This window comes from Osmia lignaria, unplaced genomic scaffold, assembly GCF_051020975.1.
Source record: "Osmia lignaria lignaria isolate PbOS001 unplaced genomic scaffold, iyOsmLign1 scaffold0005, whole genome shotgun sequence".
Taxonomy (NCBI): domain Eukaryota; kingdom Metazoa; phylum Arthropoda; class Insecta; order Hymenoptera; family Megachilidae; genus Osmia; species Osmia lignaria.
The window spans coordinates 16,310,757-16,382,845 of NW_027478162.1; positions in this window are offsets into that span (position 1 = coordinate 16,310,757).

The following is a 72,089-nucleotide window of genomic DNA, read 5'->3' on the forward strand; positions in this document are numbered from 1 at the left end:
TTTCCTACAATTTACGTTCTCTGATATTTTTTGATCAGAAGCGTAGTTTTCGAGATATATCGAGATATTTAAAAGTTCCGAAGCCGCACCAACATAATAGAGATACAGAAACACCGTGGCCCCTTTCTTTGAGATAACTCTGCACTATTGCGAGCTGCAAATGCCACTTCCAGCTTAGCTGTGCAGAAGAGGAACAACAAGAAGAAGAAATATCTCGGAATATGTCCGTCAGGCCCCTTCCCTTGAGCTAAATCTGCAAATATCTCGGAAACGATGCCGGTTATGGGAAAATGTTAAGAGACCTTTTTTGTAGAGAATTAAGTTTCCTACTTTTTATGTTCTATGATATTTTTTGATCAGATGCGTAGTTCTCGAGATATATCAAGATATTTAAAAGTTCCGAAGCCGCACCAACATAATAGAGATACAGAAACACCGTGGCCCCTTTCTTTGAGATAACTCTGCACTATTGCGCGCTGCAAATGCCACTTCCAGCTTAGCTGTGCAGAAGAAGAACAACAAGAAGAAGAAATATCTCGAAATATGTCCGTCAGGCCCCTTGCCTTGAGATAAATCTGCAAATATCTCGGAAACGAAGCGAGCTACGGCAAAATGTTAAGAGACCTTTTTTGTAGAAAATTAGGTTTCCTACTTTTTATGTTCTATGATATTTTTTGATCAGATGCGTAGTTCTCGAGATATATCAAGATATTTAAAAGTTCCGAAGCCGCACCAACATAATAGAGATACAGAAACACCGTGGCCCCTTTCTTTGCGATAACTCTGCACTATTGCGAGCTGCAAATGCCACTTCCAGCTTAGCTGTGCAGAAGAAGAACAACAAGAAGAAGAAATATCTCGGAATATGTCCGTCAGGCCCCTTCCCTTGAGCTAAATCTGCAAATATCTCGGAAACGATGCCAGCTATGGGAAAATGTTAAGAGACCTTTTTTGTAGAGAATTAAGTTTTCTACTTTTTATGTTTTATGATATTTCTTGATCAGATGCGTAGTTCTCGAGATATATCAAGATATTTAAAAGTTCCGAAGCCGCACCAACATAATAGAGATACAGAATCACCGTGGCCCCTTTCTTTGAGATAACTCTGCACTATTGCGCGCAGCAAATGCCACTTCCAGCTTAGCTGTGCAGAAGAAGAACAACAAGAAGAAGAAATATCTCGAAATATGTCCGTCAGGCCTCTTCCCTTGAGATAAATCTGCAAATATCTCGGAAACGAAGCGGGCTATGGCAAAATGTTAAGAGACCTTTTTTGTAGAGAATTAAGTTTCCTACTTTTTATGTTCTATGATATTTTTTGATCAGATGCGTAGTTCTCGAGATATATCAAGATATTTAAAAGGTTCGAAGCCGCACCAACATAATAGAGATACAGAAACACCGTAGCCCCTTTCTTTGAGATAACTCTGCACTATTGCGCGCTGCAAATGCCACTTCCAGCTTAGCTGTGCAGAAGAAGAACAACAAGAAGAAGAAATATCTCGAAATATGTCCGTCAGGCCCCTTCCCTTGAGATAAATCTGCAAATATCTCGGAAACGAAGCGAGCTACGGCAAAATGTTAAGAGACCTTTTTTGTAGAAAATTAGGTTTCCTACTTTTTATGTTCTATGATATTTTTTGATCAGATGCGTAGTTCTCGAGATATATCAAGATATTTAAAAGTTCCGAAGCCGCACCAACATAATAGAGATACAGAAACACCGTGGCCCCTTTCTTTGCGATAACTCTGCACTATTGCGAGCTGCAAATGCCACTTCCAGCTTAGCTGTGCAGAAGAAGAACAACAAGAAGAAGAAATATCTCGAAATATGTCCGTCAGGACCCTTCCCTTGAGATAAATGTGCAAATATCTCGGAAACAAAGCGAGCTATTGCAAAACGTTAAGAGACCTTTTTTGTAGAGAATTAAGTTTCCTACTTTTTATGTTCTATGATATTTTTTGATCAGATGCGTAGTTCTCGAGATATATCAAGATATTTAAAAGTTCCGAAGCCGCACCAACATAATAGAGATACAGAAACACCGTAGCCCCTTTCTTTGCGATAACTCTGCACTATTGCGAGCTGCAAATGCCACTTCCAGCTTAGCTGTGCAGAAGAAGAACAACAAGAAGAAGAAATATCTCGAAATATGTCCGTCAGGCCCCTTCCCTTGAGATAAATCTGCAAATATCTCGGAAACGAAGCGAGCTATGGCAAAATGTTAAGAGACCTTTTTTGTAGAGAATTAAGTTTCCTACTTTTTACGTTGTATGATATTTTTTGATCGGATGCGTAGTTCTCGAGATATATCAAGATATTTAAAAGTTCCGAAGCCGCACCAACATAATAGAGGTACAGAAACACCGTGGCCCCTTTCTTTGAGATAACTCTGCACTATTGCGAGCTGCAAATGCCACTTCCAGCTTAGCTGTGCAGAAGAAGAACAACAAAAAGAAGAAATATCTCGAAATGTGTCCGTCAGGCCCCTTCCCTTGAGATAAATCTGCAAATATCTCGGAAACGAAGCGAGCTATGGCAAAATGTTAAGAGACCTCTTTTGTAGAGAATTAAGTTTCCTACTTTTTATGTTCTATGATATTTTTTGATCAGAAGCGTAGTTTTCGAGATATATCGAGATATTTAAAAGATCCGAAGCCGCACCAACATAATAGAGATACAGAAACACCGTGGCCCCTTTCTTTGAGATAACTCTGCACTAGTGCGAGCCGCAAATGCCGCTTCTAGCTTAGCTGTGCAGAAGAAGAACAACAAGAAGAAGAAATATCTCGAAATATGTCCGTCAGGCCCCTTCCCTCGAGATAAATCTGCAAATATCTCGGAAACGAAGCGAGCTATGGCAAAATGTTAAGAGACCATTTTTGTAGAGAATTAAGTTTCCTACTTTTTATGTTCTATGATATTTTTTGATCAGATGCGTAGTTCTCGAGATATATCCTGATATTTAAAAGTTCCGAAGCGGCACCAACATAATAGAGATACAGAAACACCGTGGCCCCTTTCTTTGAGGTAACCCTGCACTATTGCGAGCTGCATATGCCACTTCCAGCTTAGCTGTGCAGAAGAAGAACAACAAGAAGAAGGAATATCTCGAAATATGTCCGTCAGGCCCCTTTCCTTGAGATAAATCTGCAAATATCTCGGAAACCATGCGAGCTATGGCAAAATGTTTAGAGACCTTATTTGTAGAGAATTAAGTTTCCTACTTTTTATGTTCTACGATATTTTTTGATCAGATGCGTAGTTCTCGAGATATATCAAGATATTTAAAAGTTCCGAAGCCGCACCAACATAATAGAGATACAGAAACACCGTGGCCCCTTTCTTTGAGATAACTCTGCAGTATTGCGAGCTGCAAATGCCACTTCCAGCTTAGCTGTGCAGAAGAAGAACAACAAGAAGAAGAAATATCTCGAAATATGTCCGTCAGGCCCCTTCCCTTGAGATAAATCTGCAAATATCTCGGAAACGAAGCGAGCTATGGCAAAATGTTAAGAGACCTTTTTTGTAGAGAATTATGTTTCCTACAATTTACGTTCTCTGATATTTTTTGATCAGAAGCGTAGTTTTCGAGATATATCGAGATATTTAAAAGTTCCGAAGCCGCACCAACATAATAGAGATACAGAAACACCGTGGCCCCTTTCTTTGAGATAACCCTGCACTATTGCGAGCTGCATATGCCACTTCCAGCTTAGCTGTGCAGAAGAAGAACAACAAGAAGAAGGAATATCTCGAAATATGTCCGTCAGGCCCCTTTCCTTGAGATAAATCTGCAAATATCTCGGAAACCATGCGAGCTATGGCAAAATGTTTAGAGACCTTATTTGTAGAGAATTAAGTTTCCTACTTTTTATGTTCTACGATATTTTTTGATCAGATGCGTAGTTCTCGAGATATATCAAGATATTTAAAAGTTCCGAAGCCGCACCAACATAATAGAGATACAGAAACACCGTGGCCCCTTTCTTTGAGATAACTCTGCACTATTGCGAGCTGCAAATGCCACTTCCAGCTTAGCTGTGCAGAAGAAGAACAACAAGAAGAAGAAATATCTCGAAATATGTCCGTCAGGCCCCTTCCCTTGAGATAAATCTGCAAATATCTCGGAAACGAAGCGAGCTATGGCAAAATGTTAAGAGACCTTTTTTGTAGAGAATTATGTTTCCTACAATTTACGTTCTCTGATATTTTTTGATCAGAAGCGTAGTTTTCGAGATATATCGAGATATTTAAAAGTTCCGAAGCCGCACCAACATAATAGAGATACAGAAACACCGTGGCCCCTTTCTTTGAGATAACTCTGCACTATTGCGAGCTGCAAATGCCACTTCCAGCTTAGCTGTGCAGAAGAGGAACAACAAGAAGAAGAAATATCTCGGAATATGTCCGTCAGGCCCCTTCCCTTGAGCTAAATCTGCAAATATCTCCGAAACGATGCCAGCTATGGGAAAATGTTAAGAGACCTTTTTTGTAGAGAATTAAGTTTTCTACTTTTTATGTTTTATGATATTTCTTGATCAGATGCGTAGTTCTCGAGATATATCAAGATATTTAAAAGTTCCGAAGCCGCACCAACATAATAGAGATACAGAATCACCGTGGCCCCTTTCTTTGAGATAACTCTGCACTATTGCGCGCAGCAAATGCCACTTCCAGCTTAGCTGTGCAGAAGAAGAACAACAAGAAGAAGAAATATCTCGAAATATGTCCGTCAGGCCCCTTCCCTTGAGATAAATCTGCAAATATCTCGGAAACGAAGCGGGCTATGGCAAAATGTTAAGAGACCTTTTTTGTAGAGAATTAAGTTTCCTACTTTTTATGTTCTATGATATTTTTTGATCAGATGCGTAGTTCTCGAGATATATCAAGATATTTAAAAGGTTCGAAGCCGCACCAACATAATAGAGATACAGAAACACCGTAGCCCCTTTCTTTGAGATAACTCTGCACTATTGCGCGCTGCAAATGCCACTTCCAGCTTAGCTGTGCAGAAGAAGAACAACAAGAAGAAGAAATATCTCGAAATATGTCCGTCAGGCCCCTTCCCTTGAGATAAATCTGCAAATATCTCGGAAACGAAGCGAGCTACGGCAAAATGTTAAGAGACCTTTTTTGTAGAAAATTAGGTTTCCTACTTTTTATGTTCTATGATATTTTTTGATCAGATGCGTAGTTCTCGAGATATATCAAGATATTTAAAAGTTCCGAAGCCGCACCAACATAATAGAGATACAGAAACACCGTGGCCCCTTTCTTTGCGATAACTCTGCACTATTGCGAGCTGCAAATGCCACTTCCAGCTTAGCTGTGCAGAAGAAGAACAACAAGAAGAAGAAATATCTCGAAATATGTCCGTCAGGACCCTTCCCTTGAGATAAATGTGCAAATATCTCGGAAACAAAGCGAGCTATTGCAAAACGTTAAGAGACCTTTTTTGTAGAGAATTAAGTTTCCTACTTTTTATGTTCTATGATATTTTTTGATCAGATGCGTAGTTCTCGAGATATATCAAGATATTTAAAAGTTCCGAAGCCGCACCAACATAATAGAGATACAGAAACACCGTGGCCCCTTTCTTTGAGATAACTCTGCACTATTGCGAGCTGCAAATGCCACTTCCAGCTTAGCTGTGCAGAAGAAGAACAACAAGAAGAAGAAATATCTCGAAATATGTCCGTCAGGCCCCTTCCCTTGAGATAAATCTGCAAATATCTCGGAAACGAAGCGAGCTATGGCAAAATGTTAAGAGACCTTTTTTGTAGAGAATTAAGTTTCCTACTTTTTATGTTCTATGATATTTTTTGATCAGATGCGTAGTTCTCGAGATATATCCTGATATTTAAAAGTTCCGAAGCGGCACCAACATAATAGAGATACAGAAACACCGTGGCCCCTTTCTTTGAGGTAACTCTGCACTATTGCGAGCTGCATATGCCACTTCCAGCTTAGCTGTGCAGAAGAAGAACAACAAGAAGAAGGAATATCTCGAAATATGTCCGTCAGGCCCCTTTCCTTGAGATAAATCTGCAAATATCTCGGAAACCATGCGAGCTATGGCAAAATGTTTAGAGACCTTATTTGTAGAGAATTAAGTTTCCTACTTTTTATGTTCTACGATATTTTTTGATCAGATGCGTAGTTCTCGAGATATATCAAGATATTTAAAAGTTCCGAAGCCGCACCAACATAATAGAGATACAGAAACACCGTGGCCCCTTTCTTTGAGATAACTCTGCACTATTGCGAGCTGCAAATGCCACTTCCAGCTTAGCTGTGCAGAAGAAGAACAACAAGAAGAAGAAATATCTCGGAATATGTCCGTCAGGCCCCTTCCCTTGAGCTAAATCTGCAAATATCTCGGAAACGATGCCAGCTATGGGAAAATGTTAAGAGACCTTTTTTGTAGAGAATTAAGTTTTCTACTTTTTATGTTTTATGATATTTCTTGATCAGATGCGTAGTTCTCGAGATATATCAAGATATTTAAAAGTTCCGAAGCCGCACCAACATAATAGAGATACAGAATCACCGTGGCCCCTTTCTTTGAGATAACTCTGCACTATTGCGCGCAGCAAATGCCACTTCCAGCTTAGCTGTGCAGAAGAAGAACAACAAGAAGAAGAAATATCTCGAAATATGTCCGTCAGGCCCCTTCCCTTGAGATAAATCTGCAAATATCTCGGAAACGAAGCGAGCTATGGCAAAATGTTAAGAGACCTTTTTTGTAGAGAATTAAGTTTCCTACTTTTTATGTTCTATGATATTTTTTGATCAGATGCGTAGTTCTCGAGATATATCAAGATATTTAAAAGTTTCGAAGCCGCACCAACATAATAGAGATACAGAAACACCGTGGCCCCTTTCTTTGAGATAACTCTGCACTATTGCGAGCTGCAAATGCCACTTCCAGCTTAGCTGTGCAGAAGAAGAACAACAAGAAGAAGAAATATCTCGAAATATGTCCGTCAGGCCCCTTCCCTTGAGATAAATCTGCAAATATCTCGGAAACGAAGCGAGCTATGGCAAAATGTTAAGAGACCTTTTTTGTAGAGAATTATGTTTCCTACAATTTACGTTCTCTGATATTTTTTGATCAGAAGCGTAGTTTTCGAGATATATCGAGATATTTAAAAGTTCCGAAGCCGCACCAACATAATAGAGATACAGAAACACCGTGGCCCCTTTCTTTGAGATAACTCTGCACTATTGCGACCTGCAAATGCCACTTCCAGCTTAGCTGTGCAGAAGAGGAACAACAAGAAGAAGAAATATCTCGGAATATGTCCGTCAGGCCCCTTCCCTTGAGCTAAATCTGCAAATATCTCGGAAACGATGCCGGTTATGGGAAAATGTTAAGAGACCTTTTTTGTAGAGAATTAAGTTTCCTACTTTTTATGTTCTATGATATTTTTTGATCAGATGCGTAGTTCTCGAGATATATCAAGATATTTAAAAGTTCCGAAGCCGCACCAACATAATAGAGATACAGAAACACCGTGGCCCCTTTCTTTGAGATAACTCTGCACTATTGCGCGCTGCAAATGCCACTTCCAGCTTAGCTGTGCAGAAGAAGAACAACAAGAAGAAGAAATATCTCGAAATATGTCCGTCAGGCCCCTTCCCTTGAGATAAATCTGCAAATATCTCGGAAACGAAGCGAGCTACGGCAAAATGTTAAGAGACCTTTTTTGTAGAAAATTAGGTTTCCTACTTTTTATGTTCTATGATATTTTTTGATCAGATGCGTAGTTCTCGAGATATATCAAGATATTTAAAAGTTCCGAAGCCGCACCAACATAATAGAGATACAGAAACACCGTGGCCCCTTTCTTTGCGATAACTCTGCACTATTGCAAGCTGCAAATGCCACTTCCAGCTTAGCTGTGCAGAAGAAGAACAACAAGAAGAAGAAATATCTCGGAATATGTCCGTCAGGCCCCTTCCCTTGAGCTAAATCTGCAAATATCTCGGAAACGATGCCAGCTATGGGAAAATGTTAAGAGACCTTTTTTGTAGAGAATTAAGTTTTCTACTTTTTATGTTTTATGATATTTCTTGATCAGATGCGTAGTTCTCGAGATATATCAAGATATTTAAAAGTTCCGAAGCCGCACCAACATAATAGAGATACAGAATCACCGTGGCCCCTTTCTTTGAGATAACTCTGCACTATTGCGCGCAGCAAATGCCACTTCCAGCTTAGCTGTGCAGAAGAAGAACAACAAGAAGAAGAAATATCTCGAAATATGTCCGTCAGGCCCCTTCCCTTGAGATAAATCTGCAAATATCTCGGAAACGAAGCGAGCTATGGCAAAATGTTAAGAGACCTTTTTTGTAGAGAATTAAGTTTCCTACTTTTTATGTTCTATGATATTTTTTGATCAGATGCGTAGTTCTCGAGATATATCAAGATATTTAAAAGTTTCGAAGCCGCACCAACATAATAGAGATACAGAAACACCGTGGCCCCTTTCTTTGAGATAACTCTGCACTATTGCGAGCTGCAAATGCCACTTCCAGCTTAGCTGTGCAGAAGAAGAACAACAAGAAGAAGAAATATCTCGAAATATGTCCGTCAGGCCCCTTCCCTTGAGATAAATCTGCAAATATCTCGGAAACGAAGCGAGCTATGGCAAAATGTTAAGAGACCTTTTTTGTAGAGAATTAAGTTTCCTACTTTTTATGTTCTATGATATTTTTTGATCAGATGCGTAGTTCTCGAGATATATCCTGATATTTAAAAGTTCCGAAGCGGCACCAACATAATAGAGATACAGAAACACCGTGGCCCCTTTCTTTGAGGTAACTCTGCACTATTGCGAGCTGCATATGCCACTTCCAGCTTAGCTGTGCAGAAGAAGAACAACAAGAAGAAGGAATATCTCGAAATATGTCCGTCAGGCCCCTTTCCTTGAGATAAATCTGCAAATATCTCGGAAACCATGCGAGCTATGGCAAAATGTTTAGAGACCTTATTTGTAGAGAATTAAGTTTCCTACTTTTTATGTTCTACGATATTTTTTGATCAGATGCGTAGTTCTCGAGATATATCAAGATATTTAAAAGTTCCGAAGCCGCACCAACATAATAGAGATACAGAAACACCGTGGCCCCTTTCTTTGAGATAACTCTGCACTATTGCGAGCTGCAAATGCCACTTCCAGCTTAGCTGTGCAGAAGAAGAACAACAAGAAGAAGAAATATCTCGAAATATGTCCGTCAGGCCCCTTCCCTTGAGATAAATCTGCAAATATCTCGGAAACGAAGCGAGCTATGGCAAAATGTTAAGAGACCTTTTTTGTAGAGAATTATGTTTCCTACAATTTACGTTCTCTGATATTTTTTGATCAGAAGCGTAGTTTTCGAGATATATCGAGATATTTAAAAGTTCCGAAGCCGCACCAACATAATAGAGATACAGAAACACCGTGGCCCCTTTCTTTGAGATAACTCTGCACTATTGCGACCTGCAAATGCCACTTCCAGCTTCGCTGTGCAGAAGAGGAACAACAAGAAGAAGAAATATATCGGAATATGTCTGTCAGGCCCCTTCCCTTGAGCTAAATCTGCAAATATCTCGGAAACGATGCCAGCTATGGGAAAATGTTAAGAGACCTTTTTTGTAGAGAATTAAGTTTCCTACTTTTTATGTTCTATGATATTTTTTGATCAGATGCGTAGTTCTCGAGATATATCAAGATATTTAAAAGCTCCGAAGCTGCACCAACATAATAGAGGTACAGAAACACCGTGGCCCCTTTCTTTGAGATAACTCTGCACTATTGCGAGCTGCAAATGCCACTTCCAGCTTAGCTGTGCAGAAGAGGAACAACAAGAAGAAGAAATATCTCGGAATATGTCCGTCAGGCCCCTTCCCTTGAGCTAAATCTGCAAATATCTCGGAAACGATGCCGGTTATGGGAAAATGTTAAGAGACCTTTTTTGTAGAGAATTAAGTTTCCTACTTTTTATGTTCTATGATATTTTTTGATCAGATGCGTAGTTCTCGAGATATATCAAGATATTTAAAAGTTCCGAAGCCGCACCAACATAATAGAGATACAGAAACACCGCGGCCCCTTTCTTTGAGATAACTCTGCACTATTGCGCGCTGCAAATGCCACTTCCAGCTTAGCTGTGCAGAAGAAGAACAACAAGAAGAAGAAATATCTCGAAATATGTCCGTCAGGCCCCTTCCCTTGAGATAAATCTGCAAATATCTCGGAAACGAAGCGAGCTACGGCAAAATGTTAAGAGACCTTTTTTGTAGAAAATTAGGTTTCCTACTTTTTATGTTCTATGATATTTTTTGATCAGATGCGTAGTTCTCGAGATATATCAAGATATTTAAAAGTTCCGAAGCCGCACCAACATAATAGAGATACAGAAACACCGTGGCCCCTTTCTTTGCGAAAACTCTGCACTATTGCGAGCTGCAAATGCCACTTCCAGCTTAGCTGTGCAGAAGAAGAACAACAAGAAGAAGAAATATCTCGGAATATGTCCGTCAGGCCCCTTCCCTTGAGCTAAATCTGCAAATATCTCGGAAACGATGCCAGCTATGGGAAAATGTTAAGAGACCTTTTTTGTAGAGAATTAAGTTTTCTACTTTTTATGTTTTATGATATTTCTTGATCAGATGCGTAGTTCTCGAGATATATCAAGATATTTAAAAGTTCCGAAGCCGCACCAACATAATAGAGATACAGAATCACCGTGGCCCCTTTCTTTGAGATAACTCTGCACTATTGCGCGCAGCAAATGCCACTTCCAGCTTAGCTGTGCAGAAGAAGAACAACAAGAAGAAGAAATATCTCGAAATATGTCCGTCAGGCCCCTTCCCTTGAGATAAATCTGCAAATATCTCGGAAACGAAGCGAGCTATGGCAAAATGTTAAGAGACCTTTTTTGTAGAGAATTAAGTTTCCTACTTTTTATGTTCTATGATATTTTTTGATCAGATGCGTAGTTCTCGAGATATATCAAGATATTTAAAAGTTTCGAAGCCGCACCAACATAATAGAGATACAGAAACACCGTGGCCCCTTTCTTTGAGATAACTCTGCACTATTGCGACCTGCAAATGCCACTTCCAGCTTAGCTGTGCAGAAGAGGAACAACAAGAAGAAGAAATATCTCGGAATATGTCCGTCAGGCCCCTTCCCTTGAGCTAAATCTGCAAATATCTCGGAAACGATGCCGGTTATGGGAAAATGTTAAGAGACCTTTTTTGTAGAGAATTAAGTTTCCTACGTTTTATGTTCTATGATATTTTTTGATCAGATGCGTAGTTCTCGAGATATATCAAGATATTTAAAAGTTCCGAAGCCGCACCAACATAATAGAGATACAGAAACACCGTGGCCCCTTTCTTTGAGATAACTCTGCACTATTGCGCGCTGCAAATGCCACTTCCAGCTTAGCTGTGGAGAAGAAGAACAACAAGAAGAAGAAATATCTCGAAATATGTCCGTCAGGCCCCTTCCCTTGAGATAAATCTGCAAATATCTCGGAAACGAAGCGAGCTACGGCAAAATGTTAAGAGACCTTTTTTGTAGAAAATTAGGATTCCTACTTTTTATGTTCTATGATATTTTTTGATCAGAAGCGTAGTTTCCGAGATATATCGAGATATTTAAAAGTTCCGAAGCCGCACCAACATAATAGGGATACAGAAACACCGTGGCCCCTTTCTTTGAGATAACTCTGCACTAGTGCGAGCCGTAAATGCCACTTCCAGCTTAGCTGTGCAGAAGAAGAACAACAAGAAGAAGAAATATCTCGAAATATGTCCGTCAGGCCCCTTCCCTTGAGATAAATCTGCAAATATCTCGGAAACGAAGCGAGCTGCGGCAAAATGTTGAGAGACCTTTTTTGTAGAGAATTAAGTTTCCTACTTTTTATGTTCTATGATATTTTTTGATCAGATGCGTAGTTCTCGAGATATATCAAGATATTTAAAAGTTCCGAAGCCGCACCAACATAATAGAGATACAGAAACACCGCGGCCCCTTTCTTTGAGATAACTCTGCACTATTGCGAGCTGGAAATGCCACTTCCAGTTTAGCTGTGCGGAAGAAGAACAACAAGAAGAAGAAATATCTGGAAATATGTCCGTCAGGCCCCTTCCCTTGAGATAAATCTGCAAATATCTCGGAAACGAAGCGAGCTATGGCAAAATGTTGAGAGACCTTTTTTGTGGAGAATTAAGTTTCCTACTATTTATGTTCTATGATATTTTTGGATCAGATGCGTAGTTCTCGAGATATATCAAGATATTTAAAAGTTCCGAAGCCGCACCAACATAATAGAGATACAGAAACACCGTGGCCCCTTTCTTTGAGATAACTCTGCACTAGTGCGAGCCGCAAATGCCACTTCCAGCTTAGCTGTGCAGAAGAAGAACAACAAGAAGAAGAAATATCTCGAAATATGTCCGTCAGGCCACTTCCCTTGAGATAAATCTGCAAATATCTCGGAAACGAAGCGAGCTGCGGCAAAATGTTGAGAGACCTTTTTTGTAGAGAATTAAGTTTCCTACTTTTTATGTTCTATGATATTTTTTGATCAGATGCGTAGTTCTCGAGGTATATCAAGATATTTAAAAGTTCCGAAGCCGCACCAGCATAATAGAGATACAGAAACACCGTGGCCCCTTTCTTTGAGATAACTCTGCACTACTGCGAGCTGCAAATGCCACTTCCAGCTTAGCTGTGCAGAAGAAGAACAACAAGAAGAAGAAATATCTCGAAATATGTCCGTCAGGCCCCTTCCCTTGAGATAAATCTGCAAATATCTCGGAAACGAAGAGAGCTACGGCAAAATGTTAAGAGACCTTTTTTATAGAGAATTAAGTTTCCTACTTTTTATGTTCTATGATATTTTTTGATCAGATGCGTAGTTCTCGAGATATATCAAGATATTTAAAAGTTCCGAAGCCGCACCAACATAATAGAGATACAGAAACACCGTGGCCCCTTTCTTTGAGATAACTCTGCACTATTGCGAGCTGCAAATGCCACTTCCAGCTTAGCTGTGCAGAAGAAGAACAACAAGAAGAAGAAATATCTCGAAATATGTCCGTCAGGCCCCTTCCCTTGAGATAAATCTGCAAATATCTCGGAAACGAAGCGAGCTGCGGCAAAATGTTGAGAGACCTTTTTTGTAGAGAATTAAGTTTCCTACTTTTTATGTTCTATGATATTTTTTGATCAGATGCGTAGTTCTCGAGATATATCAAGATATTTAAAAGTTCCGAAGCCGCACCAACATAATAGAGATACAGAAACACCGCGGCCCCTTTCTTTGAGATAACTCTGCACTATTGCGAGCTGTAAATGCTACTTCCAGCTTAGCTGTGCAGAAGAAGAACAACAAGAAGAAGAAATATCTCGAAATATGTCCGTCAGGCCCCTTCCCTTGAGATATATCTGCAAATATCTCGGAAACGAAGCGAGCTATGGCAAAATGTTAAGAGACCTTTTTTGTAGAGAATTATGTTTCCTACAATTTATGTTCTATGATATTTTTTGATCAGAAGCGTAGTTTTCGAGATATATCGAGATATTTAAAAGTTCCGAAGCCGCACCAACAAAATAGAGATACAGAAACACCGTGGCCCCTTTCTTTGAGATAACTCTGCACTATTGCGAGCTGTAAATGCTACTTCCAGCTTAGCTGTGCAGAAGAAGAACAACAAGAAGAAGAAATATCTCGAAATATTTCCGTCAGGCCCCTTCCCTTGAGATAAATCTGCAAATATCTCGGAAACGAAGCGAGCTATGGCAAAATGTTAAGAGACCTTTTTTGTAGAGAATTAAGTTTCCTACTTTTTATGTTCTATGATATTTTTTGATCAGATGCGTAGTTCTCGAGATATATCCAGATATTTAAAAGTTCCGAAGCGGCACCAACATAATAGAGATACAGAAACACCGTGGCCCCTTTCTTTGAGATAACTCTGCACTATTGCGAGCTGCAAATGCCACTTCCAGCTTAGCTGTGCAGAAGAAGAACAACAAGAAGAAGAAATATCTCGAAATATGTCCGTCAGGCCCCTTCCCTTGAGATAAATCTGCAAATATCTCGGAAACGAAGCGAGCTATGGCAAAATCTTAAGAGACCTTTTTTGTAGAGAATTATGTTTCCTACAATTTACGTTCTCTGATATTTTTTGATCAGAAGCGTAGTTCTCGAGATATATCAAGATATTTAAAAGTTCCGAAGCCGCACCAACATAATAGAGATACAGAAACACCGTGGCCCCTTTCTTTGAGATAACTCTGCACTATTGCGAGCTGCAAATGCCACTTCCAGCTTAGCTGTGCAGAAGAAGAACAACAAGAAGAAGAAATATCTCGAAATATGTCCGTCAGGCCCCTTCCCTTGAGATAAATCTGCAAATATCTCGGAAACGAAGCGAGCGATTGCAAAACGTTAAGAGACCTTTTTTGTAGAGAATTAAGTTTCCTACTTTTTATGTTCTATGATATTTTTTGATCAGATGCGTAGTTCTCGAGATATATCAAGATATTTAAAAGTTCCGAAGCCGCACCAACATAATAGAGATACAGAAACACCGTGGCCCCTTTCTTTGAGATAACTCTGCACTATTGCGAGCTGCAAATGCCACTTCCAGCTTAGCTGTGCAGAAGAAGAACAACAAGAAGAAGAAATATCTGGAAATATGTCCGTCAGGCCCCTTCCCTTGAGATAAATCTGCAAATATCTCGGAAACGAAGCGAGCTACGGCAAAATGTTAAGAGACCTTTTTTGTAGAAAATTAGGATTCCTACTTTTTATGTTCTATGATATTTTTTGATCAGAAGCGTAGTTTCCGAGATATATCGAGATATTTAAAAGTTCCGAAGCCGCACCAACATAATAGGGATACAGAAACACCGTGGCCCCTTTCTTTGAGATAACTCTGCACTAGTGCGAGCCGTAAATGCCACTTCCAGCTTAGCTGTGCAGAAGAAGAACAACAAGAAGAAGAAATATCTCGAAATATGTCCGTCAGGCCCCTTCCCTTGAGATAAATCTGCAAATATCTCGGAAACGAAGCGAGCTATGGCAAAATGTTAAGAGACCTTTTTTGTAGAGAATTAAGTTTCCTACTTTTTATGTTCTATAATATTTTTTGATCAGATGCGTAGTTCTCGAGATATATCAAGATATTTAAAAGTTCCGAAGCCGCACTAACATAATAGAGATACAGAAACACCGTGGCCCCTTTCTTTGAGATAACTCTGCACTATTGCGCGCTGCAAATGCCACTTCCAGCTTAGCTGTGCAGAAGAAGAACAACAAGAAGAAGAAATATCTCGAAATATGTCCGTCAGGCCCCTTCCCTTGAGATAAATCTGCAAATATCTCGGAAACGAAGCGAGCTATGGCAAAATGTTAAGAGACCTTTTTTGTAGAGAATTAAGTTTCCTACTTTTTATGATCTATGATATTTTTTGATCAGATGCGTAGTTCTCGAGATATATCAAGATATTTAAAAGTTCCGAAGCCGCACCAACATAATAGAGATACAGAAACACCGTGGCCCCTTTCTTTGAGATAACTCTGCACTACTGCGAGCTGCAAATGCCACTTCCAGCTTAGCTGTGCAGAAGAAGAACAACAAGAAGAAGAAATATCTCGAAATATGTCCGTCAGGCCCCTTCCCTTGAGATAAATCTGCAAATATCTCGGAAACGAAGCGAGCTATGGCAAAATGTTAAGAGACCTTTTTTGTAGAAAATTATGTTTCCTACAATTTACGTTCTCTGATATTTTTTGATCAGAAGCGTAGTTTTCGAGATATATCGAGATATTTAAAAGTTCCGAAGCCGCACCAACATAATAGAGATACAGAAACACCGTGGCCCCTTTCTTTGAGATAACTCTGCACTATTGCGACCTGCAAATGCCACTTCCAGCTTAGCTGTGCAGAAGAAGAACAACAAGAAGACGAAATATCTCGAAATATGTCCCTCAGGCCCCTTCCCTTGAGATAAATCTGCAAATATCTCGGAAACCAAGCGAGCTATGGCAAAATGTTAAGAGACCTTATTTGTAGAGAATTAAGTTTCCTACTTTTTATGTTCTACGATATTTTTTGATCAGATGCGTAGTTCTCGAGATATATCAAGATATTTAAAAGTTCCGAAGCCGCACCAACATAATAGAGATACAGAAACACCGTGGCCCCTTTCTTTGAGATAACTCTGCACTATTGCGAGCTGCAAATGCCACTTCCAGCTTAGCTGTGCAGAAGAAGAACAACAAGAAGAAGAAATATCTCGAAATATGTCCGTCAGGCCCCTTCCCTTGAGATAAATCTGCAAATATCTCGGAAACGAAGCGAGCTATCGCAAAATGTTAAGAGACCTTTTTTGTAGAGAATTAAGTTTCCTACTTTTTATGATCTATGATATTTTTTGATCAGATGCGTAGTTCTCGAGATATATCAAGATATTTAAAAGTTCCGAAGCCGCACCAACATAATAGAGATACAGAAACACCGTGGCCCCTTTCTTTGAGATAACTCTGCACTACTGCGAGCTGCAAATGCCACTTCCAGCTTAGCTGTGCAGAAGAAGAACAACAAGAAGAAGAAATATCTCGAAATATGTCCGTCAGGCCCCTTCCCTTGAGATAAATCTGCAAATATCTCGGAAACGAAGCGAGCTATGGCAAAATGTTAAGAGACCTTTTTTGTAGAAAATTATGTTTCCTACAATTTACGTTCTCTGATATTTTTTGATCAGAAGCGTAGTTTTCGAGATATATCGAGATATTTAAAAGTTCCGAAGCCGCACCAACATAATAGAGATACAGAAACACCGTGGCCCCTTTCTTTGAGATAACTCTGCACTATTGCGACCTGCAAATGCCACTTCCAGCTTAGCTGTGCAGAAGAAGAACAACAAGAAGAAGAAATATCTCGAAATATGTCCCTCAGGCCCCTTCCCTTGAGATAAATCTGCAAATATCTCGGAAACCAAGCGAGCTATGGCAAAATGTTAAGAGACCTTATTTGTAGACAATTAAGTTTCCTACTTTTTATGTTCTATGATATTTTTTGATCAGATGCGTAGTTCTCGAGATATATCAAGATATTTAAAAGTTCCGAAGCTGCACCAACATAATAGAGGTGCAGAAACACCGTGGCCTCTTTCTTTGAGATAACTCTGCACTATTGCGAGCTGCAAATGCCACTTCCAGCTTAGCTGTGCAGAAGAAGAACAACAAGAAGAAGAAATATCACGAAATATGTCCGTTAGGCCCCTTCCCTTGAGATAAATCTGCAAATATCTCGGAAACGAAGCGAGCTATGGCAAAATGTTAAGAGACCTTTTTTGTAGAGAATTGAGTTTCCTACTTTTTATGTTCTATGATATTTTTTGATCAGATGCGTAGTTCTCGAGATATATCAAGATATTTAAAAGTTCCGAAGCCGCACCAACATAATAGAGATACAGAAACACCGTGGCCCCTTTCTTTGAGATAACTCTGCACTATTGCGAGCTGTAAATGCCACTTCCAGCTTAGCTGTGCAGAAGAAGAACAACAAGAAGAAGAAATATCTCGAAATATGTCCGTCAGGCCCCTTCCCTTGACATAAATCTGCAAATATCTCGGAAACGAAGAGAGCTATGGCAAAATGATAAGAGACCTTTTTTGTAGAGAATTAAGTTGCCTACTTTTTATGTTCTATGATATTTTTTGATCAGATGCGTAGTTCTCGAGATATATCAAGATATTTAAACGTTCCGAAGCCGCACCAACATAATAGAGATTCAGAAACACCGTGGCCCCTTTCTTTGAGATAACTCTGCACTTTTGCGAGCTGCAAATGCCACTTCCAGCTTAGCTGTGCAGAGGAAGAACAACAAGAAGAAGAAATATCTCGAAATATGTCCGTCAGGCCAGTTCCTTTGAGCTGAATCTGCAAATATCTCGGAAACGAAGCGAGCTATGGCAAAATGTTGAGAGACCTTTTTTGTAATGAATTATGTTTCCTACAATTTATGTTCTATGATATTTTTTGATCAGAAGCGTAGTTTTCGAGATATATTGAGATATTTAAAAGTTCCGAAGCCGCACCAACATAATAGAGATACAGAAACACCGTGGCCCCTTTCTTTCAGATAACTATGCACTATTGCGAGCTGCAAATGCCACTTCCAGCTTAGCTGTGCAGAAGAAGAACAACAAGAAGAAGAAATATCTCGAAATATGTCCGTCAGGCCCCTTCCCTCGAGATAAATCTGCAAATATCTCGGAAACGAAGCGAGCTATGGCAAAATGTTAAGAGACCTTTTTTGTAGAGAATTAAGTTTCCTACTTTTTATCTTCTATGATATTTTCTGACCAGATTCGTAGTTCTCGAGATATATCAAGATATTTAAAAGTTCCGAAGCCGCACCAACATAATAGAGATACAGAAACACCGTGGCCTCTTTCTTTGAGATAACTCCGCACTATTGCGAGCTGCAAATGCCACTTCCAGCTTAGCTGTGCAGAAGAGGAACAACAAGATGAAGAAATATCTCGGAATATGTCCGTCAGGCCCCTTCCCTTGAGATATATCTGCAAATATCTCGGAAACAAAGCGAGCTATGGCAAAATGTTAAGAGACCTTTTTTGTAGAGAATTATGTTTCCTACAATTTATGTTCTATGATGTTTTTTGATCAGAAGCGTAGTTTTCGAGATATATCGAGATATTTAAAAGTTCCGAAGCCGCACCAACATAATAGAGATACAGAAACACCGTGGCCCCTTTCGTTCAGATAACTATGCACTATTGCGAGCTGCAAATGCCACTTCCAGCTTAGCTGTGCAGAAGAAGAACAACAAGAGGAAGAAATATCTCGAAATATGTCCGTCAGGCCCCTTACCTTGAGATAAATCTGCAAATATCTCGGAAACGAAGCGAGCTATGGCAAAATGTTAAGAGACCTTTTTTGTAGAGAATTAAGTTTCCTACTTTTTATCTTCTATGATATTTTCTGACCAGATTCGTAGTTCTCGAGATATATCAAGATATTTAAAAGTTCCGAAGCCGCACCAACATAATAGAGATACAGAAACACCGTGGTCCCTTTCTTTGAGATAACTCTGCACTATTGCGAGCTGTAAATGCCACTTCCAGCTTAGCTGTGCAGAAGAAGAACAACAAGAAGAAGAAATATCTCGAAATATGTCCGTCAGGCCCCTTCCCTTGAGATATATCTGCAAATATCTCGGAAACGAAGTGAGCTATGGCAAAATGTTAAGAGACCTTTTTTGTAGATAATTATGTTTCCTACAATTCATGTTCTATGATATTTTTTGATCAGACGCGTAGTTCTCGAGATATATCAAGATATTTAAAAGTTCCGAAGCCGCACCAACATAATAGAGATACAGAAACACCGTGGCCCCTCTCTTCGAGATAACTCTGCACTATTGCGAGTTGGAAATGCCACTTCCAGCTTAGCTGTGCAGAAGAAGAACAACAAGAAGAAGAAATATCACGAAATATGTCCGTTAGGCCCCTTCCCTTGAGATAAATCTGCAAATATCTCGGAAACGAAGCGAGCTATGGCAAAATGTTAAGAGACCTTTTTTATAGAGAATTGAGTTTCCTACTTTTTATGTTCTATGATATTTTTTGATCAGATGCGTAGTTCTCGAGATATATCAGGATATTTAAAAGTTCCGAAGCCGCACCAACATAATAGAGATACAGAAACACCGTGGCCCCTTTCTTTGAGATAACTCTGCACTATTGCGAGCTGCAAATGCCACTTCCAGCTTAGCTGTGCAGAAGAAGAACAACAAGAAGAAGAAATATCTCGAAATATGTCCGTCAGGCCCCTTCCCTTGAGATAAATCTGCAAATATCTCGGAAACGAAGAGAGCTATGGCAAAATGATAAGAGACCTTTTTTGTAGAGAATTAAGTTGCCTACTTTTTATGTTCTATGATATTTTTTGATCAGAAGCGTAGTTTTCGAGATATATCGAGATATTTAAAAGTTCCGAAGCCGCACCAACATAATAGAGATACAGAAACACCGTGGCCCCTTTCTTTGAGATAACTCTGCACTAGTGCGAGCTGCAAATGCCACTTCCAGCTTAGCTGTGCAGAAGAAGAACAACAAGAAGAAGAAATATCACGAAATATGCCCGTTAGGCCCCTTCCCTTGAGATAAATCTGCAAATATCTCGGAAACGAAGCGAGCTATGGCAAAATGTTAAGAGACCTTTTTTGTAGCGAATTAAGTTTCCTACTTTTTATCTTCTATGATATTTTCTGATCAGATGCGTAGTTCTCGAGATATATCAAGATATTTAAAAGTTCCGAAGCCGCACCAACATAATAGAGATACAGAAACACCGTGGCCCCTCTCTTTGAGATAACTCTGCACAATTGCGAGCTGCAAATGCCACTTCCAGCTTAGCTGTGCAGAAGAGGAACAACAAGAAGAAGAAATATCTCGAAATATGTCCGTCAGGCCCCTTCCCTTGAGATAAATCTGCAAATATCTCGGAAACGAAGCGAGCTATGGCAAAATGTTAAGAGACCTTTTGTGTAGAGAATTATGTTTCCTACTTTTTATGTTCTATGATATTTTTTGATCAGACGCGTAGTTCTCGAGATATATCAAGATATTTAAAAGTTCCGAAGCCGCACCAACATAATAGAGATACAGAAACACCGTGGCTCCTTTCTTTGAGATAACTCTGCACTATTGCGACCTGGAAATGCCACTTCCAGTTTAGCTGTGCAGAAGAAGAACAACAAGAAGAAGAAATATCTCGAAATATGTCCGTTAGGCCCCTTCCCTTGAGATAAATCTGCAAATATCTCGGAAACGAAGCGAGCTATGGCAAAATGTTAAGAGACCTTTTTTGTAGAGAATTAAGTTTCCTACTTTTTATGTTCTATGATATTTTTTGATCAGATGCGTAGTTCTCGAGATATATCAAGATATTTAAAAGTTCCGAAGCTGCAACAACATAATAGAGGTGCAGAAACACCGTGGCCTCTTTCTTTGAGATAACTCTGCACTATTGCGAGCTGCAAATGCCACTTCCAGCTTACCTGTGCAGAAGAGGAACAACAAGAAGAAGAAATATCTCGGAATATGTCCGTCAGGCCCCTTCCCTTGAGATAAATCTGCAAATATCTCGGAAACGATGCCAGCTATGGGAAAATGTTAAGAGACTTTTTTGTAGAGAATTAAGTTTCCTACTTTTTATCTTCTATGATATTTTCTGATTAGATGCGTAGTTCTCGAGATATATCAAGATATTTAAAAGTTCCGAAGCCGCACCAACATAATAGAGATACAGAAACACCGTGGCCCCTTTCTTTCAGATAGCTATGCACTATTGCGAGCTGCAAATGCCACTTCCAGCTTAGCTGTGCAGAAGAAGAACAACAAGAAGAAGAAATATCTCGAAATATGTCCGTCAGGCCCCTTACCTTGAGATAAATCTGCAAATATCTCGGAAACGAAGCGAGCTATGGCAAAATGTTAAGAGACCTTTTTTGTAGAGAATTAAGTTTCCTACTTTTTATCTTCTATGATATTTTCTGATTAGATGCGTAGTTCTCGAGATATATCAAGATATTTAAAAGTTCCGAAGCCGCACCAACATAATAGAGATACAGAAACATCGTGGCCCCTCTCTTTGAGATAACTCTGCACTAGTGCGAGCCGCAAATGCCACTTCCAGCTTAGCTGTGCAGAAGAAGAACAACAAGAAGAAGAAATATCTCGAAATATGTCCGTCAGGCCCCTTCCCTTGAGATAAATCTGCAAATATCTCGGAAACGAAGCGAGCTATGGCAAAATGTTAAGAGACCTTTTTTGTAGAGAATTAAGTTTCCTACTTTGTATGTTCTATGATAGTGTTTGATCAGACGCGTAGTTCTCGAGATATATCAAGATATTTAAAAGTTCCGAAGCCGCACCAACATAATAGAGATACAGAAACACCGTGGCCCCTTTCTTTGAGATATCTCTGCACTATTGCGAGCTGCAAATGCCACTTCCAGCTTAGCTGCGCAGAAGAAGAACAACAAGAAGAAGAAATATCTCGAAATATGTCCGTCAGGCCCCTTCCCTTGAGATATATCTGCAAATATCTCGGAAACGAAGCGAGCTATGGCAAAATGTTAAGAGACCTTTTTTGTAGAGAATTATGTTTCCTAGAATTTATGTTCTATGATATTTTCTGATCAGATGCGTAGTTCTCGAGATATATCAAGATATTTAAAAGTTCCGAAGCCGCACCAACATAATAGAGATACAGAAACACCGTGGCCCCTTTCTTTGAGATAACTCTGCACTATTGCGAGCTGTAAATGCCACTTCCAGCTTAGCTGTGCAGAAGAAGAACAACAAGAAGAAGAAATATCTCGAAGTATGTCCGTCAGGCCCCTTCCCTTGAGATATATCTGCAAATATCTCGGAAACGAAGCGAGCTATGGCAAAATGTTAAGAGACCTTTTTTGTAGAGAATTAAGTTTCCTACTTTTTATGTTCTATGATATTTTTTGATCAGATGCGTAGTTCTCGAGATATATCAAGATATTTAAAAGTTCCGAAGCCGCACCAACATAATAGGGATACAGAAACACCGTGGCCCCTTTCTTTGAGATAACTCTGCACTAGTGCGAGCCGCAAATGCCACTTCCAGCTTAGCTGTGCAGAAGAAGAACAACAAGAAGGAGAAATATCTCGAAATATGTCCGTCAGGCCCCTTCCCTTGAGATAAATCTGCAAATATCTCGGAAACGAAGCGAGCTATGGCAAAATGTTAAGAGACCTTTTTTGTAGAGAATTAAGTTTCCTACTTTGTATGTTCTATGATATTGTTTGATCAGACGCGTAGTTCTCGAGATATATCAAGATATTTAAAAGTTCCGAAGCCGCACCAACATAATAGAGATACAGAAACACCGTGGCCCCTTTCTTTGAGATATCTCTGCACTATTGCGAGCTGCAAATGCCACTTCCAGCTTAGCTGCGCAGAAGAAGAACAACAAGAAGAAGAAATATCTCGAAATATGTCCGTCAGGCCACTTCCCTTGAGATATATCTGCAAATATCTCGGAAACGAAGCGAGCTATGGCAAAATGTTAAGAGACCTTTTTTGTAGAGAATTATGTTTCCTAGAATTTATGTTCTATGATATTTTCTGATCAGATGCGTAGTTCTCGAGATATATCAAGATATTTAAAAGTTCCGAAGCCGCACCAACATAATAGAGATACAGAAACACCGTGGCCCCTTTCTTTGAGATAACTCTGCACTATTGCGAGCTGTAAATGCCACTTCCAGCTTAGCTGTGCAGAAGAAGAGCAACAAGAAGAAGAAATATCTCGAAGTATGTCCGTCAGGCCCCTTCCCTTGAGATATATCTGCAAATATCTCGGAAACGAAGCGAGCTATGGCAAAATGTTAAGAGACCTTTTTTGTAGAGAATTAAGTTTCCTACTTTTTATGTTCTATGATATTTTTTGATCAGATGCGTAGTTCTCGAGATATATCAAGATATTTAAAAGTTCCGAAGCCGCACCAACATAATAGGGATACAGAAACACCGTGGCCCCTTTCTTTGAGATAACTCTGCACTAGTGCGAGCCGCAAATGCCACTTCCAGCTTAGGTGTGCAGAAGAAGAACAACAAGAAGAAGAAATATCTCGAAATATGTCCGTCAGGCCCCTTCCCTTGAGATAAATCTGCAAATATCTCGGAAACGAAGCGAGCTATCGCAAAATGTTAAGAGACCTTTTTTGTAGAGAATTATGTTTCCTACAATTTATGTTCTATGATATTTTTTGATCAGAAGCGTAGTTTTCGAGATATATCGAGATATTTAAAAGTTCCGAAGCCGCACCAACATAATAGGGATACAGAAACACCGTGGCCCCTTTCTTTGAGATAACTCTGCACTAGTGCGAGCCGCAAATGCCACTTCCAGCTTAGCTGTGCAGAAGAAGAACAACAAGAAGAAGAAATATCTCGAAATATGTCCGTCAGGCCACTTCCCTTGAGATAAATCTGCAAATATCTCGGAAACGAAGCGAGCTATGGCAAAATCTTAAGAGACGTTTTTTGTAGAGAATTATGTTTCCTACAATTTATGTTCTATGATATTTTTTGATCAGAAGCGTAGTTTTCGAGATATATCGAGATATTTAAAAGTTCCGAAGCCGCACCAACATAATAGAGATACAGAAACACCGTGGCCCCTTTCTTTGAGATAACTCTGCACTAGTGCGAGCCGCAAATGCCACTTCCAGCTTAGCTGTGCAGAAGAAGAACAACAAGAAGAAGAAATATCTCGAAATATGTCCGTCAGGCCCCTTCCCTTGAGATAAATCTGCAAATATCTCGGAAACGAAGCGAGCTATGGCAAAATGTTAAGAGACCTTTTTTGTAGAGAATTAAGTTTCCTACTTTTTATGTTCTATGATATTTTTTGATCAGATGCGTAGTTCTCGAGATATATCAAGATATTTAAAAGTTCCGAAGCCGCACCAACATAATAGGGATACAGAAACACCGTGGCCCCTTTCTTTGAGATAACTCTGCACTAGTGCGAGCCGCAAATGCCACTTCCAGCTTAGCTGTGCAGAAGAAGAACAACAAGAAGAAGAAATATCTCGAAATATGTCCGTCAGGCCACTTCCCTTGAGATAAATCTGCAAATATCTCGGAAACGAAGCGAGCTATGGCAAAATCTTAAGAGACGTTTTTTGTAGAGAATTATGTTTCCTACAATTTATGTTCTATGATATTTTTTGATCAGAAGCGTAGTTTTCGAGATATATCGAGATATTTAAAAGTTCCGAAGCCGCACCAACATAATAGAGATACAGAAACACCGTGGCCCCTTTCTTTGAGATAACTCTGCACTAGTGCGAGCCGCAAATGCCACTTCCAGCTTAGCTGTGCAGAAGAAGAGCAACAAGAAGAAGAAATATCTCGAAATATGTCCGACAGGCCCCTTCCCTTGAGATAAATCTGCAAATATCTCGGAAACGAATCGAGCTATGGCAAAATGTTAAGAGACCTTTTTTGTAGAGAATTAAGTTTCCTACTTTTTATGTTCTATGATATTTTTTGATCAGATGCGTAGTTCTCGAGATATATCAAGATATTTAAAAGTTCCGAAGCCGCACCAACATAATAGGGATACAGAAACACCGTGGCCCCTTTCTTTGAGGTAACTCTGCACTAGTGCGAGCCGCAAATGCCACTTCCAGCTTAGCTGTGCAGAAGAAGAACAACAAGAAGAAGAAATATCTCGAAATATGTCCGTCAGGCCCCTTCCCTTGAGATAAATCTGCAAATATCTCGGAAACGAAGCGAGCTATCGCAAAATGTTAAGAGACCTTTTTTGTAGAGAATTATGTTTCCTACAATTTATGTTCTACGATATTTTTTGATCAGAAGCGTAGTTTTCGAGATATATCGAGATATTTAAAAGTTCCGAAGCCGCACCAACATAATAGAGATACAGAAACACCGTGGCCCCTTTCTTTGAGATAACTCTGCACTAGTGCGAGCTGCAAATGCCACTTCCAGCTTAGCTGTGCAGAAGAAGAACAACAAGAAGAAGAAATATCTCGAAATATGTCCGACAGGCCCCTTCCCTTGAGATAAATCTGCAAATATCACAGAAACGATGCGAGCTATGGCGAAATGTTAAGAGACCTTTTTTGTAGAGAATTAAGTTTCCTACTTTTTATCTTCTATGATATTTTTTGATCAGATGCGTAGTTCTCGAGATAGATCAAGATACTTAAAAGTTCCGAAGCCGCACCAACATAATAGAGATACAGAAACACCGTGGCCCCTCTCTTTGAGATAACGCTGCACTATTGCGAGCTGCAAATGCCACTTCCAGCTTAGCTGTGCAGAAGAAGAACAACAAGAAGAAGAAATATCTCGAAATATGTCCGTCAGGCCCCTTCCCTTGAGATAAATCTGCAAATATCTCGGAAACGAAGCGAGCTATGGCAAAATGTTTAGAGACCTTTCTTGTAGAGAATTAAGTTTCCTACTTTTTATGTAGTATGATATTTTTTGATCAGATGCGTAGTTCTCGAGATATATCAAGATATTTAAAAGTTCCGAAGCCGCACCAACATAATAGAGATACAGAAACACCGTGGCCCCTTTCTTTGAGATAACTCTGCACTATTGCGAGCTGTAAATGCCACTTCCAGCTTAGCTGTGCAGAAGAAGAACAACAACAAGAAGAAATATCTCGAAGTATGTCCGTCAGGCCCCTTCCCTTGAGATATATCTGCAAATATCTCGGAAACGAAGCGAGCTATGGCAAAATGTTAAGAGACCTTTTTTGTAGAGAATTATGTTTCCTACAATTGATGTTCTATGATATTTTTTGATCAGAAGCGTAGTTTTCGAGATATATCGAGATATTTAAAAGTTCCGAAGCCGCACCAACATAATAGAGATACAGGAACACCGTGGCCCCTTTCTTTGAGATAACTCTGCACTAGTGCGAGCCGCAAATGCCACTTCCAGCTTAGCTGTGCAGAAGAAGAACAACAAGAAGAAGAAATATCTCGAAATATGTCCGTCAGGCCCCTTCCCTTGAGATAAATCTGCAAATATCTCGGAAACGAAGCGAGCTATGGCAAAATGTTAAGAGACCTTTTTTGTAGAGAATTAAGTTTCCTACTTTTTATGTTCTATGATATTTTTTGATCAGATGCGTAGTTCTCGAGATATATCAAGATATTTAAAAGTTCCGAAGCCGCACCAACATAATAGGGATACAGAAACACCGTGGCCCCTTTCTTTGAGATAACTCTGCACTAGTGCGTGCCGCAAATGCCACTTCCAGCTTAGCTGTGCAGAAGAAGAACAACAAGAAGAAGAAATATCTCGAAATATGTCCGTCAGGCCCCTTCCCTTGAGATAAATCTGCAAATATCTCGGAAACGAAGCGAGCTATCGCAAAATGTTAAGAGACCGTTTTTGTAGAGAATTATGTTTCCTACAATTTATGTTCTACGATATTTTTTGATCAGAAGCGTAGTTTTCGAGATATATCGAGATATTTAAAAGTTCCGAAGCCGCACCAACATAATAGAGATACAGAAACACCGTGGCCCCTTTCTTTGAGATAACTCTGCACTATTGCGAGCTGCAAATGCCACTTCCAGCTTAGCTGTGCAGAGGAAGAACAACAAGAAGAAGAAATATCTCGAAATATGTCCGTCAGGCCAGTTCCTCTGAGCTGAATCTGCAAATATCTCGGAAACGAAGCGAGCTATGGCAAAATGTTGAGACGTTTTTTGTAGAGAATTATGTTTCCTACAATTTATGTTCTATGATATTTTTTGATCAGAAGCGTAGTTTTCGAGATATATCCAGATATTTAAAAGTTCCGAAGCCGCACCAACATAATAGGGATACAGAAACACCGTGGCCCCTTTCTTTGAGATAACTCTGCACTAGTGCGAGCCGCAAATGCCACTTCCAGCTTAGCTGTGCAGAAGAAGAACAACAAGAAGAAGAAATATCTCGAAATATGTCCGTCAAGCCCCTTCCCTTGAGATAAATATGCAAATATCTCGGAAACGAAGCGAGCTATGGCAAAATGTTAAGAGACCTTTTTTGTAGAGAATTAAGTTTCCTACTTTTCATGTTCTATGATATTTATTGATCAGATGCGTAGTTCTCGAGATATATCAAGATATTTAAAAGTTCCGAAGCCGCACCAACATAATAGAGATACAGAAACACCGTGGCCCCTTTCTTTGAGATAACTCTGCACTATTGCGAGCTGCAAATGCCACTTCCAGCTTAGCTGTGCAGAGGAAGAACAACAAGAAGAAGAAATATCTCGAAATATGTCCGTCAGGCCAGTTCCTTTGAGCTGAATCTGGAAATATCTCGGAAACGAAGCGAGCTATGGCAAAATGTTAAGAGACGTTTTTTGTAGAGAATTATGTTTCCTACAATTTATGTTCTATGATATTTTTTGATCAGAAGCGTAGTCTTCGAGATATATCGAGATATTTAAAAGTTCCGAAGACGCACCAACATAATAGAGATACAGAAACACCGTGGCCCCTTTCTTTGAGATAACTGTGCACCAGTGCGAGCCGCAAATGCCACTTCCAGCTTAGCTGTGCAGAAGAAGAACAACAAGAAGAAGAAATATCTCGAAATATGTCCGTCAGGCCCCTTCCCTTGAGATATATCTGCAAATATCTCGGAAACGAAGCGAGCTATTGCAAAATGTTAAGAGACCGTTTTTGTAGAGAATTATGTTTCCTACTTTTTATGTTCTATGATATTTTTTGAGCAGACGCGTAGTTCTCGAGATATATCAAGATATTTAAAAGTTCCGAAGCCGCACCAACATAATAGAGATACATAAACACCGTGGCCCCTTTCTTTGAGATAACTCTGCACTATTGCGAGCTGCAAATGCCACTTCCAGCTTAGCTGTGCAGAAGAGGAACAACAAGAAGAAGAAATATTTCGAAATATGTCCGTCAGGCCCGTTCCCTTGAGATAAATCTGCAAATATCTCGGAAACGAAGCGAGCTACGGCAAAATGTTAAGAGACCTTTTTTGTAGAAAATTAGGTTTCCTACTTTTTATGTTCTATGATATTTTTTGATCAGATGCGTAGTTCTCGAGATATATCAAGATATTTAAAAGTTCCGAAGCCGCACCAACATAATAGAGATACAGAAACACCGTGGCCCCTCTCTTTGAGATAACTCTGCACGATTGCGAGCTGGAAATGCCACTTCCAGTTTAGCTGTGCAGAAGAAGAACAACAAGAAGAAGAAATATCTCGAAATATGTACGTCAGGACCCTTCCCTTGAGATAAATCTGCAAATATCTCGGAAACGAAGCGAGCTATGGCAAAATGTTAAGAGACCTTTTTTGTAGAGAATTAAGTTTCCTACTTTTTATGTTCTATGATATTTTTTGATCAGATGCGCAGTTCTCGAGATATATCAAGATATTTAAAAGTTCCGAAGCCGCACCAACATAATAGAGATACAGAAACACCGTGGCCCCTTTCTTTGAGATAACTCTGCACTATTGCGAGCTGCAAATGCCACTTCCAGCTTAGCTGTGCAGAAGAAAAACAACAAGAAGAAGAAACATCTCGAAATATGTCCCTCAGGCCCCTTCCCTTGAGATAAATCTGCAAATATCTCGGAAACCAAGCGAGCTATGGCAAAATGTTAAGAGACCTTATTTGTAGAGAATTAAGTTTCCTACTTTTTATGTTCTACGATATTTTTTGATCAGATGCGTAGTTCTCGAGATATATCAAGATATTTAAAAGTTCCGAAGCCGCACCAACATAATAGAGATACAGAAACACCGTGGCCCCTTTCTTTGAGATAACTCTGCACTATTGCGAGCTGCAAATGCCACTTCCAGCTTAGCTGTGCAGAAGAAGAACAACAAGAAGAAGAAATATCTCGAAATATGTCCGTCAGGCCCCTTCCCTTGAGATATATCTGCAAATATCTCGGAAACGAAGTGAGCTATGGCAAAATGTTAAGAGACCTTTTTTGTAGAGAATTATGTTTCCTACAATTCATGTTCTATGATATTTTTTGATCAGACGCGTAGTTCTCGAGATATATCAAGATATTTAAAAGTTCCGAAGCCGCACCAACATAATAGAGATACAGAAACACCGTGGCCCCTCTCTTCGAGATAACTCTGCACTATTGCGAGTTGGAAATGCCACTTCCAGCTTAGCTGTGCAGAAGAAGAACAACAAGAAGAAGAAATATCTCGAAATATGTCCGTCAGGCCCCTTCCCTTGAGATAAATCTGCAAATATCTCGGAAACGAAGCGAGCTATGGCAAAATGTTAAGAGACCTTTTTTGTAGAGAATTAAGTTTCCTACTTTTTATGTTCTATGATATTTTTTGATCAGATGCGTAGTTCTCGAGATATATCAAGATATTTAAAAGTTCCGAAGCCGCACCAACATAATAGAGATACAGAAACAACGTGGCCCCTTTCTTTGAGATAACTCTGCACTATTGCGCGCTGCAAATGCCACTTCCAGCTTAGCTGTGCAGAAGAAGAACAACAAGAAGAAGAAATATCTCGAAATATGTCCGTCAGGCCCCTTCCCTTGACATAAATCTGCAAATATCTCGGAAACGAAGCGAGCTACGGCAAAATGTTAAGCGACCTTTTTTGTAGAAAATGAGGTTTCCTACTTTTTATGTTCTATGATATTTTTTGATCAGATGCGTTGTTCTCGAGATATATCAAGATATTTAAAAGTTCCGAAGCCGCACCAACATAATAGAGATGCAGAAACACCGTGGCCCCTTTCTTTGAGATAACTCTGCACTATTGCGAGCTGCAAATGCCACTTCCAGCTTAGCTGTGCAGAAGAAGAACAACAAGAAGAAGAAATATCTGGAAATATGTCCGTCAGGCCCCTTCCCTTGAGATAAATCTGCAAATATCTCGGAAACCAAGCGAGCTATGGCAAAATGTTAAGAGACCTTATTTGTAGAGAATTAAGTTTCCTACTTTTTGTGTTCTACGATATTTTTTGATCAGATGCGTAGTTCTCGAGATATATCAAGATATTTAAAAGTTCCGAAGCCGCACCAACATAATAGAGATACAGAAACACCGTGGCCCCTTTCTTTGAGATAACTCTGCACTACTGGAGCTGCAAATGCCACTTCCAGCTTAGCTGTGCAGAAGAAGAACAACAAGAAGAAGAAATATCTCGAAATATGTCCGTCAGGCCCCTTCCCTTGAGATAAATCTGCAAATATCTCGGAAACGAAGCGAGCTATGGCAAAATGTTAAGAGACCTTTTTTGTAGAGAATTAAGTTTCCTACTTTTTATGTTCTATGATATTTTTTGATCAGATGCGTAGTTCTCGAGATATATCCAGATATTTAAAAGTTCCGAAGCGGCACCAACATAATAGAGATACAGAAACACCGTGGCCCCTTTCTTTGAGGTAACTCTGCACTATTGCGAGCTGCAAATGCCACTTCCAGCTTAGCTGTGCAGAAGAAGAACAACAAGAAGAAGAAACATCTCGAAATATGTCCCTCAGGCCCCTTCCCTTGAGATAAATCTGCAAATATCTCGGAAACCAAGCGAGCTATGGCAAAATGTTAAGAGACCTTATTTGTAGAGAATTAAGTTTCCTACTTTTTATGTTCTATGATATTTTTTGATCAGATGCGTAGTTCTCGAGATATATCAAGATATTTAAAAGCTCCGAAGCTGCACCAACATAATAGAGGTACAGAAACACCGTGGCCCCTTTCTTTGAGATAACTCTGCGCTATTGCGAGCTGCAAATGCCACTTCCAGCTTAGCTGTGCAGAAGAAGAACAATAAGAATAAGAAATATTTCGAAATATGTCCGTCAGGCCCGTTCCCTTGAGATAAATCTGCAAATATCTCGGAAACGAAGCGAGCTACGGCAAAATGTTAAGAGACCTTTTTTGTAGAAAATTAGGTTTCCTACTTTTTATGTTCTATGATATTTTTTGATCAGATGCGTAGTTCTCGAGATATATCAAGATATTTAAAAGTTCCGAAGCCGCACCAACATAATAGAGATACAGAAACACCGTGGCCCCTCTCTTTGAGATAACTCTGCACGATTGCGAGCTGGAAATGCCACTTCCAGTTTAGCTGTGCAGAAGAAGAACAACAAGAAGAAGAAATATCTCGAAATATGTCCGTCAGGACCCTTTCCTTGAGATAAATCTGCAAATATCTCGGAAACGAAGCGAGCTATGGCAAAATGTTAAGAGACCTTTTTTGTAGAGAATTAAGTTTCCTACTTTTTATGTTCTATGATATTTTTTGATCAGATGCGCAGTTCTCGAGATATATCAAGATATTTAAAAGTTCCGAAGCCGCACCAACATAATAGAGATACAGAAACACCGTGGCCCCTTTCTTTGAGATAACTCTGCACTATTGCGAGCTGCAAATGCCACTTCCAGCTTAGCTGTGCAGAAGAAGAACAACAAGAAGAAGAAACATCTCGAAATATGTCCCTCAGGCCCCTTCCCTTGAGATAAATCTGCAAATATCTCGGAAACCAAGCGAGCTATGGCAAAATGTTAAGAGACCTTATTTGTAGAGAATTAAGTTTCCTACTTTTTATGTTCTACGATATTTTTTGATCAGATGCGTAGTTCTCGAGATATATCAAGATATTTAAAAGTTCCGAAGCCGCACCAACATAATAGAGATACAGAAACACCGTGGCCCCTTTCTTTGAGATAACTCTGCACTATTGCGAGCTGCAAATGCCACTTCCAGCTTAGCTGTGCAGAAGAAGAACAACAAGAAGAAGAAATATCTCGAAATATGTCCGTCAGGCCCCTTCCCTTGAGATAAATCTGCAAATATCTCGGAAACGAAGCGAGCTATGGCAAAATGTTAAGAGACCTTTTTTGTAGAGAATTATGTTTCCTACAATTTACGTTCTCTGATATTTTTTGATCAGAAGCGTAGTTTTCGAGATATATCAAGATATTTAAAAGTTCCGAAGCCGCACCAACATAATAGAGATACAGAAACACCGTGGCCCCTTTCTTTGAGATAACTCTGCACTATTGCGCGCTGCAAATGCCACTTCCAGCTTAGCTGTGCAGAAGAAGAACAACAAGAAGAAGGAATATCTCGAAATATGTCCGTCAGGCCCCTTCCCTTGAGATAAATCTGCAAATATCTCGGAAACGAAGCGAGCTATGGCAAAATGTTAAGAGACCTTTTTTGTAGAGAATTAAGTTTCCTACTTTTTATGTTCTATGATATTTTTCGATCAGAGGCGTAGTTCTCGAGATATATCAAGATATTTAAAAGTTCCGAAGCCGCACCAACATAATAGAGATACAGAAACACCGTGGCCCCTTTCTTTGAGATAACTCTGCACTAGTGCGAGCCGCAAATGCCACTTCCAGCTTAGCTGTGCAGAGGAAGAACAACAAGAAGAAGAAATATCTCGAAATATGTCCGTCAGGCCCCTTCCCTTGAGATAAATCTGCAAATATCTCGGAAACGAAGCGAGCTATGGCAAAATGTTAAGAGACCTTTTTTGTAGAGAATTAGGTTTCCTACTTTTTATGTTCTATGACATTTTTTGATCAGATGCGTAGTTCTCGAGATATATCAAGATATTTAAAAGTTCCGAAGCCGCACCAACATAATAGAGATACAGAAACACCGTGGCCCCTTCCTTTGAGCTAACTCTGCACTAGTGCGAGCCGCAAATGCCACTTCCAGCTTAGCTGTGCAGAAGAAGAACAACAAGAAGAAGAAATATCTCGAAATATGTCCGTCAGGCCCCTTCCCTTGAGATAAATCTGCAAATATCTCGGAAACGAAGCGAGCTATGGCAAAATGTTAAGAGACCTTTTTTGTAGAGAATTAGGTTTCCTACTTTTTATGTTCTATGATATTTTTTGATCAGATGCGTAGTTCTCGAGATATATCAAGATATTTAAAAGTTCCGAAGCCGCACCAACATAATAGAGATACAGAAACACCGTGGCCCCTTTCTTTGAGATAACTCTGCACTATTGCGAGCTGCAAATGCCACTTCCAGCTTAGCTGTGCAGAAGAAGAACAACAAGAAGAAGAAACATCTCGAAATATGTCCCTCAGGCCCCTTCCCTTGAGATAAATCTGCAAATATCTCGGAAACCAAGCGAGCTATGGCAAAATGTTAAGAGACCTTATTTGTAGAGAATTAAGTTTCCTACTTTTTATGTTCTACGATATTTTTTGATCAGATGCGTAGTTCTCGAGATATATCAAGATATTTAAAAGTTCCGAAGCCGCACCAACATAATAGAGATACAGAAACACCGTGGCCCCTTTCTTTGAGATAACTCTGCACTATTGCGAGCTGCAAATGCCACTTCCAGCTTAGCTGTGCAGAAGAAGAACAACAAGAAGAAGAAATATCTCGAAATATGTCCGTCAGGCCCCTTCCCTTGAGATAAATCTGCAAATATCTCGGAAACGAAGCGAGCTATGGCAAAATGTTAAGAGACCTTTTTTGTAGAGAATTAAGTTTCCTACTTTTTATGTTCTATGATATTTTTCGATCAGAGGCGTAATTCTCGAGATATATCAAGATATTTAAAAGTTCCGAAGCCGCACCAACATAATAGAGATACAGAAACACCGTGGCCCCTCTCTTTGAGATAACTCTGCACGATTGCGAGCTGGAAATGCCACTTCCAGTTTAGCTGTGCAGAAGAAGAACAACAAGAAGAAGAAATATCTCGAAATATGTCCGTCAGGACCCTTCCCTTGAGATAAATCTGCAAATATCTCGGAAACGAAGCGAGCTATGGCAAAATGTTAAGAGACCTTTTTTGTAGAGAATTATGTTTCCTACAATTTAGGTTCTCTGATATTTTTTGATCAGAAGCGTAGTTTTCGAGATATATCGAGATATTTAAAAGTTCCGAAGCCGCACCAACATAATAGAGATACAGAAACACCGTGGCCCCTTTCTTTGAGATAACTCTGCACTATTGCGACCTGCAAATGCCACTTCCAGCTTAGCTGTGCAGAAGAGGAACAACAAGAAGAAGAAATATCTCGGAATATGTCCGTCAGGCCCCTTCCCTTGAGCTAAATCTGCATATATCTCGGAAACGAAGCGAGCTATGGCAAAATGTTAAGAGACCTTTTTTGTAGAGAATTAGGTTTCCTACTTTTTATGTTCTATGATATTTTTTGATCAGATGCGTAGTTCTCGAGATATATCAAGATATTTAAAAGTTCCGAAGCCGCACCAACATAGTAGAGATACAGAAACACCGTGGCCCCTTCCTTTGAGCTAACTCTGCACTAGTGCGAGCCGCAAATGCCACTTCCAGCTTAGCTGTGCAGAAGAAGAACAACAAGAAGAAGAAATATCTCGAAATATGTCCGTCAGGCCCCTTCCCTTGAGATAAATCTGCAAATATCTCGGAAACGAAGCGAGCTATGGCAAAATGTTAAGAGACCTTTTTTGTAGAGAATTAAGTTTCCTACTTTTTATGTTCTATGATATTTTTTGATCAGATGCGCAGTTCTCGAGATATATCAAGATATTTAAAAGTTCCGAAGCCGCACCAACATAATAGAGATACAGAAACACCGTGGCCCCTTTCTTTGAGATAACTCTGCACTATTGCGAGCTGCAAATGCCACTTCCAGCTTAGCTGTGCAGAAGAAGAACAACAAGAAGAAGAAATATCTCGAAATATGTCCGTCAGGCCCTTTCCCTTGAGATAAATCTGGAAATATCTCGGAAACGAAGAGAGCTATGGCAAAATGTTAAGAGACCTTTTTTGTAGAGAATTAAGTTTCCTACTTTTTACGTTCTATGACATTTTTTGATCAGATGCGTAGTTCTCGAGATATATCAAGATATTTAAAAGTTCCGAAGCCGCACCAACATAATAGAGATACAGAAACACCGTGGTCCCTTTCTTTGAGATAACTCTGCACTATTGCGAGCTGTAAATGCTACTTCCAGCTTAGCTGTGCAGAAGAAGAACAACAAGAAGAAGAAATATCTCGAAATATGTCCGTCAGGCCCCTTCCCTTGAGATATATCTGCAAATATCTCGGAAACGAAGCGAGCTATGGCAAAATCTTAAGAGACCTTTTTTGTAGAGAATTAGGTTTCCTACTTTTTATGTTCTATGATATTTTTTGATCAGATGCGTAGTTCTCGAGATATATCAAGATATTTAAAAGTTCCGAAGCCGCACCAACATAATAGAGATACAGAAACACCGTGGCCCCTTTCTTTGAGATAACTCTGCACTATTGCGAGCTGCAAATGCCACTTCCAGCTTAGCTGTGCAGAAGAAGAACAACAAGAAGAAGAAACATCTCGAAATATGTCCCTCAGGCCCCTTCCCTTGAGATAAATCTGCAAATATCTCGGAAACCAAGCGAGCTATGGCAAAATGTTAAGAGACCTTATTTGTAGAGAATTAAGTTTCCTACTTTTTATGTTCTACGATATTTTTTGATCAGATGCGTAGTTCTCGAGATATATCAAGATATTTAAAAGTTCCGAAGCCGCACCAACATAATAGAGATACAGAAACACCGTGGCCCCTTTCTTTGAGATAACTCTGCACTATTGCGAGCTGCAAATGCCACTTCCAGCTTAGCTGTGCAGAAGAAGAACAACAAGAAGAAGAAATATCTCGAAATATGTCCGTCAGGCCCCTTCCCTTGAGATAAATCTGCAAATATCTCGGAAACGAAGCGAGCTATGGCAAAATGTTAAGAGACCTTTTTTGTAGAGAATAAAGTTTCCTACTTTTTATGTTCTATGATATTTTTCGATCAGAGGCGTAATTCTCGAGATATATCAAGATATTTAAAAGTTCCGAAGCCGCACCAACATAATAGAGATACAGAAACACCGTGGCCCCTCTCTTTGAGATAACTCTGCACGATTGCGAGCTGGAAATGCCACTTCCAGTTTAGCTGTGCAGAAGAAGAACAACAAGAAGAAGAAATATCTCGAAATATGTCCGTCAGGACCCTTCCCTTGAGATAAATCTGCAAATATCTCGGAAACGAAGCGAGCTATGGCAAAATGTTAAGAGACCTTTTTTGTAGAGAATTATGTTTCCTACAATTTAGGTTCTCTGATATTTTTTGATCAGAAGCGTAGTTTTCGAGATATATCGAGATATTTAAAAGTTCCGAAGCCGCACCAACATAATAGAGATACAGAAACACCGTGGCCCCTTTCTTTGAGATAACTCTGCACTATTGCGACCTGCAAATGCCACTTCCAGCTTAGCTGTGCAGAAGAGGAACAACAAGAAGAAGAAATATCTCGGAATATGTCCGTCAGGCCCCTTCCCTTGAGCTAAATCTGCATATATCTCGGAAACGAAGCGAGCTACGGCAAAATATTAAGAGACCTTTTTTGTAGAAAATTAGGTTTCCTACTTTTTATGTTCTATGATATTTTTCGATCAGAGGCGTAGTTCTCGAGATATATCAAGATATTTAAAAGTTCCGAAGCCGCACCAACATAATAGAGATACAGAAACACCGTGGCCCCTTTCTTTGAGATAACTCTGCACTAGTGCGAGCCGCAAATGCCACTTCCAGCTTAGCTGTGCAGAGGAAGAACAACAAGAAGAAGAAATATCTCGAAATATGTCCGTCAGGCCCCTTCCCTTGAGATAAATCTGCAAATATCTCGGAAACGAAGCGAGCTATGGCAAAATGTTAAGAGACCTTTTTTGTAGAGAATTAGGTTTCCTACTTTTTATGTTCTATGATATTTTTTGATCAGATGCGTAGTTCTCGAGATATATCAAGATATTTAAAAGTTCCGAAGCCGCACCAACATAATAGAGATACAGAAACACCGTGGCCCCTTCCTTTGAGCTAACTCTGCACTAGTGCGAGCCGCAAATGCCACTTCCAGCTTAGCTGTGCAGAAGAAGAACAACAAGAAGAAGAAATATCTCGAAATATGTCCGTCAGGCCCCTTCCCTTGAGATAAATCTGCAAATATCTCGGAAACGAAGCGAGCTATGGCAAAATGTTAAGAGACCTTTTTTGTAGAGAATTAGGTTTCCTACTTTTTATGTTCTATGATATTTTTTGATCAGATGCGTAGTTCTCGAGATATATCAAGATATTTAAAAGTTCCGAAGCCGCACCAACATAATAGAGATACAGAAACACCGTGGCCCCTTCCTTTGAGCTAACTCTGCACTAGTGCGAGCCGCAAATGCCACTTCCAGCTTAGCTGTGCAGAAGAAGAACAACAAGAAGAAGAAATATCTCGAAATATGTCCGTCAGGCCCCTTCCCTTGAGATAAATCTGCAAATATCTCGGAAACGAAGCGAGCTATGGCAAAATGTTAAGAGACCTTTTTTGTAGAGAATTAAGTTTCCTACTTTTTATGTTCTATGATATTTTTTGATCAGATGCGCAGTTCTCGAGATATATCAAGATATTTAAAAGTTCCGAAGCCGCACCAACATAATAGAGATACAGAAACACCGTGGCCCCTTTCTTTGAGATAACTCTGCACTATTGCGAGCTGCAAATGCCACTTCCAGCTTAGCTGTGCAGAAGAAGAACAACAAGAAGAAGAAATATCTCGAAATATGTCCGTCAGGCCCTTTCCCTTGAGATAAATCTGGAAATATCTCGGAAACGAAGAGAGCTATGGCAAAATGTTAAGAGACCTTTTTTGTAGAGAATTAAGTTTCCTACTTTTTACGTTCTATGACATTTTTTGATCAGATGCGTAGTTCTCGAGATATATCAAGATATTTAAAAGTTCCGAAGCCGCACCAACATAATAGAGATACAGAAACACCGTGGTCCCTTTCTTTGAGATAACTCTGCACTATTGCGAGCTGTAAATGCCACTTCCAGCTTAGCTGTGCAGAAGAAGAACAACAAGAAGAAGAAATATCTCGAAATATGTCCGTCAGGCCCCTTCCCTTGAGATATATCTGCAAATATCTCGGAAACGAAGCGAGCTATGGCAAAATCTTAAGAGACCTTTTTTGTAGAGAATTATGTTTCCTACAATTTAGGTTCTCTGATATTTTTTGATCAGAAGCGTAGTTTTCGAGATATATCGAGATATTTAAAAGTTCCGAAGCCGCACCAACATAATAGAGATACAGAAACACCGTGGCCCCTCTCTTTGAGATAACTCTGCACGATTGCGAGCTGGAAATGCCACTTCCAGTTTAGCTGTGCAGAAGAAGAACAACAAGAAGAAGAAATATCTCGAAATATGTCCGTCAGGACCCTTCCCTTGAGATAAATCTGCAAATATCTCGGAAACGAAGCGAGCTATGGCAAAATGTTAAGAGACCTTTTTTGTAGAGAATTATGTTTCCTACAATTTAGGTTCTCTGATATTTTTTGATCAGAAGCGTAGTTTTCGAGATATATCGAGATATTTAAAAGTTCCGAAGCCGCACCAACATAATAGAGATACAGAAACACCGTGGCCCCTTTCTTTGAGATAACTCTGCACTATTGCGACCTGCAAATGCCACTTCCAGCTTAGCTGTGCAGAAGAGGAACAACAAGAAGAAGAAATATCTCGGAATATGTCCGTCAGGCCCCTTCCCTTGAGCTAAATCTGCATATATCTCGGAAACGAAGCGAGCTACGGCAAAATGTTAAGAGACCTTTTTTGTAGAAAATTAGGTTTCCTACTTTTTATGTTCTATGATATTTTTCGATCAGAGGCGTAGTTCTCGAGATATATCAAGATATTTAAAAGTTCCGAAGCCGCACCAACATAATAGAGATACAGAAACACCGTGGCCCCTTTCTTTGAGATAACTCTGCACTAGTGCGAGCCGCAAATGCTACTTCCAGCTTAGCTGTGCAGAGGAAGAACAACAAGAAGAAGAAATATCTCGAAATATGTCCGTCAGGCCCCTTCCCTTGAGATAAATCTGCAAATATCTCGGAAACGAAGCGAGCTATGGCAAAATGTTAAGAGACCTTTTTTGTAGAGAATTAGGTTTCCTACTTTTTATGTTCTATGATATTTTTTGATCAGATGCGTAGTTCTCGAGATATATCAAGATATTTAAAAGTTCCGAAGCCGCACCAACATAATAGAGATACAGAAACACCGTGGCCCCTTCCTTTGAGCTAACTCTGCACTAGTGCGAGCCGCAAATGCCACTTCCAGCTTAGCTGTGCAGAAGAAGAACAACAAGAAGAAGAAATATCTCGAAATATGTCCGTCAGGCCCCTTCCCTTGAGATAAATCTGCAAATATCTCGGAAACGAAGCGAGCTATGGCAAAATGTTAAGAGACCTTTTTTGTAGAGAATTAAGTTTCCTACTTTTTATGTTCTATGATATTCTTTGATCAGATGCGCAGTTCTCGAGATATATCAAGATATTTAAAAGTTCCGAAGCCGCACCAACATAATAGAGATACAGAAACACCGTGGCCCCTTTCTTTGAGATAACTCTGCACTATTGCGAGCTGCAAATGCCACTTCCAGCTTAGCTGTGCAGAAGAAGAACAACAAGAAGAAGAAATATCTCGAAATATGTCCGTCAGGCCCTTTCCCTTGAGATAAATCTGGAAATATCTCGGAAACGAAGAGAGCTATGGCAAAATGTTAAGAGACCTTTTTTGTAGAGAATTAAGTTTCCTACTTTTTACGTTCTATGACATTTTTTGATCAGATGCGTAGTTCTCGAGATATATCAAGATATTTAAAAGTTCCGAAGCCGCACCAACATAATAGAGATACAGAAACACCGTGGTCCCTTTCTTTGAGATAACTCTGCACTATTGCGAGCTGTAAATGCCACTTCCAGCTTAGCTGTGCAGAAGAAGAACAACAAGAAGAAGAAATATCTCGAAATATGTCCGTCAGGCCCCTTCCCTTGAGATATATCTGCAAATATCTCGGAAACGAAGCGAGCTATGGCAAAATCTTAAGAGACCTTTTTTGTAGAGAATTATGTTTCCTACAATTTAGGTTCTCTGATATTTTTTGATCAGAAGCGTAGTTTTCGAGATATATCGAGATATTTAAAAGTTCCGAAGCCGCACCAACATAATAGAGATACAGAAACACCGTGGCCCCTCTCTTTGAGATAACTCTGCACGATTGCGAGCTGGAAATGCCACTTCCAGTTTAGCTGTGCAGAAGAAGAACAACAAGAAGAAGAAATATCTCGAAATATGTCCGTCAGGACCCTTCCCTTGAGATAAATCTGCAAATATCTCGGAAACGAAGCGAGCTATGGCAAAATGTTAAGAGACCTTTTTTGTAGAGAATTAAGTTTCCTACTTTTTATGTACTATGATATTTTTTGATCAGATGCGTAGTTCTCGAGATATATCAAGATATTTAAAAGTTCCGAAGCCGCACCAACATAATAGAGATACAGAAACACCGTGGCCCCTTCCTTTGAGCTAACTCTGCACTAGTGCGAGCCGCAAATGCCACTTCCAGCTTAGCTGTGCAGAAGAAGAACAACAAGAAGAAGAAATATCTCGAAATATGTCCGTCAGGCCCCTTCCCTTGAGATAAATCTGCAAATATCTCGGAAACGAAGCGAGCTATGGCAAAATGTTAAGAGACCTTTTTTGTAGAGAATTAAGTTTCCTACTTTTTATGTTCTATGATATTTTTTGATCAGATGCGTAGTTCTCGAGATATATCAAGATATTTAAAAGCTCCGAAGCTGCACCAACATAATAGAGGTACAGAAACACCGTGGCCCCTTTCTTTGAGATAACTCTGCACTATTGCGAGCTGCAAATGCCACTTCCAGCTTAGCTGTGCAGAAGAAGAACAACAAGAATAAGAAATATTTCGAAATATGTCCGTCAGGCCCGTTCCCTTGAGATAAATCTGCAAATATCTCGGAAACGAAGCGAGCTACGGCAAAATGTTAAGAGACCTTTTTTGTAGAAAATTAGGTTTCCTACTTTTTATGTTCTATGATATTTTTTGATCAGATGCGTAGTTCTCGAGATATATCAAGATATTTAAAAGTTCCGAAGCCGCACCAACATAATAGAGATACAGAAACACCGTGGCCCCTCTCTTTGAGATAACTCTGCACGATTGCGAGCTGGAAATGCCACTTCCAGTTTAGCTGTGCAGAAGAAGAACAACAAGAAGAAGAAATATCTCGAAATATGTCCGTCAGGACCCTTCCCTTGAGATAAATCTGCAAATATCTCGGAAACGAAGCGAGCTATGGCAAAATGTTAAGAGACCTTTTTTGTAGAGAATTATGTTTCCTACAATTTAGGTTCTCTGATATTTTTTGATCAGAAGCGTAGTTTTCGAGATATATCGAGATATTTAAAAGTTCCGAAGCCGCACCAACATAATAGAGATACAGAAACACCGTGGCCCCTTTCTTTGAGATAACTCTGCACTATTGCGACCTGCAAATGCCACTTCCAGCTTAGCTGTGCAGAAGAAGAACAACAAGAATAAGAAATATTTCGAAATATGTCCGTCAGGCCCCTTCCCTTGAGATAAATCTGCAAATATCTCGGAAACGAAGCGAGCTACGGCAAAATGTTAAGCGACCTTTTTTGTAGAAAATGAGGTTTCCTACTTTTTATGTTCTATGATATTTTTTGATCAGATGCGTTGTTCTCGAGATATATCAAGATATTTAAAAGTTCCGAAGCCGCACCAACATAATAGAGATACAGAAACACCGTGGCCCCTTTCTTTGAGATAACTCTGCACTATTGCGAGCTGCAAATGCCACTTCCAGCTTAGCTGTGCAGAAGAAGAACAACAAGAAGAAGAAACATCTCGAAATATGTCCCTCAGGCCCCTTCCCTTGAGATAAATCTGCAAATATCTCGGAAACCAAGCGAGCTATGGCAAAATGTTAAGAGACCTTATTTGTAGAGAATTAAGTTTCCTACTTTTTGTGTTCTACGATATTTTCTGATCAGATGCGTAGTTCTCGAGATATATCAAGATATTTAAAAGTTCCGAAGCCGCACCAACATAATAGAGATACAGAAACACCGTGGCCCCTTTCTTTGAGATAACTCTGCACTACTGCGAGCTGCAAATGCCACTTCCAGCTTAGCTGTGCAGAAGAAGAACAACAAGAAGAAGAAATATCTCGAAATATGTCCGTCAGGCCCCTTCCCTTGAGATAAATCTGCAAATATCTCGGAAACGAAGCGAGCTATGGCAAAATGTTAAGAGACCTTTTTTGTAGAGAATTAAGTTTCCTACTTTTTATGTTCTATGATATTTTTTGATCAGATGCGTAGTTCTCGAGATATATCCAGATATTTAAAAGTTCCGAAGCGGCACCAAGATAATAGAGATACAGAAACACCGTGGCCCCTTTCTTTGAGGTAACTCTGCACTATTGCGAGCTGCAAATGCCACTTCCAGCTTAGCTGTGCAGAAGAAGAACAACAAGAAGAAGAAACATCTCGAAATATGTCCCTCAGGCCCCTTCCCTTGAGATAAATCTGCAAATATCTCGGAAACGAAGCGAGCTATGGCAAAATGTTAAGAGACCTTTTTTGTAGAGAATTATGTTTCCTACAATTTACGTTCTCTGATATTTTTTGATCAGAAGCGTAGTTTTCGAGATATATCAAGATATTTAAAAGTTCCGAAGCCGCACCAACATAATAGAGATACAGAAACACCGTGGCCCCTTTCTTTGAGATAACTCTGCACTATTGCGCGCTGCAAATGCCACTTCCATCTTAGCTGTGCAGAAGAAGAACAACAAGAAGAAGAAATATCTCGAAATATGTCCGTCAGGCCCCTTCCCTTGAGATAAATCTGCAAATATCTCGGAAACGAAGCGAGCTATGGCAAAATGTTAAGAGACCTTTTTTGTAGAGAATTAAGTTTCCTACTTTTTATGTTCTATGATATTTTTTGATCAGATCCGTAGTTCTCGAGATATATCAAGATATTTAAAAGTTCCGAAGCCGCACCAACATAATAGAGATACAGAAACATCGTGGCCCCTTTCTTTGAGATAACTCTGCACTATTGCGCGCTGCAAATGCCACTTCCAGCTTAGCTGTGCAGAAGAAGAACAACAAGAAGAAGAAATATCTCGAAATATGTCCGTCAGGCCCCTTCCCTTGAGATAAATCTGCAAATATCTCGGAAACGAAGCGAGCTATGGCAAAATGTTAAGAGACCTTTTTTGTAGAGAATTAAGTTTCCTACTTTTTATGTTCTATGATATTTTTCGATCAGAGGCGTAGTTCTCGAGATATATCAAGATATTTAAAAGCTCCGAAGCCGCACCAACATAATAGAGATACAGAAACACCGTGGCCCCTCTCTTTGAGATAACTCTGCACGATTGCGAGCTGGAAATGCCACTTCCAGTTTAGCTGTGCAGAAGAAGAACAACAAGAAGAAGAAATATCTCGAAATATGTCCGTCAGGACCCTTCCCTTGAGATAAATCTGCAAATATCTCGGAAACGAAGCGAGCTATGGCAAAATGTTAAGAGACCTTTTTTGTAGAGAATTATGTTTCCTACAATTTAGGTTCTCTGATATTTTTTGATCAGAAGCGTAGTTTTCGAGATATATCGAGATATTTAAAAGTTCCGAAGCCGCACCAACATAATAGAGATACAGAAACACCGTGGCCCCTTTCTTTGAGATAACTCTGCACTATTGCGACCTGCAAATGCCACTTCTAGCTTAGCTGTGCAGAAGAGGAACAACAAGAAGAAGAAATATCTCGGAATATGTCCGTCAGGCCCCTTCCCTTGAGCTAAATCTGCATATATCTCGGAAACGAAGCGAGCTACGGCAAAATGTTAAGAGACCTTTTTTGTAGAAAATTAGGTTTCCTACTTTTTATGTTCTATGATATTTTTCGATCAGAGGCGTAGTTCTCGAGATATATCAAGATATTTAAAAGTTCCGAAGCCGCACCAACATAATAGAGATACAGAAACACCGTGGCCCCTTTCTTTGAGATAACTCTGCACTATTGCGAGCTGCAAATGCCACTTCCAGCTTAGCTGTGCAGAAGAAGAACAACAAGAAGAAGAAATATCTCGAAATATGTCCGTCAGGCCCCTTCCCTTGAGATAAATCTGCAAATATCTCGGAAACGAAGCGAGCTATGGCAAAATGTTAAGAGACCTTTTTTGTAGAGAATTAGGTTTCCTACTTTTTATGTTCTATGATATTTTTTGATCAGATGCGTAGTTCTCGAGATATATCAAGATATTTAAAAGTTCCGAAGCCGCACCAACATAATAGAGATACAGAAACACCGTGGCCCCTTTCTTTGAGATGACTCTGCACTATTGCGAGCTGGAAATGCCACTTCCAGTTTAGCTGTGCAGAAGAAGAACAACAAGAAGAAGAAATATCTCGAAATATGTCCGTTAGGCCCCTTCCCTTGAGATAAATCTGCAAATATCTCGGAAACGAAGCGAGCTATGGCAAAATGTTAAGAGACCTTTTTTGTAGAGAATTAAGTTTCCTACTTTTTATGTTCTATGATATTTTTTGATCAGATGCGTAGTTCTCGAGATATATCAAGATATTTAATAGTTCCGAAGCCGCACCAACATAATAGAGATACAGAAACACCGTGGCCCCTTTCTTTGAGATAACTCTGCACTATTGCGAGCTGCAAATGCCACTTCCAGCTTAGCTGTGCAGAAGAAGAACAACAAGAAGAAGAAATATCTCGAAATATATCCGTCAGGCCCCTTCCCTTGAGATAAATCTGCAAATATCTCGGAAACGAAGAGAGCTATGGCAAAATGTTAAGAGACCTTTTTTGTAGAGAATTAAGTTTCCTACTTTTCATGTTCTATGATATTTTTTGATCAGATGCGTAGTTCTCGAGATATATCAAGATATTTAAAAGTTCCGAAGCCGCACCAACATAATAGAGATACAGAAACACCGTGGCCCCTTTCTTTGAGATAACTCTGCACTATTGCGAGCAGCAAATGCCACTTCCAGCTTAGCTGTGCAGAAGAAGAACAACAAGAAGAAGAAATATCTCGAAATATGTCCATCAGGCCCCTTCCCTTGAGATAAATCTGGAAATGTCTCGGAAACGAAGAGAGCTATGGCAAAATGTTAAGAGACCTTTTTTGTAGAGAATTAAGTTTCCTACTTTTTATGTACTATGATATTTTTTGATCAGATGCGTAGTTCTCGAGATATATCAAGATATTTAAAAGTTCCGAAGCCGCACCAACATAATAGAGATACAGAAACACCGTGGCCCCTTTCTTTGAGATAACTCTGCACTATTGCGAGCTGCAAATGCCACTTCCAGCTTAGCTGTGCAGAAGAAGAACAACAAGAAGAAGAAATATCTCGAAATATGTCCGTCAGGCCCCTTCCCTTGAGATAAATCTGCAAATATCTCGGAAACGAAGAGAGCTATGGCAAAATGTTAAGAGACCTTTTTTGTAGAGAATTAAGTTTCCTACTTTTCATGTTCTATGATATTTTTTGATCAGATGCGTAGTTCTCGAGATATATCAAGATATTTAAAAGTTCCGAAGCCGCACCAACATAATAGAGATACAGAAACACCGTGGCCCCTTTCTTTGAGATAACTCTGCACTATTGCGAGCTGCAAATGCCACTTCCAGCTTAGCTGTGCAGAAGAAGAACAATAAGAAGAAGAAATATCTCGAAATATGTCCGTCAGGCCCCTTCCCTTGAGATAAATCTGGAAATATCTCGGAAACGAAGAGAGCTATGGCAAAATGTTAAGAGACCTTTTTTGTAGAGAATTAAGTTTCCTACTTTTTACGTTGTATGACATTTTTTGATCAGATGCGTAGTTCTCGAGATATATCAAGATATTTAAAAGTTCCGAAGCCGCACCAACATAATAGAGATACAGAAACACCGTGGCCCCTTTCTTTGAGATAACTCTGCACTATTGCGAGCTGTAAATGCCACTTCCAGCTTAGCTGTGCAGAAGAAGAACAACAAGAAGAAGAAATATCTTGAAATATGTCCGTCAGGCCCCTTCCCTTGAGATATATCTGCAAATATCTCGGAAACGAAGCGAGCTATGGCAAAATGTTAAGAGACCTTTTTTGTCGAGAATTATGTTTCCTACAATTTATGTTCTATGATATTTTTTGATCAGAAGCGTAGTTTTCGAGATATATCGAGATATTTAAAAGTTCCGAAGCCGCACCAACATAATAGAGATACAGAAACACCGTGGCCCCTTTCTTTGAGATGACTCTGCACTATTGCGAGCTGGAAATGCCACTTCCAGTTTAGCTGTGCAGAAGAAGAACAACAAGAAGAAGAAATATCTCGAAATATGTCCGTTAGGCCCCTTCCCTTGAGATAAATCTGCAAATATCTCGGAAACGAAGCGAGCTATGGCAAAATGTTAAGAGACCTTTTTTGTAGAGAATTAAGTTTCCTACTTTTTATGTTCTATGATATTTTTTGATCAGATGCGTAGTTCTCGAGATATATCAAGATATTTAAAAGTTCCGAAGCCGCACCAACATAATAGAGATACAGAAACACCGTGGCCCCTTTCTTTGAGATAACTCTGCACTATTGCGAGCTGCAAATGCCACTTCCAGCTTAGCTGTGCAGAAGAAGAACAACAAGAAGAAGAAATATCTCGAAATATGTCCGTCAGGCCCCTTCCCTTGAGATAAATCTGCAAATATCTCGGAAACGAAGAGAGCTATGGCAAAATGTTAAGAGACCTTTTTTGTAGAGAATTAAGTTTCCTACTTTTCATGTTCTATGATATTTTTTGATCAGATGCGTAGTTCTCGAGATATATCAAGATATTTAAAAGTGCCGAAGCCGCACCAACATAATAGAGATACAGAAACACCGTGGCTCCTTTCTTTGAGATAACTCTGCACTAGTACGAGCCGCAAATGCCACTTCCAGCTTAGCTGTGCAGAAGAAGAACAACAAGAAGAAGAAATATCTCGAAATATGTCCGTCAGGCCCCTTCCCTTGAGATAAATCTGCAAATATCTCGGAAACGAAGCGAGCTACGGCAAAATGTTAAGCGACCTTTTTTGTAGAAAATGAGGTTTCCTACTTTTTATGTTCTATGATATTTTTTGATCAGATGCGTAGTTCTCGAGATATATCAAGATATTTAAAAGTTCCGAAGCCGCACCAACATAATAGAGATACAGAAACACCGTGGCCCCTTTCTTTGAGATAACTCTGCACTATTGCGAGCTGCAAATGCCACTTCCAGCTTAGCTGTGCAGAAGAAGAACAACAAGAAGAAGAAATATCTCGAAATATGTCCGTCAGGCCCCCGTCCCTTGAGATAAATCTCCAAATATCTCGGAAACGAAGAGAGCTATGGCAAAATGTTAAGAGACCTTTTTTGTCGAGAATTATGTTTCCTACAATTTATGTTCTATGATATTTTTTGATCAGAAGCGTAGTTTTCGAGATATATCGAGATATTTAAAAGTTCCGAAGCCGCACCAACATAATAGAGATACAGAAACACCGTGGCCCCTTTCTTTGAGATGACTCTGCACTATTGCGAGCTGGAAATACCACTTCCAGTTTAGCTGTGCAGAAGAAGAACAACAAGAAGAAGAAATATCTCGAAATATGTCCGTTAGGCCCCTTCCCTTGAGATAAATCTGCAAATATCTCGGAAACGAAGCGAGCTATGGCAAAATGTTAAGAGACCTTTTTTGTAGAGAATTAAGTTTCCTACTTTTTATGTTCTATGATATTTTTTGATCAGATGCGTAGTTCTCGAGATATATCAAGATATTTAAAAGTTCCGAAGCCGCACCAACATAATAGAGATACAGAAACACCGTGGCCCCTTTCTTTGAGATAACTCTGCACTATTGCGAGCTGCAAATGCCACTTCCAGCTTAGCTGTGCAGAAGAAGAATAACAAGAAGAAGAAATATCTCGAAATATGTCCGTCAGGCCCCTTCCCTTGAGATAAATCTGCAAATATCTCGGAAACGAAGAGAGCTATGGCAAAATGTTAAGAGACCTTTTTTGTAGAGAATTAAGTTTCCTACTTTTCATGTTCTATGATATTTTTTGATCACATGCGTAGTTCTCGAGATATATCAAGATATTTAAAAGTTCCGAAGCCGCACCAACATAATAGAGATACAGAAACACCGTGGCCCCTTTCTTTGAGATAACTCTGCACTATTGCGAGCTGCAAATGCCACTTCCAGCTTAGCTGTGCAGAAGAAGAACAACAAGAACAAGAAATATCTCGAAATATGTCCGTCAGGCCCCTTCCCTTGAGATAAATCTGGAAATATCTCGGAAACGAAGAGAGCTATGGCAAAATGTTAAGAGACCTTTTTTGTAGAGAATTAAGTTTCCTACTTTTTACGTTGTATGACATTTTTTGATCAGATGCGTAGTTCTCGAGATATATCAAGATATTTAAAAGTTCCGAAGCCGCACCAACATAATAGAGATACAGAAACACCGTGGCCCCTTTCTTTGAGATAACTCTGCACTATTGCGAGCTGGAAATGCCACTTCCAGTTTAGCTGTGCAGAAGAAGAACAACAAGAAGAAGAAATATCTCGAAATATGTCCGTTAGGCCCCTTCCCTTGAGATAAATCTGCAAATATCTCGGAAACGAAGCGAGCTATGGCAAAATGTTAAGAGACCTTTTTTGTAGAGAATTAAGTTTCCTACTTTTTATGTTCTATGATATTTTTTGATCAGATGCGTAGTTCTCGAGATATATCAAGATATTTAAAAGTTCCGAAGCCGCACCAACATAATAGAGATACAGAAACACCGTGGCCCCTTTCTTTGAGATAACTCTGCACTATTGCGAGCTGCAAATGCCACTTCCAGCTTAGCTGTGCAGAAGAAGAACAACAAGAAGAAGAAATATCTCGAAATATGTCCGTCAGGCCCCTTCCCTTGAGATAAATCTGCAAATATCTCGGAAACGAAGAGAGCTACGGCAAAATGTTAAGAGACCTTTTTTGTAGAAAATTAGGTTTCCTACTTTTTATGTTCTATGATATTTTTTGATCAGATGCGTAGTTCTCGAGATATATCAAGATATTTGAAAGTTCCGAAGCCGCACCAACATAATAGAGATACAGAAACACCGTGGCCCCTCTCTTTGAGATAACTCTGCACTATTGCGACCTGCAAATGCCACTTCCAGCTTAGCTGTGCAGAAGAAGAACAACAAGAATAAGAAATATTTCGAAATATGTCCGTCAGGCCCCTTCCCTTGAGATAAATCTGCAAATATCTCGGAAACGAAGAGAGCTATGGCAAAATGTTAAGAGACCTTTTTTGTAGAGAATGAAGTTTCCTACTTTTTATGTACTATGATATTTTTTGATCAGATGCGTAGTTCTCGAGATATATCAAGATATTTAAAAGTTCCGAAGCCGCACCAACATAATAGAGATACAGAAACACCGTGGCCCCTTTCTTTGAGATAACTCTGCACTATTGCGAGCTGCAAATGCCACTTCCAGCTTAGCTGTGCAGAAGAAGAACAACAAGAAGAAGAAATATCTCGAAATATGTCCGTCAGGCCCCTTCCCTTGAGATAAATCTGCAAATATCTCGGAAACGAAGAGAGCTATGGCAAAATGTTAAGAGACCTTTTTTGTAGAGAATTAAGTTTCCTACTTTTCATGTTCTATGATATTTTTTGATCAGATGCGTAGTTCTCGAGATATATCAAGATATTTAAAAGTTCCGAAGCCGCACCAACATAATAGAGATACAGAAACACCGTGGCCCCTTTCTTTGAGATAACTCTGCACTATTGCGAGCTGCAAATGCCACTTCCAGCTTAGCTGTGCAGAAGAAGAACAATAAGAAGAAGAAATATCTCGAAATATGTCCGTCAGGCCCCTTCCCTTGAGATAAATCTGGAAATATCTCGGAAACGAAGAGAGCTATGGCAAAATGTTAAGAGACCTTTTTTGTAGAGAATTAAGTTTCCTACTTTTTACGTTGTATGACATTTTTTGATCAGATGCGTAGTTCTCGAGATATATCAAGATATTTAAAAGTTCCGAAGCCGCACCAACATAATAGAGATACAGAAACACCGTGGCCCCTTTCTTTGAGATAACTCTGCACTATTGCGAGCTGTAAATGCCACTTCCAGCTTAGCTGTGCAGAAGAAGAACAACAAGTAGAAGAAATATCTCGAAATATGTCCGTTAGGCCCCTTCCCTTGAGATAAATCTGCAAATATCTCGGAAACGAAGCGAGCTATGGCAAAATGTTAAGAGACCTTTTTTGTAGAGAATTAAGTTTCCTACTTTTTATGTTCTATGATATTTTTTGATCAGCTGCGTAGTTCTCGAGATATATCAAGATATTTAAAAGTTCCGAAGCCGCACCAACATAATAGAGATACAGAAACACCGTGGCCCCTTTCTTTGAGATAACTCTGCACTATTGCGAGCTGCAAATGCCACTTCCAGCTTAGCTGTGCAGAAGAAGAACAACAAGAAGAAGAAATATCTCGAAATATGTCCGTCAGGCCCCTTCCCTTGAGATAAATCTGCAAATATCTCGGAAACGAAGAGAGCTATGGCAAAATGTTAAGAGACCTTTTTTGTAGAGAATTAAGTTTCCTACTTTTCATGTTCTATGATATTTTTTGATCAGATGCGTAGTTCTCGAGATATATCAAGATATTTAAAAGTTCCGAAGCCGCACCAACATAATAGAGATACAGAAACACCGTGGCCCCTTTCTTTGAGATAACTCTGCACTATTGCGAGCTGCAAATGCCACTTCCAGCTTAGCTGTGCAGAAGAAGAACAACAAGAAGAAGAAATATCTCGAAATATGTCCGTCAGGCCCCTTCCCTTGAGATAAATCTGGAAATATCTCGGAAACGAAGCGAGCTATGGCAAAATCTTAAGAGACCTTTTTTGTAGAGAATTAAGTTTCCTACTGTTTATGTTCTATGATATTTTTTGATCAGATGCGTAGTTCTCGAGATATATCAAGATATTTAAAAGTTCCGAAGCCGCACCAACATAATAGAGATACAGAAACACCGTGGCCCCTTTCTTTGAGATAACTCTGCACTATTGCGAGCTGCAAATGCCACTTCCAGCTTAGCTGTGCAGAAGAAGAACAACAAGAAGAAGAAATATCTCGAAATATGTCCGTCAGGCCCCTTCCCTTGAGATAAATCTGCAAATATCTCGGAAACGAAGAGAGCTACGGCAAAATGTTAAGAGACCTTTTTTGTAGAAAATTAGGTTTCCTACTTTTTATGTTCTATGATATTTTTTGATCAGATGCGTAGTTCTCGAGATATATCAAGATATTTAAAAGTTCCGAAGCCGCACCAACATAATAGAGATACAGAAACACCGTGGCCCCTCTCTTTGAGATAACTCTGCACTATTGCGACCTGCAAATGCCACTTCCAGCTTAGCTGTGCAGAAGAAGAACAACAAGAATAAGAAATATTTCGAAATATGTCCGTCAGGCCCCTTCCCTTGAGATAAATCTGCAAATATCTCGGAAACGAAGCGAGCTACGGCAAAATGTTTAGCGACCTTTTTTGTAGAAAATGAGGTTTCCTACTTTTTATGTTCTATGATATTTTTTGATCAGATGCGTAGTTCTCGAGATATATCAAGATATTTAAAAGTTCCGAAGCCGCACCAACATAATAGAGATACAGAAACACCGTGGCCCCTTTCTTTGAGATAACTCTGCACTATTGCGAGCTGCAAATGCCACTTCCAGCTTAGCTGTGCAGAAGAAGAACAACAAGAAGAAGAAATATCTGGAAATATGTCCGTCAGGCCCCTTCCCTTGAGATAAATCTGCAAATATCTCGGAAACCAAGCGAGCTATGGCAAAATGTTAAGAGACCTTATTTGTAGAGAATTAAGTTTCCTACTTTTTATGTTCTACGATATTTTTTGATCAGATGCGTAGTTCTCGAGATATATCAAGATATTTAAAAGTTCCGAAGCCGCACCAACATAATAGAGATACAGAAACACCGTGGCCCCTTTCTTTGAGATAACTCTGCACTACTGCGAGCTGCCAATGCCACTTCCAGCTTAGCTGTGCAGAAGAAGAACAACAAGAAGAAGAAATATCTCGAAATATGTCCGTCAGGCCCCTTCCCTTGAGATAAATCTGCAAATATCTCGGAAACGAAGCGAGCTATGGCAAAATGCTAAGAGACCTTTTTTGTAGAGAATTAAGTTTCCTACTTTTTATGTTCTATGATATTTTTTGATCAGATTCGTAGTTCTCGAGATATATCCAGATATTTAAAAGTTCCGAAGCGGCACCAACATAATAGAGATACAGAAACACCGTGGCCCCTTTCTTTGAGATAACTCTGCACTATTGCGAGCTGTAAATGCCACTTCCAGCTTAGCTGTGCAGAAGAAGAACAACAAGAAGAAGAAATATCTTGAAATATGTCCGTCAGGCCCCTTCCCTTGAGATATATCTGCAAATATCTCGGAAACGAAGCGAGCTATGGCAAAATGTTAAGAGACCTTTTTTGTCGAGAATTATGTTTCCTACAATTTATGTTCTATGATATTTTTTGATCAGAAGCGTAGTTTTCGAGATATATCGAGATATTTAAAAGTTCCGAAGCCGCACCAACATAATAGAGATACAGAAACACCGTGGCCCCTTTCTTTGAGATGACTCTGCACTATTGCGAGCTGGAAATGCCACTTCCAGTTTAGCTGTGCAGAAGAAGAACAACAAGAAGAAGAAATATCTCGAAATATGTCCGTTAGGCCCCTTCCCTTGAGATAAATCTGCAAATATCTCGGAAACGAAGCGAGCTATGGCAAAATGTTAAGAGACCTTTTTTGTAGAGAATTAAGTTTCCTACTTTTTATGTTCTATGATATTTTTTGATCAGATGCGTAGTTCTCGAGATATATCAAGATATTTAAAAGTTCCGAAGCCGCACCAACATAATAGAGATACAGAAACACAGTGGCCCCTTTCTTTGAGATAACTCTGCACTATTGCGAGCTGCAAATGCCACTTCCAGCTTAGCTGTGCAGAAGAAGAACAACAAGAAGAAGAAATATCTCGAAATATGTCCGTCAGGCCCCTTCCCTTGAGATAAATCTGCAAATATCTCGGAAACGAAGCGAGCTACGGCAAAATGTTAAGCGACCTTTTTTGTAGAAAATGAGGTTTCCTACTTTTTATGTTCTATGATATTTTTTGATCAGATGCGTAGTTCTCGAGATATATCAAGATATTTAAAAGTTCCGAAGCCGCACCAACATAATAGAGATACAGAAACACCGTGGCCCCTTTCTTTGAGATAACTCTGCACTATTGCGAGCTGCAAATGCCACTTCCAGCTTAGCTGTGCAGAAGAAGAACAACAAGAAGAAGAAATATCTGGAAATATGTCCGTCAGGCCCCTTCCCTTGAGATAAATCTGCAAATATCTCGGAAACCAAGCGAGCTATGGCAAAATGTTAAGAGACCTTATTTGTAGAGAATTAAGTTTCCTACTTTTTATGTTCTACGATATTTTTTGATCAGATGCGTAGTTCTCGAGATATATCAAGATATTTAAAAGTTGCGAAGCCGCACCAACATAATAGAGATACAGAAACACCGTGGCCCCTTTCTTTGAGATAACTCTGCACTACAGCGAGCTGCAAATGCCACTTCCAGCTTAGCTGTGCAGAAGAAGAACAACAAGAAGAAGAAATATCTCGAAATATGTCCGTCAGGCCCCTTCCCTTGAGATAAATCTGCAAATATCTCGGAAACGAAGAGAGCTATGGCAAAATGTTAAGAGACCTTTTTTGTAGAGAATTAAGTTTCCTACTTTTTACGTTGTATGACATTTTTTGATCAGATGCGTAGTTCTCGAGATATATCAAGATATTTAAAAGTTCCGAAGCCGCACCAACATAATAGAGATACAGAAACACCGTGGCCCCTTTCTTTGAGATAACTCTGCACTATTGCGAGCTGTAAATGCCACTTCCAGCTTAGCTGTGCAGAAGAAGAACAACAAGAAGAAGAAATATCTTGAAATATGTCCGTCAGGCCCCTTCCCTTGAGATATATCTGCAAATATCTCGGAAACGAAGCGAGCTATGGCAAAATGTTAAGAGACCTTTTTTGTCGAGAATTATGTTTCCCACAATTTATGTTCTATGATATTTTTTGATCAGAAGCGTAGTTTTCGAGATATATCGAGATATTTAAAAGTTCCGAAGCCGCACCAACATAATAGAGATACAGAAACACCGTGGCTCCTTTCTTTGAGATAACTCTGCACTAGTACGAGCCGCAAATGCCACTTCCAGCTTAGCTGTGCAGGAGAAGAACAACAAGAAGAAGAAATATCTCGAAATATGTCCGTCAGGCCCCTTCCCTTGAGATAAATCTGCAAATATCTCGGAAACGAAGCGAGCTATGGCAAAATGTTAAGATACCTTTTTTGTAGAGAATTAAGTTTCCTACTTTTTATGTTCTATGATATTTTTTGATCAGATGCGTAGTTCTCGAGATATATCAAGATATTTAAAAGCTCCGAAGCTGCACCAACATAATAGAGGTACAGAAACACCGTGGCCCCTTTCTTTGAGATAACTCTGCACTATTGCGAGCTGCAAATGCCACTTCCAGCTTAGCTGTGCAGAAGAAGAACAACAAGAATAAGAAATATTTCGAAATATGTCCGTCAGGCCCGTTCCCTTGAGATAAATCTGCAAATATCTCGGAAACGAAGCGAGCTACGGCAAAATGTTAAGAGACCTTTTTTGTAGAAAATTAGGTTTGCTACTTTTTATGTTCTATGATATTTTTTGATCAGATGCGTAGTTCTCGAGATATATCAAGATATTTAAAAGTTCCGAAGCCGCACCAACATAATAGAGATACAGAAACACCGTGGCCCCTCTCTTTGAGATAACTCTGCACTATTGCGACCTGCAAATGCCACTTCCAGCTTAGCTGTGCAGAAGAAGAACAACAAGAATAAGAAATATTTCGAAATATGTCCGTCAGGCCCCTTCCCTTGAGATAAATCTGCAAATATCTCGGAAACGAAGCGAGCTACGGCAAAATGTTAAGCGACCTTTTTTGTAGAAAATGAGGTTTCCTACTTTTTATGTTCTATGATATTTTTTGATCAGATGCGTAGTTCTCGAGATATATCAAGATATTTAAAAGTTCCGAAGCCGCACCAACATAATAGAGATACAGAAACACCGTGGCCCCTTTCTTTGAGATAACTCTGCACTATTGCGAGCTGCAAATGCCACTTCCAGCTTAGCTGTGCAGAAGAAGAACAACAAGAAGAAGAAATATCTCGAAATATGTCCGTCAGGCCCCCGTCCCTTGAGATAAATCTCCAAATATCTCGGAAACGAAGAGAGCTATGGCAAAATGTTAAGAGACCTTTTTTGTCGAAAATTATGTTTCCTACAATTTATGTTCTATGATATTTTTTGATCAGAAGCGTAGTTTTCGAGATATATCGAGATATTTAAAAGTTCCGAAGCCGCACCAACATAATAGAGATACAGAAACACCGTGGCCCCTTTCTTTGAGATGACTCTGCACTATTGCGAGCTGGAAATACCACTTCCATTTTAGCTGTGCAGAAGAAGAACAACAAGAAGAAGAAATATCTCGAAATATGTCCGTTAGGCCCCTTCCCTTGAGATAAATCTGCAAATATCTCGGAAACGAAGCGAGCTATGGCAAAATGTTAAGAGACCTTTTTTGTAGAGAATTAAGTTTCCTACTTTTTATGTTCTATGATATTTTTTGATCAGATGCGTAGTTCTCGAGATATATCAAGATATTTAAAAGTTCCGAAGCCGCACCAACATAATAGAGATACAGAAACACCGTGGCCCCTTTCTTTGAGATAACTCTGCACTATTGCGAGCTGCAAATGCCACTTCCAGCTTAGCTGTGCAGAAGAAGAACAACAAGAAGAAGAAATATCTCGAAATATGTCCGTCAGGCCCCTTCCCTTGAGATAAATCTGCAAATATCTCGGAAACGAAGAGAGCTATGGCAAACTGTTAAGAGACCTTTTTTGTAGAGAATTAAGTTTCCTACTTTTCATGTTCTATGATATTTTTTGATCAGATGCGTAGTTCTCGAGATATATCAAGATATTTAAAAGTTCCGAAGCCGCACCAACATAATAGAGATACAGAAACACCGTGGCCCCTTTCTTTGAGATAACTCTGCACTATTGCGAGCTGCAAATGCCACTTCCAGCTTAGCTGTGCAGAAGAAGAACAACAAGAAGAAGAAATATCTTGAAATATGTCCGTCAGGCCCCTTCCCTTGAGATATATCTGCAAATATCTCGGAAACGAAGAGAGCTATGGCAAAATGTTAAGAGACCTTTTTTGTCGAAAATTATGTTTCCTACAATTTATGTTCTATGATATTTTTTGATCAGAAGCGTAGTTTTCGAGATATATCGAGATATTTAAAAGTTCCGAAGCCGCACCAACATAATAGAGATACAGAAACACCGTGGCCCCTTTCTTTGAGATGACTCTGCACTATTGCGAGCTGGAAATACCACTTCCATTTTAGCTGTGCAGAAGAAGAACAACAAGAAGAAGAAATATCTCGAAATATGTCCGTTAGGCCCCTTCCCTTGAGATAAATCTGCAAATATCTCGGAAACGAAGCGAGCTATGGCAAAATGTTAAGAGACCTTTTTTGTAGAGAATTAAGTTTCCTACTTTTTATGTTCTATGATATTTTTTGATCAGATGCGTAGTTCTCGAGATATATCAAGATATTTAAAAGTTCCGAAGCCGCACCAACATAATAGAGATACAGAAACACCGTGGCCCCTTTCTTTGAGATAACTCTGCACTATTGCGAGCTGCAAATGCCACTTCCAGCTTAGCTGTGCAGAAGAAGAACAACAAGAAGAAGAAATATCTCGAAATATGTCCGTCAGGCCCCTTCCCTTGAGATAAATCTGCAAATATCTCGGAAACGAAGAGAGCTATGGCAAAATGTTAAGAGACCTTTTTTGTAGAGAATTATGTTTCCTACTTTTCATGTTCTATGATATTTTTTGATCAGATGCGTAGTTCTCGAGATATATCAAGATATTTAAAAGTTCCGAAGCCGCACCAACATAATAGAGATACAGAAACACCGTGGCCCCTTTCTTTGAGATAACTCTGCACTATTGCGAGCTGCAAATGCCACTTCCAGCTTAGCTGTGCAGAAGAAGAACAACAAGAAGAAGAAATATCTCGAAATATGTCCGTCAGGCCCCTTCCCTTGAGATAAATCTGGAAATATCTCGGAAACGAAGCGAGCTATGGCAAAATGTTAAGAGACCTTTTTTGTAGAGAATTAAGTTTCCTACTGTTTATGTTCTATGATATTTTTTGATCAGATGCGTAGTTCTCGAGATATATCAAGATATTTAAAAGTTCCGAAGCCGCACCAACATAATAGAGATACAGAAACACCGTGGCCCCTTTCTTTGAGATAACTCTGCACTATTGCGAGCTGCAAATGCCACTTCCAGCTTAGCTGTGCAGAAGAAGAACAACAAGAAGAAGAAATATCTGGAAATATGTCCGTCAGGCCCCTTCCCTTGAGATAAATCTGCAAATATCTCGGAAACCAAGCGAGCTATGGCAAAATGTTAAGAGACCTTATTTGTAGAGAATTAAGTTTCCTACTTTTTATGTTCTACGATATTTTTTGATCAGATGCGTAGTTCTCGAGATATATCAAGATATTTAAAAGTTCCGAAGCCGCACCAACATAATAGAGATACAGAAACACCGTGGCCCCTTTCTTTGAGATAACTCTGCACTACTGCGAGCTGCCAATGCCACTTCCAGCTTAGCTGTGCAGAAGAAGAACAACAAGAAGAAGAAATATCTCGAAATATGTCCGTCAGGCCCCTTCCCTTGAGATAAATCTGCAAATATCTCGGAAACGAAGCGAGCTATGGCAAAATGTTAAGAGACCTTTTTTGTAGAGAATTAAGTTTCCTACTTTTTATGTTCTATGATATTTTTTGATCAGATTCGTAGTTCTCGAGATATATCCAGATATTTAAAAGTTCCGAAGCGGCACCAACATAATAGAGATACAGAAACACCGTGGCCCCTTTCTTTGAGATAACTCTGCACTATTGCGAGCTGTAAATGCCACTTCCAGCTTAGCTGTGCAGAAGAAGAACAACAAGAAGAAGAAATATCTTGAAATATGTCCGTCAGGCCCCTTCCCTTGAGATATATCTGCAAATATCTCGGAAACGAAGCGAGCTATGGCAAAATGTTAAGAGACCTTTTTTGTCGAGAATTATGTTTCCTACAATTTATGTTCTATGATATTTTTTGATCAGAAGCGTAGTTTTCGAGATATATCGAGATATTTAAAAGTTCCGAAGCCGCACCAACATAATAGAGATACAGAAACACCGTGGCCCCTTTCTTTGAGATGACTCTGCACTATTGCGAGCTGGAAATGCCACTTCCAGTTTAGCTGTGCAGAAGAAGAACAACAAGAAGAAGAAATATCTCGAAATATGTCCGTTAGGCCCCTTCCCTTGAGATAAATCTGCAAATATCTCGGAAACGAAGCGAGCTATGGCAAAATGTTAAGAGACCTTTTTTGTAGAGAATTAAGTTTCCTACTTTTTATGTTCTATGATATTTTTTGATCAGATGCGTAGTTCTCGAGATATATCAAGATATTTAAAAGTTCCGAAGCCGCACCAACATAATAGAGATACAGAAACACCGTGGCCCCTTTCTTTGAGATAACTCTGCACTATTGCGAGCTGCAAATGCCACTTCCAGCTTAGCTGTGCAGAAGAAGAACAACAAGAAGAAGAAATATCTCGAAATATGTCCGTCAGGCCCCTTCCCTAGAGATAAATCTGCAAATATCTCGGAAACGAAGCGAGCTACGGCAAAATGTTAAGCGACCTTTTTTGTAGAAAATGAGGTTTCCTACTTTTTATGTTCTATGATATTTTTTGATCAGATGCGTAGTTCTCGAGATATATCAAGATATTTAAAAGTTCCGAAGCCGCACCAACATAATAGAGATACAGAAACACCGTGGCCCCTTTCTTTGAGATAACTCTGCACTATTGCGAGCTGCAAATGCCACTTCCAGCTTAGCTGTGCAGAAGAAGAACAACAAGAAGAAGAAATATCTGGAAATATGTCCGTCAGGCCCCTTCCCTTGAGATAAATCTGCAAATATCTCGGAAACCAAGCGAGCTATGGCAAAATGTTAAGAGACCTTATTTGTAGAGAATTAAGTTTCCTACTTTTTATGTTCTACGATATTTTTTGATCAGATGCGTAGTTCTCGAGATATATCAAGATATTTAAAAGTTGCGAAGCCGCACCAACATAATAGAGATACAGAAACACCGTGGCCCCTTTCTTTGAGATAACTCTGCACTACAGCGAGCTGCAAATGCCACTTCCAGCTTAGCTGTGCAGAAGAAGAACAACAAGAAGAAGAAATATCTCGAAATATGTCCGTCAGGCCCCTTCCCTTGAGATAAATCTGCAAATTTCTCGGAAACGAAGCGAGCTATTGCAAAACGTTAAGAGACCTTTTTTGTAGAGAATTAAGTTTCCTACTTTTTATGTTCTATGATATTTTTTGATCAGATGCGTAGTTCTCGAGATATATCAAGATGTTTAAAAGTTCCGAAGCCGCACCAACATAATAGAGATACAGAAACACCGTGGCCCCTTTCTTTGAGATAACTCTGCACTATTGCGCGCTGCAAATGCCACTTCCAGCTTAGCTGTGCAGAAGAAGAACAACAAGAAGAAGAAATATCTCGAAATATGTCCGTCAGGCCCCTTCCCTTGAGATAAATCTGCAAATATCTCGGAAACGAAGCGAGCTATGGCAAAATGTTAAGAGACCTTTTTTGTAGAGAATTATGTTTCCTACAATTTACGTTCTCTGATATTTTTTGATCAGAAGCGTAGTTTTCGAGATATATCGAGATATTTAAAAGTTCCGAAGCCGCACCAACATAATAGAGATACAGAAACACCGTGGCCCCTTTCTTTGAGATAACTCTGCACTATTGCGACCTGCAAATGCCACTTCCAGCTTAGCTGTGCAGAAGAAGAACAACAAGAAGAAGAAATATCTCGAAATATGTCCCTCAGGCCCCTTCCCTTGAGATAAATCTGCAAATATCTCGGAAACCAAGCGAGCTATGGCAAAATGTTAAGAGACCTTATTTGTAGAGAATTAAGTTTCCTACTTTTTATGTTCTACGATATTTTTTGATCAGATGCGTATTTCTCGAGATATATCAAGATATTTAAAAGTTCCGAAGCCGCACCAACATAATAGAGATACAGAAACACCGTGGCCCCTTTCTTTGAGATAACTCTGCACTATTGCGAGCTGCAAATGCCACTTCCAGCTTAGCTGTGCAGAAGAAGAACAACAAGAAGAAGAAATATCTCGAAATATGTCAGTCAGGCCCCTTCCCTGGAGATAAATCTGCAAATATCTCGGAAACGAAGCGAGCTATGGCAAAATCTTAAGAGACCTTTTTTGTAGAGAATTATGTTTCCTATAATTTACGTTCTCTGATATTTTTTGATCAGAAGCGTAGTTTTCGAGATATATCGAGATATTTAAAAGTTCCGAAGCCGCACCAACATAATAGAGATACAGAAACACCGTGGCCCCTTTCTTTGAGATAACTCTGCACTATTGCGACCTGCAAATGCCACTTCCAGCTTAGCTGTGCAGAAGAGGAACAACAAGAAGAAGAAATATCTCGGAATATGTCCGTCAGGCCCCTTCCCTTGAGATAAATCTGCAAATATCTCGGAAACGAAGCGAGCTATTGCAAAACGTTAAGAGACCTTTTTTGTAGAGAATTAAGTTTCCTACTTTTTATGTTCTACGATATTTTTTGATCAGATGCGTAGTTCTCGAGATATATCAAGATATTTAAAAGTTCCGAAGCCGCACCAACATAATAGAGATACAGAAACACCGTGGCCCCTTTCTTTGAGATAACTCTGCACTATTGCGAGCTGCAAATGCCACTTCCAGCTTAGCTGTGCAGAAGAAGAACAACAAGAAGAAGAAATATCTGGAAATATGTCCGTCAGGCCCCTTCCCTTGAGATAAATCTGCAAATATCTCGGAAACGAAGCGAGCTACGGCAAAATGTTAAGAGACCTTTTTTGTAGAAAATTAGGATTCCTACTTTTTATGTTCTATAATATTTTTTGAACAGATGCGTAGTTCTCGAGATATATCAAGATATTTAAAAGTTCCGAAGCCGCACCAACATAATAGAGATACAGAAACACCGTGGCCCCTTTCTTTGAGATAACTCTGCACTATTGCGCGCTGCAAATGGCACTTCCAGCTTAGCTGTGCAGAAGAAGAACAACAAGAAGAAGAAATATCTCGAAATATGTCCGTCAGGCCCCTTCCCTTGAGATAAATCTGCAAATATCTCGGAAACGAAGCGAGCTATGGCAAAATGTTAAGAGACCTTTTTTGTAGAGAATTATGTTTCCTACAATTTATGTTCTATGATATTTTTTGATCAGAAGCGTAGTTTTCGAGATATATCGAGATATTTAAAAGTTCCGAAGCCGCACCAACATAATAGAGATACAGAAACACCGTGGCCCCTTTCTTTGAGATTACTCTGCACGATTGCGAGCTGGAAATGCCACTTCCGGTTTAGCTGTGCAGAAGAGGAACAACAAGAAGAAGAAATATCTCGAAATATGTCCGTCAGGCCCCTTCCCTTGAGATAAATCTGCAAATATCTCGGAAACGAAGCGAGCTATGGCAAAATGTTAAGAGACCTTTTTTGTAGAGAATTATGTTTCCTACAATTTAGGTTCTCTGATATTTTTTGATCAGAAGCGTAGTTTTCGAGATATATCGAGATATTTAAAAGTTCCGAAGCCGCACCAACATAATAGAGATGCAGAAACACCGTGGCCCCTTTCTTTGGGATAACTCTGCACTATTGCGAGCTGGAAATGCCACTTCCAGTTTAGCTGTGCAGAAGAAGAACAACAAGAAGAAGAAATATCTCGAAATATGTCAGTCAGGCCCCTTCCCTGGAGATAAATCTGCAAATATCTCGGAAACGAAGCGAGCTATGGCAAAATCTTAAGAGACCTTTTTTGTAGAGAATTATGTTTCCTATAATTTACGTTCTCTGATATTTTTTGATCAGAAGCGTAGTTTTCGAGATATATCGAGATATTTAAAAGTTCCGAAGCCGCACCAACATAATAGAGATACAGAAACACCGTGGCCCCTTTCTTTGAGATAACTCTGCACTATTGCGACCTGCAAATGCCACTTCCAGCTTAGCTGTGCAGAAGAGGAACAACAAGAAGAAGAAATATCTCGGAATATGTCCGTCAGGCCCCTTCCCTTGAGATAAATCTGCAAATATCTCGGAAACGAAGCGAGCTATTGCAAAACGTTAAGAGACCTTTTTTGTAGAGAATTAAGTTTCCTACTTTTTATGTTCTACGATATTTTTTGATCAGATGCGTAGTTCTCGAGATATATCAAGATATTTAAAAGTTCCGAAGCCGCACCAACATAATAGAGATACAGAAACACCGTGGCCCCTTTCTTTGAGATAACTCTGCACTATTGCGAGCTGCAAATGCCACTTCCAGCTTAGCTGTGCAGAAGAAGAACAACAAGAAGAAGAAATATCTGGAAATATGTCCGTCAGGCCCCTTCCCTTGAGATAAATCTGCAAATATCTCGGAAACGAAGCGAGCTACGGCAAAATGTTAAGAGACCTTTTTTGTAGAAAATTAGGATTCCTACTTTTTATGTTCTATAATATTTTTTGAACAGATGCGTAGTTCTCGAGATATATCAAGATATTTAAAAGTTCCGAAGCCGCACCAACATAATAGAGATACAGAAACACCGTGGCCCCTTTCTTTGAGATAACTCTGCACTATTGCGCGCTGCAAATGGCACTTCCAGCTTAGCTGTGCAGAAGAAGAACAACAAGAAGAAGAAATATCTCGAAATATGTCCGTCAGGCCCCTTCCCTTGAGATAAATCTGCAAATATCTCGGAAACGAAGCGAGCTATGGCAAAATGTTAAGAGACCTTTTTTGTAGAGAATTATGTTTCCTACAATTTATGTTCTATGATATTTTTTGATCAGAAGCGTAGTTTTCGAGATATATCGAGATATTTAAAAGTTCCGAAGCCGCACCAACATAATAGAGATACAGAAACACCGTGGCCCCTTTCTTTGAGATTACTCTGCACGATTGCGAGCTGGAAATGCCACTTCCGGTTTAGCTGTGCAGAAGAGGAACAACAAGAAGAAGAAATATCTCGAAATATGTCCGTCAGGCCCCTTCCCTTGAGATAAATCTGCAAATATCTCGGAAACGAAGCGAGCTATGGCAAAATGTTAAGAGACCTTTTTTGTAGAGAATTATGTTTCCTACAATTTAGGTTCTCTGATATTTTTTGATCAGAAGCGTAGTTTTCGAGATATATCGAGATATTTAAAAGTTCCGAAGCCGCACCAACATAATAGAGATGCAGAAACACCGTGGCCCCTTTCTTTGGGATAACTCTGCACTATTGCGAGCTGGAAATGCCACTTCCAGTTTAGCTGTGCAGAAGAAGAACAACAAGAAGAAGAAATATCTCGAAATATGTCCGTCAGGACCCTTCCCTTGAGATAAATCTGCAAATATCTCGGAAACGAAGCGAGCTATTGCAAGACGTTAAGAGACCTTTTTTGTAGAGAATTAAGTTTCCTACTTTTTATGTTGTATGATATTTTTTGATCAGATGCGTAGTTCTCGAGATATATCAAGATATTTAAAAGCTCCGAAGCTGCACCAACATAATAGAGGTACAGAAACACCGTGGCCCCTTTCTTTGAGATAACTCTGCACTATTGCGAGCTGCAAATGCCACTTCCAGCTTAGCTGTGCAGAAGAAGAACAACAAGAATAAGAAATATTTCGAAATATGTCCGTCAGGCCCCTTCCCTTGAGATAAATCTGCAAATATCTCGGAAACGAAGCGAGCTACGGCAAAATGTTAAGAGACCTTTTTTGTAGAAAATTAGGTTTCCTACTTTTTATGTTCTAGGATATTTTTTGATCAGATGCGTAGTTCTCGAGATATATCAAGATATTTAAAAGTTCCGAAGCCGCACCAACATAATAGAGATACAGAAACACCGTGGCCCCTTTCTTTGCGATAACTCTGCACTATTGCGAGCTGCAAATGCCACTTCCAGCTTAGCTGTGCAGAAGAAGAACAACAAGAAGAAGAAATATCTCGAAATATGTCCGTCAGGCCCCTTCCCTTGAGAAAAATCTGCAAATACCTCGGAAACCAAGCGAGCTATGGCAAAATGTTAAGAGACCTTTTTTGTAGAGAATTAAGTTTCCTACTTTTTATCTTCTATGATATTTTCTGACCAGATTCGTAGTTCTCGAGATATATCAAGATATTTAAAAGTTCCGAAGCCGCACCAACATAATAGAGATACAGAAACACCGTGGCCCCTCTCTTTGAGATAACTCTGCACAATTGCGAGCTGCAAATGCCACTTCCAGCTTAGCTGTGCAGAAGAAGAACAACAAGAAGAAGAAATATCTCGAAATATGTCCGTCAGGCCCCTTCCCTTGAGATAAATCGGCAAGTATCTCGGAAACGAAGCGAGCTATGGCAAAATGTTAAGAGACCTTTTTTGTAGAGAATTATGTTTCTTACAATTTATGTTCTATGATATTTTTTGATCAGATGCGTAGTTCTCGAGATATATCAAGATATTTAAAAGTTCCGAAGCCGCACCAACATTATAGAGATACAGAAACACCGTGGTCCCTCTCTTTGAGATAACTCTGCACTATTGCGACCTGCAAATGCCACTTCCAGCTTAGCTGTGCAGAAGAGGAACAACAAGAAGAAGAAATATCTCGGAATATGTCCGTCAGGCCCCTTCCCTTGAGATAAATCTGCAAATATCTCGGAAACGAAGCGAGCTATTGCAAAACGTTAAGAGACCTTTTTTGTGGAGAATTAAGTTTCCTACTTTTTATGTTCTACGATATTTTTTGATCAGATGCGTAGTTCTCGAGATATATCAAGATATTTAAAAGTTCCGAAGCCGCACCAACATAATAGAGATACAGAAACACCGTGGCCCCTTTCTTTGAGATAACTCTGCACTATTGCGAGCTGCAAATGCCACTTCCAGCTTAGCTGTGCAGAAGAAGAACAACAAGAAGAAGAAATATCTGGAAATATGTCCGTCAGGCCCCTTCCCTTGAGATAAATCTGCAAATATCTCGGAAACGAAGCGAGCTACGGCAAAATGTTAAGAGACCTTTTTTGTAGAAAATTAGGATTCCTACTTTTTATGTTCTATAACATTTTTTGAACAGATGCGTAGTTCTCGAGATATATCAAGATATTTAAAAGTTCCGAAGCCGCACCAACATAATAGAGATACAGAAACACCGTGGCCCCTTTCTTTGAGATAACTCTGCACTATTGCGCGCTGCAAATGGCACTTCCAGCTTAGCTGTGCAGAAGAAGAACAACAAGAAGAAGAAATATCTCGAAATATGTCCGTCAGGCCCCTTCCCTTGAGATAAATCTGCAAATATCTCGGAAACGAAGCGAGCTATGGCAAAATGTTAAGAGACCTTTTTTGTAGAGAATTAAGTTTCCTACTTTTTATCTTCTATGATATTTTCTGACCAGATTCGTAGTTCTCGAGATATATCAAGATATTTAAAAGTTCCGAAGCCGCACCAACATAATAGAGATACAGAAACACCGTGGCCCCTCTCTTTGAGATAACTCTGCACAATTGCGAGCTGCAAATGCCACTTCCAGCTTAGCTGTGCAGAAGAAGAACAACAAGAAGAAGAAATATCTCGAAATATGTCCGTCAGGCCCCTTCCCTTGAGATAAATCCGCAAGTATCTCGGAAACGAAGCGAGCTATGGCAAAATGTTAAGAGACCTTTTTTGTAGAGAATTATGTTTCTTACAATTTATGTTCTATGATATTTTTTGATCAGATGCGTAGTTCTCGAGATATATCAAGATATTTAAAAGTTCCGAAGCCGCACCAACATTATAGAGATACAGAAACACCGTGGCCCCTCTCTTTGAGATAACTCTGCACTATTGCGAGCTGGAAATGCCACTTCCAGTTTAGCTGTGCAGAAGAAGAACAACAAGAAGAAGAAATATCTCGAAATATGTCCATCAGGACCCTTCCCTTGATATAAATCTGCAAATATCTCGGAAACGAAGCGAGCTATGGCAAAATGTTAAGAGACCTTTTTTGTAGAGAATTATGTTTCCTACAATTTATGTTCTATGATATTTTTTGATCAGAAGCGTAGTTTTCGAGATATATCGAGATATTTAAAAGTTCCGAAGCCGCACCAACATAATAGAGATACAGAAACACCGTGGCCCCTTTCTTTGGGGTAACTCTGCACTATTGCGAGCTGGAAATGCCACTTCCAGTTTAGCTGTGCAGAAGAAGAACAACAAGAAGAAGAAATATCTCGAAATATGTCCGTCAGGACCCTTCCCTTGAGATAAATCTGCAAATATCTCGGAAACGAAGCGAGCTATTGCAAAACGTTAAGAGACCTTTTTTGTAGAGAATTAAGTTTCCTACTTTTTATGTTCTATGATATTTTTTGATCAGATGCGTAGTTCTCGAGATATATCAAGATATTTAAAAGCTCCGAAGCTGCACCAACATAATAGAGGTACAGAAACACCGTGGCCCCTTTCTGTGAGATAACTCTGCACTATTGCGAGCTGCAAATGCCACTTCCAGCTTAGCTGTGCAGAAGAAGAACAACAAGAAGAAGAAATATCTCGAAATATGTCCGTCGGCCCCTTCCCTTGAAATAAATCTGCAAATATCTCGGAAACCAAGCGAGCTATGGCAAAATGTTAAGAGACCTTTTTTGTAGAGAATTAAGTTTCCTACTTTTTATGTTCTATGATATTTTTCGATCAGAGGCGTAGTTCTCGAGATATATCAAGATATTTAAAAGTTCCGAAGCCGCACCAACATAATAGAGATACAGAAACACCGTGGCCCCTTTCTTTGAGATAACTCTGCACGATTGCGAGCTGGAAATGCCACTTCCAGTTTAGCTGTGCAGAAGAAGAACAACAAGAAGAAGAAATATCTCGAAATATGTCCATCAGGACCCTTCCCTTGAGATAAATCTGCAAATATCTCGGAAACGAAGCGAGCTATGGCAAAATGTTAAGAGACCTTTTTTGTAGAGAATTATGTTCCCTACAATTTATGTTCTATGATATTTTTTGATCAGATGCGTAGTTCTCGAGATATATCAAGATATTTAAAAGTTCCGAAGCCGCACCAACATAATAGAGATACAGAAACACCGTGGCCCCTTTCTTTGCGATAACTCTGCACTATTGCGAGCTGCAAATGCCACTTCCAGCTTAGCTGTGCAGAAGAAGAACAACAAGAAGAAGAAATATCTCGAAATATGTCCGTCAGGCCCCTTCCCTTGAGATATATCTGCAAATATCTCGGAAACCAAGCGAGCTATGGCAAAATGTTAAGAGACCTTTTTTGTAGAGAATTAAGTTTCCTACTTTTTATCTTCTATGATATTTTCTGACCAGATTCGTAGTTCTCGAGATATATCAAGATATTTAAAAGTTCCGAAGCCGCACCAACATAATAGAGATACAGAAACACCGTGGCCCCTCTCTTTGAGATAACTCTGCACAATTGCGAGCTGCAAATGCCACTTCCAGCTTAGCTGTGCAGAAGAAGAACAACAAGAAGAAGAAATATCTCGAAATATGTCCGTCAGGCCCCTTTCCTTGAGATAAATCGGCAAGTATCTCGGAAACGAAGCGAGGTATGGCAAAATGTTAAGAGACCTTTTTTGTAGAGAATTATGTTTCTTACAATTTATGTTCTATGATATTTTTTGATCAGAAGCGTAGTTTTCGAGATATATCGAGATATTTAAAAGTTCCGAAGCCGCACCAACATAATAGAGATACAGAAACACCGTGGCCCCTTTCTTTGAGATAACTCTGCACTATTGCGAGCTGCAAATGCCACTTCCAGCTTAGCTGTGCAGAAGAAGAACAACAAGAAGAAGAAATATCTCGAAATATGTCCGTCAGGCCCCTTCCCTTGAGATAAATCTGCAAATATCTCGGAAACGAAGCGAGCTATGGCAAAATGTTAAGAGACCTTTTTTGTAGAGAATTATGTTTCCTACAATTTACGTTCTATGATATTTTTTGATCAGATGCGTAGTTCTCGAGATATATCAAGATATTTAAAAGTTCCGAAGCCGCACCAACATAATAGAGACACAGAAACACCGTGGCCCCTCTCTTTGAGATAACTCTGCACAATTGCGAGCTGCAAATGCCACTTCCAGCTTAGCTGTGCAGAAGAAGAACAACAAGAAGAAGAAATATCTCGAAATATGTCCGTCAGGCCCCTTCCCTTGAGATAAATCGGCAAGTATCTCGGAAACGAAGCGAGCTATGGCAAAATGTTAAGAGACCTTTTTTGTAGACAATTATGTTTCCTACAATTTATGTTCTATGATATTTTTTGATCAGATGCGTAGTTCTCGAGATATATCAAGATATTTAAAAGCTCCGAAGCTGCACCAACATAATAGATGTACAGAAACACCGTGGCCCCTTTCTTTGAGATAACTCTGCACTATTGCGAGCTGCAAATGCCACTTCCAGCTTAGCTGTGCAGAAGAAGAACAACAAGAAGAAGAAATATCTCGAAATATGTCCGTCGGCCCCTTCCCTTGAGATAAATCTGCAAATATCTCGGAAACCAAGCGAGCTATGGCAAAATGTTAAGAGACCTTTTTTGTAGAGAATTAAGTTTCCTACTTTTTATGTTCTATGATATTTTTCGATCAGAGGCGTAGTTCTCGAGATATATCAAGATATTTAAAAGTTCCGAAGCCGCACCAACATAATAGAGATACAGAAACACCGTGGCCCCTTTCTTTGAGATAACTCTGCACGATTGCGAGCTGGAAATGCCACTTCCAGTTTAGCTGTGCAGAAGAAGAACAACAAGAAGAAGAAATATCTCGAAATATGTCCGTCAGGACCCTTCCCTTGAGATAAATCTGCAAATATCTCGGAAACGAAGCGAGCTATGGCAAAATGTTAAGAGACCTTTTTTGTAGAGAATTATGTTTCCTACAATTTACGTTCTATGATATTTTTTGATCAGATGCGTAGTTCTCGAGATATATCAAGATATTTAAAAGTTCCGAAGCCGCACCAACATAATAGAGACACAGAAACACCGTGGCCCCTCTCTTTGAGATAACTCTGCACAATTGCGAGCTGCAAATGCCACTTCCAGCTTAGCTGTGCAGAAGAAGAACAACAAGAAGAAGAAATATCTCGAAATATGTCCGTCAGGCCCCTTCCCTTGAGATAAATCGGCAAGTATCTCGGAAACGAAGCGAGCTATGGCAAAATGTTAAGAGACCTTTTTTGTAGACAATTATGTTTCCTACAATTTATGTTCTATGATATTTTTTGATCAGATGCGTAGTTCTCGAGATATATCAAGATATTTAAAAGTTCCGAAGCCGCACCAACATAATAGAGATACAGAAACACCGTGGCCCCTCTCTTTGAGATAACTCTGCACTATTGCGAGCTGCAAATGCCACGTCCAGTTTAGCTGTGCAGAAGAAGAACAACAAGAAGAAGAAATATCTCGAAATATGTCCGTCAGGCCCCTTCCCTTGAGATAAATCTGCAAATATCTCGGAAACGAAGCGAGCTATGGCAAAATGTTAAGAGACCTTTTTTGTAGAGAATTATGTTTCCTACTTTTTATGTTCTATGATATTTTTTGATCAGACGCGTAGTTCTCGAGATATATCAAGATATTTAAAAGTTCCGACGCCGCACCAACATAATAGAGATACAGAAACACCGTGGCCCCTTTCTTTGAGATAACTCTGCACTATTGCGGGCTGCAAATGCCACTTCCAGCTTAGCTGTGCAGAAGAAGAACAACAAGAAGAAGAAATATCTCGAAATATGTCCGTCAGGCCCCTTCCCTTGAGATAAATCTGCAAATATCTCGGAAACGAAGCGAGCTATGGCAAAATGTTAAGAGACCTTATGTGTAGAGAATTAAGTTTCCTACTTTTTATGTTCTATGGTATTTTTTGATCAGATGCGTAGTTCTCGAGATATATCAAGATATTTAAAAGTTCCGAAGCCGCACCAACATAATAGAGATACAGAAACACCGTGGCCGCTCTCTTTGAGATAACTCTGCACTATTGCGAGCTGGAAATGCCACTTCCAGTTTAGCTGTGCAGAAGAAGAACAACAAGAAGAAGAAATATCTCGAAATATGTCCGTTAGGCCCCTTCCCTTGAGATAAATCTGCAAATATCTCGGAAACGAAGCGAGCTATGGCAAAATGTTAACAGACTTTTTTGTAGAGAATTAAGTTTCCTACTTTTTATGTTCTATGATATTTTTTGATCAGACGCGTAGTTCTCGAGATATATCAAGATATTTAAAAGTTCCGAAGCCGCACCAACATAATAGAGATACAGAAACACCGTGGCCCCTTTCTTTGAGATAACTCTGCACTATTGCGAGCTGCAAATGCCACTTCCAGCTTAGCTGTGCAGAAGAAGACAACAAGAAGAAGAAATATCTCGAAATATGTCCGTCAGGCCCCTTCCCTTGAGATAAATCTGCAAATATCTCGGAAACGAAGAGAGCTATGGCAAAATGATAAGAGACCTTTTTTGTAGAGAATTAAGTTGCCTAATTTTTATGTTCTATGATATTTTTTGATCAGATGCGTAGTTTTCGAGATATATCGAGATATTTAAAAGTTCCGAAGCCGCACCAACATAATAGAGATACAGAAACACCGTGGCCCCTTTCTTTGAGATAACTCTGCACTAGTGCGAGCCGCAAATGCCACTTCCAGCTTAGCTGTGCAGAAGAAGAACAACAAGAAGAAGAAATATCTCGAAATATGTCCGTCAGGCCCCTTCCCTTGAGATAAATCTGCAAATATCTCGGAAACGAAGCGAGCTATTGCAAAATGTTAAGAGACCTTTTTTGTAGAGAATTGAGTTTCCTACTTTTTATGTTCTATGAAATTTTTTGATCAGATGCGTAGTTCTCGAGATATATCAAGATATTTAAAAGTTAAGAAGCCGCACCAACATAATAGAGATACAGAAACACCGTGGCCCCTTTCTTTGAGATAACTCTGCACTATTGCGAGCTGCAAATGCCACTTCCAGCTTAGCTGTGCAGAAGAAGAACAACAAGAAGAAGAAATATCACGAAATATGTCCGTTAGGCCCCTTCCCTTGAGATAAATCTGCAAATATCTCGGAAACGAAGCGAGCTATGGCAA